The sequence below is a fragment of the Vipera berus genome (assembly GCF_964194415.1).
Source record: "Vipera berus genome assembly, chromosome: 3".
NCBI classification, from domain to species: domain Eukaryota; kingdom Metazoa; phylum Chordata; class Lepidosauria; order Squamata; family Viperidae; genus Vipera; species Vipera berus.
Window position 1 is genome coordinate 25,194,110 of NC_138204.1, and position 50,766 is coordinate 25,244,875.

Sequence of the window (50,766 nt, forward strand, 5' to 3'; positions counted from 1 at the left end):
CTCACAGACCTTAGAAAACTGACATAGAAAATCAATGACCTCAAAAGAGTATTCAGGGTTGTCCATGAACTGCAAGTAGGTTTAAACCAGAACGGTGGTACCTAGTATCAATGAGAATATAAAACTATCCTTGAAAGAAAAGAATAAGAGGAAAACAAAGTGCAATGTATAAATAACCTTGGGCTGGCTCAGTTCCTGGGGCTCTCTGTAGTTGCTTGGCATCTGTACTGAGTCAACACATCAGCTAGCCTTTTGTGGCCCTGGTTGCAGCTTTTAGCACTAAAACTTCCGTCCAGGTGCAAATGACTCATAGACTCTCTCCCCTCCACTTCCGCTTGAAAGTGCAGCTCTAGTCATTGTTTTTGAGAGAAAGGTTAAATAGAGAGGGAGAGACTGGAAGGAGGAAGACTTTGGGAGGAACAGGTGCGTGGGGAGAAAGTCCAGAAAAAGAGTTCTGGCAGCCACAAACCTGCCCCCTTGCCAGTAAGGAAAAAGCCAGTGAAATAATGCAAGTGTTTTGAAAGGTCAACAGCTGAACTGCACTCAGAAAATAATTCTTAATAGCTTTGCAGAAGAAAATGTCCTTAACATTAATCATATCTGATCACCTAGACTAAAGCTTTTCACAGAAAAGTAATGAAAATTGTGTGAGAGGGGAATTTAAACAAGTAAAATCCATTAAAGTACACAAGATACAATTTGTGACAATTCCATTAAGTAACTGGCCAGTTTGGTTAAAGGTCAGCTAAGGCTTAACATTCAGTTAGGAGCCGGATGCATAGAGAAGGAAGCTAGACTTTTTCCACTTCCCTGTGTACAATAGTTAATAGATTAAAATGCCTATCTTCTTTTGCAGCTAGCCGTTCTATAGGGAAGATGGGAGGTCTAGAAACAGGAAATATAAATAAATAAATCATATAGCTGAGTTCATACACTAAGCTAAGGCATAGCTTGCTTATCCATGCTATACTATATAAGGTTTAGTTGACACAAGGTGTTTACACCAGATGCTAAGCCATAAATCATGGTTTTCAAACTACACTGCATGGGCTCACACAGCACACAAGGCCACAATCAAACAATCACATTACACTAAACTGTCCTTATGCACATTTAATAGAAACAAAATTCAGAAGAGGCCCACCAAGAGGCTCACTGCAGCAGAGTGAAGCAGTTATTTTATCTGCTATGGTCATGAGGGGAAAAAAAGCCTACTGTACTTCTGCCAGCAACTGTTTGCATAAAATGTACCACAAGTTGCCAATGACAACATATGTCTTGCTTTCTGAAGACAGTGACAGAAAAGAATCTGGTGGATTCCTTATTATGTGCCATGTAAATATTAAAACATTTTAAATATTCTCAGATAATTACTCAGACGTAAGTACACAATTTAAAGGGTTGACCTGATTCTTCCTTTCTCTCTGCAATAAATCACATTTAATCAACTTTGCTTTCTAAAAGTCCCATGTACAGTTCAAATGAAGTTGAGAAAATTGGCCAGTCCTTTATGTGGGTGACTGACAACATCTTTGTATTATCACTCTTTCTTGTTTTAATTACTGTATTATCACATCTAACAAGATGCAGTTCAGTGGTAAGCAAAGTAAGGCCCTGCACTTAGGCAGGAAAAACCAACACATGGGTATAGAATAGGAGGTACAGGCTCAACAGTAGTAACTGTGAGAAGGATCTAGGTGTCCTACTGGATCACCACTTAAGTATGATCAAGCAGTGTGCTGCAGCTGCCAAAAATACCAGTTCTAGGCTACATCAACAGAGGGATAGCCTCAAGATCATGGGAAGTGATAGTACTATACTGCTTTATACTGCACTAGTGAGACCACACTTGGAATACTGCATCCATTTCTGATCTCCGGGACCCAAAAAAGATGCTGAGGCCCTGGAAAGAGTGCAGAGAAGAGCAACAAAGGTGATAAGCTAAAGATGGTAACTAAATGATATAATGCATGGCTAAGGGAACTAGGTATGTTTAGCCTAATGAAAAGAAGTCTTTCAATACCTGAAGGGCTGTCACAGGGAAGAGGATGCTGATTTATTCTCCATAGCACCTGAGGCCAGGGCAAGAAGCAATGGGGGTAAGCTTATCAGAGGGAGATTCAACCTGGAAATAAGGAGGAATTTCCTGACATTAAGAACGATTAATCAATGGAACTGCTTGCCTCCCTACGTTGTGGATGCTCCTTCACCAGAGGGCTTTCAAGAAAAGATTGGACAACCGTTTCTCTAGGATGGAACAAGAATTCTTGCCCTGAGCAGGGTGTTGGACTAGAAGACCTCCAAGGTCCCTTTCAGTCCTATAATTCTATGATTTTTATCACTATATTATTTTATACTGTATATTTTTATTTGGTTAACATTCAAAGTCTTTGGGGATCAGGAGGTGTATCAATCATTTCCTATCTGAAACTCTTGTAATCAATGTACATCAATATTTAACATCAAATGCTTTCTCCCTAAACCTCAAAATGCTATTCTGAATAGGGATGAAAGAGAAACTTCAATAACATAACAAGCTCAATAATCATTCCTCCTGAAACCCTTGTAAGCCAAAATCACTATTATAAGAAATGTGGCTCTGAAGCACAAAACATGTCATCCTCCCACCATAACCCAATGTTGGCAAACTGCAATGTTCACATGACTAGCTAAACCAGAGGTCCCCAATCTTTTGGGCACCAGGGACCAGTTCCCTGGAGAGAGGTTTTTCTGTGGACCAGAGGGTGCATGGTTTTGTGTGCTGCCTGCATCCCACAGATGGGCCTTTGCTTGTTTGTGTGGACTGGTTGCTGGCATGCCGTGGCCCGGTACTAGTCCACGGACCGGGGGTTGGGGACCCCTGAGCTAAACCACAATTTGCCATCCCGTGATTCAAGCAAAGTCTATGAAGATCCAAGTGACCACTAGATGGCAACAGATGTGGAAGCGCTACTGTATTCAAGCCTAAAAAGATTAAAAAGAGTACAACTACTTTGCCAGAGGGACCTCTGCAAAAAATGGGCTGCAGTCTAAAAAGATCGTGATTGCCCTCTGCTGGAAAAATTTTCTCTCTTAAAATCTGAAATACTTGCAGGGAGGCTGTCTTTAACATGACTTTAACTTCTGCAAACAATACAGCTGTAGTTTAATGTCCATGAAATCCTTAGTAGAACTAGAAAGAAAAATGGGGAAAAGGAAGATTTACAAATAACTTTATAGATTTAATTTTATGACCTTGTTAACCATAAGCTTAAATATATTCTTTTCAGATTTTACTGCAATATTTCATTAATATACAAATAACAATTTGTTTAAGGGACGCGGTGGCTCAGTGGGTTAGGACGCTGAGCTTGTCGATCAGAAGGTCGGCAGTTTGGCGGGTCGAATCCCGAGTGCCGCGTAACAGAGTGAGCACCTGTTACTCGTCCCAGCTTCTGCCAACCTAGCAGTTCGAAAGCACATAAAAATGCAAGTAGAAAAATAGGGACCACTACGGTGGGAAGGTAACAGCGTTCCGTGTGCCTTTGGTGTCTAGTCATGCCGGCCACATGACCACAGAGACATCCTCGGACAAGCGCTGGCTCTTCGGCTTTGAAACGGAGATGAGCACCAGCCCCTAGAGTTGGAAACGACTAGCACGCATGTGCGGGGGAACCTTTACCTTTTTTACCTAACAATTTGTTTGAGATTCATTGTCCTTTTCTGCCAGCAACTACCAATTACCATATTTTTTTTGAAGAAATATTACTTCAAATAGCACAGATTTGAATAATGTAACCGTTCCCATTCCATGACATTCATTAATTTCATTAATCTAGCCTCACTGTATGGGTTCAATATGATTGTTGTCTGGTGTTAATCCCTGCTTAACTGAGTGTTGATTGCTGGATAGAATGTGTTCTGACCTTTTGGTTTCCTTCCTAGGCTACATAAATTCTTCAGCCTGAGAAATTGTTCTGTTTTATTGGTACATTTTCAAGTTCTTTTGCAATAATCAACTGGTCCTAATGCACTTCAATCAACTTAGCATCTTTTGGGATCTTCTGAGTTCATTTCTTCTGTTTTTGTCCAGCAGATAACATTCTATGTTATCTTCAACTTCCTGAGTTGCAGACTGACCTTCTTGGATATAGCCCACCTCGCCTCCACCCATTTTCACAATTCTGCGTGCTTACACTTGAACTGCTTGGTAAGTCAAGTCAAGTGTTACCTTTCCAGCCTCCTCTGAAAGCAGTTTTGTCAAGCCCAACTTCTTACCTATTAATTCTTGTTAGCGTTGAAATGCATGAATAAGGAAGTGCTTTCAGTATGCTCCCTCCATCCCCAAACAATAATTGTGCAATACAAAGGGGAGCCATAAAAGCTCTTTGTAGCCATATTTCTTCAACAGAGCCAGTGTGAAATAGCTGCATGGATATTGTTTTCCTGATCCTATTCTCTCAAGCTGCAATGTTTAGAGAGCTATGTTTTCATATGCCCATCCTACACAAGAGTTTGTGGTTATAAATTGCTATATTCACCTGTGCTTAGTAGAATTTTAACCACATGTCAGGTCCCACTTTAAACCCACATCTTAAGAAAGCAGAACTCTTGGAAACAATTTCTTCCAAACAGGAACTTTTATTAAGAGTAGGTGATAGCAGGCATAATAGACAGGATCTGAGATTTTCCATGCAGTGCAGTAGATTATAGTATCCCAAAGCAAGACCCCACCCCATAGATCACCCGCCTGATGAGGGATGGCCAATCCCTAAGTGTTAAGTCTGTTGTGGGAACCGGGGAGATAATATCAGCCTGTCTCCAGCTCACACAGCGAGGTCGGTGGCTTCTTCACACCTTCCTCTGAGAGCATAGATATAAACCAGGCACTGAGGTTACATTCCTTATTCCCTCCTTTGTTCTTAACTAACAGTTTAAAAGAGAGAGTTCAGAGAGAGAGAGATAACACAGAAAACAAGTTGTTGAGGATACAGACCCAATAAACAAAGGATTACATTGTAGCGAATAGAGGAAGTGAAAGTAATAGTCCTGCAGGCACATCCCCGCTCCCCCTTGGGGGTATGCCAGAACCCAGGGAAAGGTGGAATTCATTTTTAGATCAGAGAGGATAGATAGAATTGAAATAAAATAGGAATGGGTTCTGACACCACAGAAATGTTTAAAATCTATTATTGTATTTAAAAAGTTGAGATATAACGTGTTTTTTTGCTATTGTGTTTTATATCTTTGTGTACACACTCATGCTTTTGCTTGTACAGAATGTCATCACAATATGCAAACTCTCGCTGGATTTCATCTTAACTCGTGGTGGCTGTGGGATTCAGAAACCAGTCATCGAAGGGTGTCCAAAATGTCTGTTTGCCTACGCAGAGTTTATTACTTTTATACAGTTTTAACAAGCAGCAAAGAGCACACAGCAACAACATTGTTATTGGTGTATTCCCTTGTCCATCTTTAAGAACATCCCAGCCAGGGTAGAGTCTCACATATCTTGATGGTTCCTGGCAGTCCTTGGTGGTGCTAATTGGAGTGAGCTCATAGACATGAGGTAAACAAGATACTGAGGCATGGCAGTTTTCTGTACATGGTCTCTTCATAACCTTGACCTCCATCTCTACATCTCACTCTTTTCTTTTTTGTAAGACAAGTTTTTGTAAAAAGGGTTAGTGAAAGGGTCATAATCAGGAGAGGAACATCCTTGCAATTGCTTATACAGGGCATATACCTGACCCTGAGGCAGTGTGGGAGGGGGTTTAGGGCGAAAAGCTGTGATACATATGTTGCAAAAGGAAGGAAGAGACTGAACAAAACAGCACTCACCAATCAAAATAGCACAAATAATGACTAAATAACGTAGGACATTTCCCAATAAACCTGTGGGTAGCCAAGACCAAAGGCTTTCCCACCAAGATCCTAAAGTATCAATTTTCAAATCAGAGGCCAAATTGTGTAAAATATTGAGCTGGTACTGAATGGTTCGTGATTCATCTGAAAGGTTGAAACAACACATTCCTTCAAAATTTTCACAACCCAAATGCTGGCGCAGAAGCAAATAATCAATAGCAGTGCGATTTTGTAAAATAGCTTTTCGCAAAGCTTGCAGCTCGTGGTTGATTGCTGAAATAGCTATAGAAGTAGCATTGTTTTTGCCAAATTACACACAACAGCGTTAATGTTAAGATAAGCGCAAGCAGCAAGCGCTGGCACACTCACTATAGATATAGCCAATGCTACGTATTCTGCTTTATTAAGTAAAGCTGTTTCAGAGTCACAAGTGCTATCTAGTGTGAGACCACGTCGAGAACGGTTTAAGTGAATTTGCTGTTTGGAAAGCAAAACAGGAACCAACCGGCTGAGACAACACTGTGCTTCACTAATATTAGCAGGAATGTAATTAAAAGTTTCTTGACCACATGTAAAAAACCATCCTTGCGGGAGCCAAACATGAGCAAAATTAAAGGAAGTCTCCTCAAAAGCTGTACAGTTTAAAACAGGTGAACTAATACAAAAACAGTGAGGTTTTTTACTTGAAGATGTACAATTAACTATTTTTGCACATGTTATATTCTCAGGGACTGCTACTATCAGGGTGTGCAAAGCAATTGCATCAGGGGGTGGATCAGAGGCAGTCAACCCCCAACTAGATATAGTCCCATAGTTAAAGTTTTTATTTAATAGAAATCTGCTCACGTCAGTGAAGTTTTCTGGAACCGGATTCAGGGACTAGTGCCACAACATCCTTAGCTGGGCAGACGCAATGCGCTGGAATCCACAAGGGTCCTGTAGGAGCAAGCACAGCAGCATATCCTCCTCCCCAATTAATCAGAGGGACCGGCCCTAGCCATGTTTTTTCTGGTAATGCTCAATAATATACTAGAGGGGGAGGCAAGCTTGTTTTCTGTTGAAAGTGTCTCTGATAATCGGTCAAATTTTGAATGGAGAAATTCAATTGATTTAAGGTAAATAATACTTTTTTAACCTGTTGTGTTGCCCATGACAAATTGGGTACCCGAGATCTCTCCTTTTTTATTTGTTTGTGAAGACAGTCCTTAATTAGTGCGTTCCACGATGGCTTCACCTGTGGAATTGTAGGGTAACCCATGAGTAAGAACAATATTCCAGGTTGTACAAAATTGCAAAAAGGCCAATGAAGAATTGGCTGGGCTGTTATCAGTTTTTAAAGAGGAGGGTTTGCCCAAGGCAGTAATGGCTGAAAAAAGATGAGAAATAACATGATTAGCTGTTTCCCCTCATTGAGGTGTGGCCCAAAGTGCTCCTGAATAGGTATCAATAGATAAATGAATATACTTCCAGAGAGCCAAAGAGGGAACATGGGTGACATCCATTTGCCATAGTTGATTAGAGGCAAAACCACGGGGATTAACTCCCATGTCCCCTGAGGGGGATGCCCCAGAACATTGGGGACAGGATGAAACAATTTGCTTGGCTTGGTCAAGTGGAATATGGCAAGCTTGTGCCAGCCCCCTGGCATTTTGATGGAAAAAAGAGTGACTAAAGAAAGGATCTGAAAACAAAGTGAGTAAAACATGAACAGCAGCATCAGCATGACTGTTGCCTTCAGTAAGAGGTCCAGGAAGAGACGAGTGACTGCATATGTGAGAAACAAAGTATAAATGCTTTCGGTCTTGTAGTAGTTGCTGCAAAGTTAAAAACAGAGCCATGAGATTGGGGTCAATCCTGGGTGTGATGTAAGCACCTGGAAGATTAAAAATAAGTTGACACACATAATGAGAGTCATAAATTAAATTAAAAGGCTGTTGAGAAAAGGTATGAAAAGCTAAAATAGCAGCAGACAATTCTGAGAGTTGTGGGGATGACTGTATTGCAGTGTAGGACACCTTCCAAGTATCATCATCCATCAATGTGTCCTGCACAGACACAAAAACTTAAAAAAAAGAAAAAAAGAAAACAAAAAAACAACTCCACAAAAAATAAACAAACTGAATGAGATATTCTGAGTTACTGAAACAGTTTTATATTAAACTTTAGTATTGCTTTCAATATAGTTAGTGAAATTCCAATTTAATCAGATTCCAATCAGATGGAAACAAACTTCTGTCAAGTAGGTTAAAACTTACAAATCTAAACGAAACAACGCAGAGTAATTTCTTTTAAAACTCAAAGATTTCAAAAAGAATTGTCCAACAAGTACTGTCTCCTCTTTCCAGAAAAAAAACCCTGCAAGCTGAAACTGCAAGAGTGGGTATTAAATTTCACATCCACCCACCCTTCCTCAGACCAGAATTCTAAGCAGAGAAAGAAAAAAAAACAGTTAAAATGACCAACCCCCCCTTCTTCTGTCTCTCTCTCTTAAAGTAACACAGCGGGGAGGGGGGGAGAAAGAGACTGGAGGGGAAAAGAAAAGGTAAAACGAATTGTACAAAAATCTCACTACTAAAAAAATAGCTTGCTCTCCTTCACATGCATTTTCCATAAATTCACTCACAGATCCCCCATAAAACTCTTCTCATGCAAACTCTTACAACAATAAAATCAGCAATTTACTGTTCCTTTCACAGCCTGGGACGGAGGTGGGGGTGGTAGGTGGGTTTGAGGGCTAACACACACACATTTACACATCAGCAAATTAACTCATTCACGTCCATTCCAACTGCCAGCATAAACAATTTCACATACAAAAATTTCATTTCATACTTTCTCCAGGCAAACCAATCACTATTATTATAATTTCAGGGAGCTGTTCACAAGCCAATGAGCTCCTTGTTCCAAATCTCTTTTTGTTTGTTTGTTTGTTTTTAAATAAGGCCTTTTTGTTTATTGTTATTAGAGGGGATTTTAACCCTCTTCCAAGTCTTGGAATAACACAGAACAACATAGACAGACTTATATACACAAATATTAGTAAACCAACATTCATTTAGATACATGGCTTGTCCTGGAAGAAGTGAGAAAAATCAGGAGGTGATTCCAACCAAACATGGTTTTATAGGGCACTTTAACCATCTCCCATTTTTCTCACCATTCCAAGTCCAAGCTTAATGTTCCAAATGTCCAAATATATATATAACAAAACAAAACACACATCAATTTGGAGTTTGAGGCCAAAACAGACCTCTCCTTTTAATTAAAAGGAGGGGAACATTTATGGTTACTTACAATTTATCCACCAACTTCAAAAGACACTGGGGAAAGACTAAAAGGAATATTGAACCTGGGGTCTTTTGCAGTTGTGAAGTGGGAGGTGTCCTCACCTCCAACAAAAGGAATCAAATAGTCCAAAGAGCCAGATTTAAAAAAAAGACAGGAAAAAACCTTGCTTTTGGTTTCAACCTCTGATAGAAAGGGCTACGGGATGCTACAGACATACCCCCCCCTGGATTTCGACATTCCCTTTTATAATGACTGGGTTTACCACAGTTATAACACTTTCCTTGAGGCTTGCTGCCTTGCAATAAAGCAGCTGCCAATAAATTGGTTTGATAAGAGGCTGTTCCTATATGCTGTAATCTGTTAACAAAATCAGGATACAGCTCAGTAGCCTTCTGCCTGATGTTACAGAAGGCTTGATGAGGCTTGCCAGGAACAGGCACTTTTCCAAATGCTCGGTAAGCGCATTCAGAAGAAACCTGTAAAGTGGCAGCTGGTAAAACAATCTGAGCATCAACTGGAGCAAAGGGACCAGACCCGTCAGCAATTTCTTCTACATTCCCCCCCTTTTGCTAATTGTTCCTCTAAAATTTGCCTCATGGGGGTATACAATGGCCGTGAAGAAGCAGAAGAATTAACCTCTTCATGAGGAGCTGAAGGTTCAATTGAAGATGATTTCGGGGGAAAAAATTATTTTATTGTGATCAGGTGGAGGTTTTGTGGTCAATTGTTGTCCTGCCAAAGCATCAGAGCCAAATTTTTCCACTGCTTGACGGCATTGAAACCATAGATGTAATATCTGAACTGTAGCCTGGGGTTCAAGATGTAAAGTATGCCCTATCTTTACCAAGTCCTGTAAACGGAGCGTCCCGTGCTCCAGATACCAGGGACAATGTTTCCCTATCTCTCCAACCAGCTTCCTTATTTCTGCCTCAGGCGCTGTAAGCCCTGACTTTTGTAGCAGGAATCGAAGTTCCTGTACATGCTGTTGCTGTTGGTGAGATAGATTGCCACCCATACTTACCTTTGAGGGGTCCCGTAGGACAAAGGTGCACCTTGGGGTCTATTCCAGACAAAGGCAAGTATGTAGGAGGTTGCTACCCCGGAGGGATGTCCCTGTTCGGGCGCCAGCTGTGGGATTCAGAAACCAGTCATCAAAGGGTGTCCAAAATGTCTGTCTGCCTACGTAGAGTTTATTACTTTTATACAGTTTTAACAAGCAGCAAAGAGCACACAGCAACAGCATTGTTATTGGTGTATTCCCTTGTCCATCTTTAAGAACATCCCAGCCAGGGTAGAGTCTCACATATCTTGATGGTTCCTGGCAGTCCTTGGTGGTGCTAATTGGAGTGAGCTCATAGACATGAGGTAAACAAGATACTGAGGCATGGCAGTTTGCTGCACACAGTCCCTTCATAACCTTGACCTCCATCTCTACAGGTGGCTTTACCAACAAGCCCATGTAGTTTGCTCAGCAACAAGATGGAAGTGGTTTAACTACTTAGTCCAGCACAAAAGCCTAGCATTTCCTCGAGATCTCCCATCCCAAATATTAACCAGGCTCCTTCCTGCTTAGATGCTTCATGGTAAACATGAAGATGACTTATATGACGCTTGTACAATAAGCAAGACTGGCTAGGTACTTCTACCTGCTATGACTAAAATTTGGAGCAGCAGTTCTCCAACATTCTCAGGACCCTTTTGCATTCTTAAAAATGTTTGAGGACAAGACAGGGGTTTACCCTAATTGGGACCTAATCCATCCCTCAGCAAAGTCATCATAAAGCAAAACATCATGTGACTGCCACACTTAGTGACAGCAGCTCTGCCAATTCCATTGATGTCATTAAGCAACTCATCTGCAAACTTTAAAAGACAAATAATGCGACCATGATGTATGATTTCTTGCCAGCTTCCCCATTAACCTTGCTTGCTGAAAGCTGCTGGGACAGTTGCAAATGGCAATCACGTTACTGTAGGATGCAGCAATGATAGCAAAACAAGGGACAGTTGCCAAGTGCCTGAAATGTGATCACTTGATTGTCGGGATACTGCAATGGTTGTAAGGGCAAGGGTTGGTCATATGTTGCTGTTTTTCAGTACCACCATTAGTTCAAACAATCATTAAATGAACGGTCATTGAGTGAGAACTACTTGTATGTGGGTTATAGCTGTCGATATTTACTGTATCAGAAATTAAAACAAAAACATTTTAAAATATTTTTTTATTTCACTTCTCAGACCCCCTGAAAGGATCTTGAAAACCTCCAGGACACACTTGAGAAATGATGATTTACAGCAAAGTTTCCCCTAAGGCCTTTGCGGTGGTTCACAAAATCAAAATTCTTTACCATATATTGAAGATATTTGCAAAAATTTAAAAGAATGTCACTCTCGTTATTTTTGTTAAAAACACATGGTTCTGTGAAAAATATTTTGTTTATGTTAATATCCAATGGATTTAATACTATTATTTTTAAATAATTCGATAAATAAATATTCTATGAGTGCAATCGTTTTATTTTATAATATGGTAAATATTGATAAATGTAACCCACACAAACAAAAGCTCTTTTGCTGGGAAAGATTGAGGGCAATAGAAGAAGGGGACGACAGAGAATGAGGTGGCTGGATGGAGTCACTGAAGCAGTAGGCGTGAGCTTAAATGTACTCCAGAAGATGGTAGAGGACAGGAAGGCCTGGAGGAACATTGTCCATAGGGTCGCGATGGGTCGGACACGACTTCGCAACTAACAACAACAAATAAGTTTTAAAAAGTGGGAAGTTAAGAAACACGGATTTAGAGCACTTTAGAATTGTCTTCTCCTTTGTGGACTCGGAATATTCCTACGTAAGAAAACAGGAGACATATCGTTCTATTTTCTTGTCTCTACGTTATCGCAAGAAGAGTTCTTATTGGCTTCATGGAGAAGGAGGGCGGGGTTGCCGAGGCTCGCCGGCCTGCCGGCGACCAACTAGAGCAGAGGTAGGCAACCGTGGCTCTTTTATGACTCATGGACTTCAACTCCCAGAATTCCTGAGCCAGCATAGCTGGCTCAGGAATTCTGGGAGTTGAAGTCCATGATTCATAAAAGAGCCACGGTTGCCTACCCCTGAACTAGAGCCTGGGAGAGGCGGGGCTTCGTCTTCCTGGCCCGGCGAGAATGGAGGTGGCCGTCTCGCTGCTGGGCCTCTTGCTTTGGGCCTCGGGGTCGGCGGAGAGCGCCGCCGACCCTCCCCGGGACTCCTTGCGAGAAGAGTTGGTGCTCAGTCCGCTGCCTTCCGGCGATGTGGCCGCCACGTTCCAATTCCGCACCCGCTGGGACTCGGACCTGCAGCGTGGCGGCGGCGGTAAGAGCAGAGCTGGCGCGGGGACCCGGGGTGGCTCAGCCGTCGGGTCTTGGCAGGGACTGGGCTGGGCACGCCCGTATTAATGTGTTTTGTGTGCCTTCTGGGCACCCGATCTGTGGATTCCCTGCACTTAGGAGTCATTATGTGTAGGAAAAGGGAGCAGCTGGCCTGTCGGTTTCCAAAAGGAGCTTGAGAAAAGCACCGATTCTCTACCCTCCAAATCCTCTCCGAAATATCGGGAGAGGCTTTCTACAGCCTGCCTCAACTCTCCCCCGATTTGCCGCTTGGGACTATGGTTTTTTATTGATCCCAGTAATTATTGTAACATTTGAAATAGCGGAGAGCTTCCTGTTTCCCCCGCAGCGGGCTGACTTCCTGTTGTAAGTGATCGCTTCTACCTAAAAATGCCGCCTTCTCCAGCTGAGCTGAGCACCTTTCCACCCTTTAGGTTTGGGATAGGATTTCTGGAGTGTGTGGTTGCATTTGGAGGATGTCAGATCACAGGATGCCAGATCTGGAGGATGCCAGATCACAGGAGGCTTGGGGTAAATCAATTTAATAGTCTGAATAATAGCAGCTGTTACTTAGTTTAACTGGAGCATAAGTTGCAGAAGGATACCCCGAAGGTGCTTTTTCAAAAGCCAGCTGGACTTCCTTTGTTTTACCTGGAAGACGTTTTGCAGTTGTTGGATGAAAAGTGAAACTTTTTCAAGGTAAAACAAAGTCCAGTTGCCTTTTGAAAAAGTACCTGTGGGACAAGCATGACCTGGGTGACTGAGAATCTCCACAGATATTTGCAGAGGGATAGGTAAAAGGTGGGGCAGACAGGAGGTGGGGAGAGAAGGGATGCTCTTCTCACTTTGCTTTCCCGTTCCATCTCCATTTTCTCCCAGTCTCCCATTACCGGTTGTTCCCTAAGGCTCTGGGCCAGCTTATTTCCAAGTATTCAGTGCGCGAGTTACACCTCTCCCTCACTCAGGGATTCTGGCGAACGCGGAGCTGGGGACAGCCCTACTTGCAAGCTCCTGCAGGTGCAGAACTTTGGGTCTGGTTCCAGGACACTGTCTCAGAGTAAGTAGGTTCATAGTCTCTGTTAATGTATTTATTTGATTTACGTCTCCAACTGATTTTTTTCCCCTCAATACAAAGCATGTGAAGTAGGCTGGGCTGAAAGAAAGCTTCAGTAAATCTAGTGAGTTACTGAACTTGGGTTTCATGGATCCTGATCTAAAGCCTTAGCCACTTAACCTGCATGGGCTGCGACAATTAAGAACAAATATGTAAAAGTGATATCAGCCTTCCTTTTTCGCTTGGTTTCTTGCATTTGGTCACTTATGTATGCCATATATAGAGAGGATGGTGGGAAATATAATGCAATACATTCCAGAAAGCTGGGAAAGGCTTGATCTGATCATCCATTATTCATGCCCATCATACGTGGGCATAAATTGCACATATTTTAAACCATAATCTGAGTTTGGGGTTCTTTTGGTTTATAGTGTTGTATGAATCCATCATGGGATTCAGGTTTATAAATGATGGTTGATAGTTTAGCAGTGGTATCACATGCTGATATCTTTTCTATTTTTTTCACTAATGCTGTCTCCAATCTACTTGGGTGAGAATATGGGTGAGAAAAACTAATCAGTTATTGTAGTTGGCTGCTGAGGGCGTGACAACCCGTAGAAGGCCTCAGGTGACTGCAGTCCCAGGAACAGCTCTCTTCTGCAGATGCAGTGAGGGAGGAAGAAAAAAGAAACTCATTCACCACCCCAAAAATAAGGCAAACAATACAATATGTTCTAAGCCAGACATGTCAAACTAGCGACATCACGTGACATCACGCAACGTACCAGAGCTTTTTCCCCATTGCCGGCAATGGGGTGGGCACGGTTTCCCAATGACGCAGCCGGCCCGTGGGGTGGCAGTTTGACACCCCTGTTCTAAGCTGAAATCTAGTCATACTTGCTTTTGGATTTCCACTACTTATACTCCAGGCATTTCTCTGCCTCCTTCATTGCTTTCATCTCCTCAATAGACCAAGCAGACCTATAAGTTTGATAAATAAGTCTAGGTCACACAGGATTGAAACGGCCTATGAGTTGAGATGGTTTGACATTGCAGTCCACCATCAAAGCCTCAATCAAGTTTTGATGCCACAGTAAGATGACCTGTAAGCAAATTCTTTGGGATCCAGAAGCTGCCATGGGTGGGTTTCATAATCAGCCCTGTACCCCTCAGTGAATAAATTTTAACCAAATAGTGATTATCCCTAAAAAAGAAGTCATCTATGACTCTTCCATCCACAGACTATTCCCCTCAGAACAAAAATCAAATCTAGGGTAAAACTTGGTGTTTGGAGAAAGATATCATTTGTAACAACCCATGGAAGTCAGTGTGGCTATATACTTAGGAGCTGATCTTGAATGACTAGCCTTAGCATGTATACTGCTAAGCTTGTAAGCCGCCCTGAGTCTTCAGAGAAGGGCGGGATATAAATGGAATTAAAATAAAAAAAATAAATAATAAAAAATTTTGACATATCTATGCACCAACAGATTGAGTACTTGCAATACATTCTGAAAGTTTCAGGTATGCTCACTAGCCAAAACATTTTTAAAAAACCTTTGCCCTCTGGCTTAGGGTGAATCCAGTCAGAGATTATGAACATGGCTTGTTTTCAATAGTATATTACTATTGTGACTGTTAATGTTTGCTTTGTTTCTAGGTAACAACATCCAAGGTTCTGATGTATATTTTTCAAATTTTAGATACTGAGATTCTCTGCCACCAAAATAGCATTAAAATGATGTGTAAATTTACAAACATAGCTTAAAATTTAAAGATGAAATTACTTTAAATGTTTTAGCAAATACATATTTTAAATTTCAGATAACTCCTTCATAAACATATTACAGTGCTTACTATATGTTTTCCTTTTATAGTGTTGACAAAGCTTGGAATGATCTTAGTAACATCCTCTCAGGAATATTCTGTGCCTCTTTGAACTTCATTGATTCCACCAACACAATCATCCCAACTGCATCCTTCAAACCGCTGGGGCTGGTGAATGGTGAGTTTATATTTATTTATTCATCATATTTATTACTTATAAATGTAAAGAGTCTTATAAAATGAATTCTATAAGTGTTCACTAAAGTCAAAATTTATGAATAACAAAAATAGCTTAATGAAAAGTGCTATTTAAAAAATCTGGATACTTGGATAATTGGAAAAAATCATTAAAGGTACTGTGATTGTGGCAATTTACAATATAGACATTCTTTAATTTAAAATGGCCTGCAGCAAAAAAATGGAGGTAATAATTGTTAGAAAACCACAAGGAACAAAAAGGGTTTTAACGGCTTTTACAGACCTCAGTGAAAGTACTACTCATCCTCCCTAGGAAAGAGTTCTCAGCTGAGTTACCGTAGTTGAGGCATTTCCATTTTTCTTCAAACATTTTATAAACAATATTGCTTGTTCAACGGTAGTTTCTCTTTGTCTCTCTCTGCATCTCAATCCCCCAGGACTGTTCTGAGGCATACAAGAAGTACCAGTAATTCAGTAGCAACATCATAACATCATATACCACTACATGTAGGATAATGTTATTTACAGAAATAATAAAAAAGGAAGAGGCTATGTTGACTAGGTTTCAGTAATGATCAAGGCCCAGATTTCTTCAGTATACCCTTGGAATCATGTACATTTACAGGGGATATGCATATGTCTGTAAACCTTCTCACCCAGGCGTTCCCTGCTTGGGGCTTCTGAATGTGCTGGACTTTTTAATTCCCATAATCCCTAGCAAAATCCAGGTTGGGGAAGGTTCTAATCTTTGGCTCCCTCATTCAGTAACAGATCATCGTTTCCTACGATATGCTGTCTTGCCCCGTGAAGTTGTATGCACTGAAAATCTCACACCCTGGAAGAAGCTGTTGCCTTGCAGCTCAAAGGTGAGACGTGTGATAGCTGCAGTAGTTGAGCCTTGAAGCAGCAGCATGTCCTTTGACCCCTGGAATTCTTTCACTCTTGTAAATATTAGTTGGATATCTGCAAGATTGCTTTAGGGGTTTCGCCTCTTCTTTGGTGGGTATGTGTAACTTGGAATTAAATTGGACTGTCATATGTACATACAGTAGTTGCATAGTTCCTAAGCTGCTTTTGGATTCTGCGGAAAAAGGCTTCTTTTTATTTTCCAGGCTGGCCTGGCTGTTCTGCTGAAGGCTGAGCGACTGTTCCACAGCAGTTACCACTCCCAGGCTGTGCACATCCGTCCCATTTGCAGGGTGGGTTTTTGGATGTTTGGTTTGTCTTATCAGCTGGAAGAATTGAGGACAGAATGCCCAAGACTGATAATGCTGTATCTATAATTTTGGTTCCTTAATTAAGTGGAAGATGCTCCTCTTAAAAATTAAATGTAAAGAAAAAATGGGAAAATCAGTCCAAATATTTAATTAGTTCAGCATTCTGTTACCACCATGATCAACCTAATATCTTTGAAAATCAGAATAACAACACTTAGCCTATGATCCACAGCAATTGGTATATAGTGGCAGTTGCCTCTAACACCAGAGGTAAAATATAACCTTCATAAATAGAAATGACTGATAACCCTAACATCCACAAAATTATATGGCAATTCCCTTCAAAATTTCCAAGTTGATGGTCATTGTTATATTTGCATTCTCCAGTTATATTATGGGATTTACTATGAACTAGATTCAGAAGTATTTGCTTTTATCTGACCTGAATCTTCCATCATCAACTTCATTGACTGAGGAGTCCTTGGAGTTCTCCGAGCTTTGTTGTTTGCTTGCAAACATTTCATTACCTGTCTGGGTAACATTATCAGTGCCATTCATTGACTGACTCAGTGATCAAAAGCTTTGTCTTAGCTATTAAGTTGGGTTTTCTGATTTTTCTATTTGTTTTGGTGGTATGTTTATAAGAATTTTATTAGATGTTGGAGCGCATAGATATCAGGAATAAACCTTTGGCTGCCACGATGGTGACTGTTTACTAACAAGCAAAAATATCACCAAATGATATGTGCCCACATTTAAATGCAGGTTGAATAAAAGACTGGTTCTGAACAATTAAAGCTGACAATGAGCAAGTTTAACAAAAATTTCAAAGCAGTTATATAGGGGCTCTTAAGAACCAAAAGAAGGAAGTTCTCTGTATATCTATTTATGTTGGGAAGAAGATCTTATTTATACGTCTTGGGATTTCCCATGTGTAAAATTTGTTTTGCTGGCGTATTTATAATTCTCAGGGCAGATTACTAAATTTGGGGGAGAATGTTGAAATTACTATAGTTTTTAACATGTTAACTTTTTAAAATGTGGATCTTTTTTCTTCCTTTGCCTTTTTCTTTCAGGACAAATCTTGTCTAAGCTTATCTTGGGAACTCAGGCAGATCCTCACTGTTGTCTTTGATAGTTTTGCCAGTGCCCAGGGAAAGAAAGGTAACAGGCTATTACACTCTCTGTATTGTTACTGCTGGTCCGGATTCATCTCTTAGCTGATCTTGTGTCGTTCTCTCTTCAGATTGGTCGCTCTTAAAAATGTTTTCTCGTACCCTCACTGAAGGCTGTCCTCTGGCATCTCAAAGCAAGGTTTATGTTGATATTTCCAGCAAAACCCAGGTAGTTTTTTTTTCCAACCATGTTTGAATATAGATGCAATGTTAATAAACCAGGCACTATTTTTTTAAAAAAATCTGAATGAGGCTAAACAAAAAAACAGGAATTGGGAGACATCAGGATGATGCCACTGGAGGGAACAAGACTTTTTGTTAAGGCTTTGTAGATTTTTAAGTGGTTCTTTTAGGTAAACTAAGTGTTTTAAGCCAGGGTGGAGGGGAAGGAGTGCTCAGTGTAATTCTAAATACACCCAACCAAATTCAGTAATGTGATCTGCAGTATGTGCAACAAAATAATAACAGCTGGGGAGGGGACACAAAAAGTTGCCCTCTCCAGCACAAGATTTATCTATATTTCCATAGTGTAACCGTCTCCTGAAATGGGCTTTAGACTAAGCTCTAGTTGGGTGAAAAAAATCCTGATGGAAGTGTAAATGGACCGACTGGTTATCAGGTGTGCTTCAGGAATTTAGCTTTTTGCAATTGAAATGCTTTATATCTTCAATAATAAAAGCTGATTGTTAGTGAAGGCATACTTTTTTTAATAGTAATGCCATTTTTAGTTTTTGTAGATTTCTTTTTGTAGTGTTGGTACTGTGTAGGAGGTATCCTTGGTGTAGGTATCTCACTTGGTTTTGCTGCTTTAGTGGATCTAAATTGGTAGTTTTTGTTTTTAATTAGTTGATCATGCTTCTGTATTTTTATATGTAAAGATTTATAATTACAGGTTCCATTACATATTCAGTCATTTTAATTGACTTTTGAAATGGTTATTACATGCTCTGTTGAAGAATTATTATTCTCATGGATATTTGAGGATGGAGAAATGTTCAAGTGATTGCCTACACGTGCACACATTCAGCACATAGAAAGAGTACCTGTGACTTGCTGTGTATGCTTTTTCAGCTGTCATATTTCCATGTGCTGCTTAAAAGAGTGTTTCATTGTAAAATTTCCAATGAATTGGGGAACTTGGGCAGTTGTGATTCTGAATACAGAGACTGCCTCAACAGATTGTGTCTAGTTACCTTTATAAACATAAGTTGCTCCGGAACACATACAAGGAAGGAGGTATTGAACGTGTTTTAGCTAGCAGTAGTATAATGAGGATGTGATATGTTGGCACAAGGTAAATGAGTTTGCTTCTATTCACAGGATCAAGAGTTCCTGGATGTTTCCCCAGCTCCTTTATCTGTCTATGAAGCATCAGTCCAGGGAGACAGAAGAACGTATGCAGTTTATGACCTTCTGAATCTAACACTCTTCAACACATCTCGCAACCTCAATGTGCTATTGAAATGGAAACGGCCTCAGGATAATTGTGAGTGATCAGTGATTTCCTGGCTTCCCCATGCTATTTAGTGGTAATAAAGGATGCCATTGCACTATGCCAGTTGAATCTATTAACTAGGACTAATACTTAATTACTCCTCACACACTTCCATGGCCTAATACTTTAGAGCTGAATGTTATCCATGGATATTTCAAAATATTGTTTACTTTGAAGTGGGACACCAGTACAAGATCCAGTGGTATTCCCAACCATCCAGGTAGTGTTTTTTTTTAAAGAGACAGTATGAAAACTCTAGAAATTCAGAGAAGTGTTTATTATCCTCTCATACAAAAGTGTCCAAATCATCGAGCAGTGATTTGGTCACATATTATAAAAAGTAGGAAACAATAGTCCTTGCTTCCAATAGGCAAACAATGGGGAAATCCTTTGTAAGTAAGGAAATGGGAGATTTTCTTTTGAGGTTTAGCTTTAGATGTATTTCATTTGATAAGGGATGCTAAAGCTGACTTTCTAACTTGTCTAATTTGTTTTCTTCAGTGGGCCTGACAGTACCGGTGCTCCATGCTCAGCGCTATGTGAGTGGTTATGGTCTCCAAACAGGAGAAATCAGCACTCTTGTGTATAACACACATCCGTATCGAGCTTTCCCTGTGCTTCTGCTAGAGACTGTGCCCTGGTACCTACGGCTCTACATTCATACCTTGACCATTATTACTAAAGGAAAGGAAAATAAACCAAGTAAGACAAAAATTCTCCCTAATACATGCTTCTTCTAATCCTTTTCTTTTTAGAAAAAGAAATCCTTTGGAGCAGAACAGTGGAAATGCAGAATTGTTGCTCAGTTTTTCCTTTGCTCCACAACCAATTTGTACCCATTGATGCTTAGATCTAGAGGATTGTCCAAGATTACCATCCACCTTTAGGGCTGATTGTTATAATTTTCAGAATGTTGGAAATCTTATGCAGCTGATCTTGAGTTCTGGACTTGTTTAAATCACAGTTCTATATTGTTTCGAAGAGAATCTCTGGCACAATTATTCTGATCCACATAAACAAAAGCTGTCAATTGAGCAATCTGTGTGTGTAACTATTCCATAACATTTATTTGCATTTAGCCATAAGTTTCTGATTTATAAGCCCAGAACAAAGAAGTAGGATGTGTATAATTATTTATTCCAATTGTATCCAAACAGCTGAACAGGATGCCTCATAGCAAGATTAGAGGCAAAATTATTTACAATATTTATAGCCTACCTCAGTCAAGAGATGGGATGATGTACAACAAAGTTACATATAGAAAAAGGAAAAAAATACAATGTACAATTTTAAAAACCTCAATATATACCTAAACCATATAAATGTTCAATCATTTAACTGCCCTTATACTCAAATATTGTTGTTCTGACAGGATTATCTTATTAAGAGTCTGGCCAGCACATTTTGTTCCAGATATAACTTGTACTAGATAAAGGTAACTGTCCTGGTAAGGTTGAAAGTGATGCATAAGCTGAAGGGCTTCTGTGATTGCAACTTTCACTGTTTAAACAAGAAGTCCCCAACTCATAAGCCACCTCTTCCACTCATCCTTATTCACAGGATCAACGTTCCTAGATTGCATTGATGACTTTTGATGACAAGGAAATCCATCTTACTAGATTTAATCCAAGCTACTTTCATTTGATCCAGATCACAGCTTTCAGGCATTGATTCAGAATTTTTTATAGCATCTGCAATGCAGCATAAAGTGGCAATATGTAACAGTGTCATTAACATTTTGGTGAAGCCTCGCTCCAAATTGCTGAATGACCTCCCCCAAGCAGTTTGATGTAGATATTAAACAATGTAGGGGAGAGCAGCAAGTTTTGAGGCAGCCCACATTGGCATTAATAAGAGCTTGAGAGCTGCCACCCATGACTACTGACTGGATTGAGCTGGGCTTGGAAATTGTTGTAATGCTGTGCCCACAACTCCGATCATTCCCGATGACCCAGAAGGATACTATACCATGGATAATGGAATTTTTAAAAATCTAAAAATAATACATGGATGAAATAATTCATGGCTAGTAGCACAGTAGAGGATATCCATTTTGGCAAGTAAAGCAATTTGCTACATAACATGTTTGCTTTGGGTTTGACCTGTATTGATTTCATTAGTATCTTTATACATTTTCTTAGGACAATTAGCACATCATTTTTTAAAGAATTAAAAATAAAAATAAATTGCCTGTTGCTTTGGAAATAGGTCCCACTCTATTCTGTTTGGCTTTTTAGCCAGCCAGTATAGTCCTATACTGGATTTGTTTTTTCACAGATGAATTTAAGATGTTAAATCAGAATCCCGAAGATTCTGATAGCATTCCAAAGGGTTAAAGTGGAGCAGTGTGATCTGCTCTGCAGGGGTGCTCTGCAGATCATCAATATATGAATCTCAAGGAAGGATTTTGTTTATTTCTCTGAAATGCTGATTGTATTTCTTTGGTATTAGGTTATATCCATTATCAGCCAGCACAGGACCGAAAGCGTCCCCATCTCCTGGAAATGTTGATTCAGTTGCCAGCAAACTCAGTCACAAAGATCAACATCCAGTTTGAGAGAGCCTTGCTCAAGTGGACTGAATACACACCTGACCCCAACCATGGCTTTTATGTGAGGTAAGCAGGGACAGTCCTCAGCCAAAGAGTTGTCTGTGCTCCATCCCTTTGAATCCTTGATTGCTTGTCTTCTTTCCTTTCTCTGGTTTTTAGCCCATCTGTCTTAAGTGCCCTAGTGCCAAGCACCATTGCCATAAAAGAGGAAGATGAAGATATAAAACCACTTTTTGCTTCACTGTAAGTCTCTAAACCTTGGCAAATGAAGGAGGGTGGAAAGTGGGCAATCTGTACAGTTGACATTGCTACTTTATGTACTGCTATTGAACATTGGAAGCTGCTTATATCAGCTTGCATTGTTCAGCCATTTAGTCATTATCTGTTCCCTTCTCCCCAAGATGTTTCTTGCGTATTCTTGTGTATTCCCATCAACTCCATTAGGTAGACCAGACCAGTTAGTCAGCTCCCCAGGAAGGCTATTTTTATTGAGATTGGCTAAAATAACAAAACCTTGACAGTCTGGTTGTGCTATTACCTCCACTCTTATGCTCTGTTGAATGAGAGATGCATCTGCCTTGAGCTGTGCCCAAATGCTACCTTATTGCTCTGAACTTAAAAATATTTCAGCCCGTTTTGCTTAAATTCCTGCATATTTCTGTCAAGGTCACCTTTCTTTCTTATTCTCTACAATCCACCTTGCCACAACTAGTAATCAAGTCTCTTGATTATGATCTGGGTACTTGGCAACAGGTTTGTACTTAAAACCCGTTGCCAAGCATGCCACAATGATTTGATTGCCATTTGCAACCTTCCCTGATGTCTTCCTCAGAAAGGCAGTGGGGGAAGCTGGCAGAGAAGGTCACAGGTTGCAGGGATAGGTCACACCCATCCACACATCCATCCAACTCCTCTGTGTTCACACTACAATGGCATTCACGCACCTTACACACCATCCAACCCACACCATATCCTGTATACCCTTCAGCTGTGCAGGACCCCTGTGTACCGTCCCCAACCCCTGCAGCACCTCTCCTGCACCTTCCCCAACTTACTCAGCATCCTTCCTGACCCACATTGCCCTCTCCAGACCTTTCTGAGCTTGCACCACACCATCATAGCTTTTTGACTGACATGGCACCTCTCATGTACCCCTGCACACTCTTCCCAACCCACAGGGTGCATCTCTTCCCCCACACTGCAGCAGTCACTTACCTGCCTGCTGACCTAAGATATCACCAGAAGGATAGCATCAAGATCAAGAGAATTGAATAGTACCACTCTATGCTGCAGTAGTAAGGCCACACTTGGAATATTACACCCAGTTTTGGTCATCACTACACACAAAAAATGCTGAGGCCCTGGAAAGAGTGCAGAGAAGAGCAATAAAGATGATAAGAGAACACCAACAAAGATCACCAGGAATGGCTGAGAGAACTAGGTATGTCTAACCCAGGGGTCTTCAAACTTGGCCCTTTTATGACTTGTGGACTTCAGCTCCCAGAATTCTTCAGCCAGGCATGCTGGCTGAGGAATTCTGGGAGTTGAAGTCCACAAGTCATAAAAGGGCCAAGTTTGAAGACCCCTGGTCTAACTTAAGAAACAGAAGGCTTACAGTTAAAGGCTTAGAACCGTTTCCCAATATTTGAAGAGCGTCATAGAGAAAAGGCAGTCCATTTGTTCTCCATAGCACCTGAAGGCAGGACAGGAAGAAATGGATGGAACCTCATCAGGGGAACGTCCAACCTGGAACTAAGGAGAAATTTCCTGACAGTGGGAGCAATTAATCAGTGGAACAGCCTGCCTCCTGAGGTTGTGGGTAATCTATTGCTGAAGATTTTCAAGAAAAGATTGAACAACCATCTATTCAGGATGGAATAAGGATTCCTGTGCTGGGCAGAGGGTTGGGTTAGAAGACTTCCAAGGCCCCTTTCAGCCTTATGATTCTATGACTTACAGTGATGGCAACTAGAACAAGAAGATTGCCATTGCTAAGCAGTGTGATGCTTTACGATTGCATGGCTTAGCAGTGCAAATTCCAGTTCCACTTGTCATTGAAAGTCGAGGAGTATCTTTATGGAGGATTTCAGATTGGGTAAGGCTGACGGTAAGTTTGCAGTTTCTTAAACACAGATTTTTTTCTTCTCTTAATTGCTTAGTATTCTAACTAGGAACACCAACACTTGAACTTGGAAGGCTTCTGCATGCAACAGTGCATGTGCTCTGTCACTAGAGTATTTCTTTGCTGATGAAGCAAGACCATAATTGCAGGAGTCATTGTCTTGATATAAATGGGAATGTTGTGCCCAAAATATGTTGTATTCTTATGTGTAATCCCATTTGAATGCTAATATCATATGAAGTAAATGTCCAATTTGTTAACGAAGCCTCATCCTAAATGAAGCTTATGGTAGTTTTTCAAGCTAAAGCACTAGACACAGCTAAAAACACCCAAGGTCTTTTGCCAGAAAAAAAGTTATACATCTTTAATCTTCCTCAGCCAGTGGCACTATCTACCTCACTATAGCAGGTCTCAGAAACTATGGGATCATACCTGTTTAGGACCTGGTTGGAGGATCACCTATGAATTCCAGGACTACTGGATTCCAGGATAGCAAAGTTGAAATTCATCTTGGAGGAAGGCAGTGGTTTATCAGTTCTATAATTTGCCAAGAAAATTGCATTGGTCACCAGAAGTTGGGCTTGACTCAAAGATACCTTTATCTTCACCTCTGATTTTAAGCTTCTGCTGATTTTTATTTCTCAGATTTCCTTCCTTTGATGGCTCCAGCTACTTTGTACGTCTCTACACTGAACCCCTCCTAGTGAATCTACCAACACCAGATTTTAGCATGCCATATAATGTGATCTGCCTGACTTGCACTGTGGTAGCTGTGTGTTATGGCTCCTTTTACAATCTTCTGACCAGAACATTCCATGTAGAAGAACCTAAGAAGGGAGGCCTAGCCAAGCGACTGGCAAACATAATTCGTAAAATAAGAGGTGTACCACCTCTCTGAGGACAGTTGGTGCATGTACTTCTGAAAGCTTTAGGAACTCTCCAGCCAAGAATTGAAGGGCCAACTTGTGAGAAGGTAAATGGTTGAAGCAGGGTACCTTTTGCAAGATTTAATTTATTTTCTTGTTATGAATTGTTTTTCATGGTTGTTGGATAGCTTCCTTCATTGCTGATCTCAGGACTGTAAATAAAAATGCCCAGGGGATAAGCTTACTCTTTTGAAGATGTTTACATTATCTGAAAAGACAACTTCAAATAAGCCAGAATTGCTCTTGAATTTTTATCTCCTTGGTTTTGGTAAAATAGAACCACTCTTATCTCATTAGCTAACTTACTTCAATTGCCCTGTACACGTACTGAGCTTGCACCTTTTAATTGCCACGTGCAACTTAAGGCAGAATTTTTTTTGAGAACAATGCATCAACAGTGTGTTGGTGGATGTAAGAGAGAAGAAACACATAAAATATTAAATAATAAAGATTTGTGCTTGAGGGTATTTTGCACACCTATTTAATTTTGGCAAATTGCTATTTTAGAGGAAAAAACAATTTGAACTACACTGATGCAGTTGTCACTGGAGAATGCAGCTTCTAGAAATCTCCGTAACTATTTGTGACTTAAGAGCATGAGCAACCTGAACAAAAAAATTACTCTAAAACAGAAAAACCATGGTGCTGGACTAGTGATACCCATAGGATTTAGATTAAGATGATAATCTAAATTGGGGAATGAATGCTGTTTGTATGCAAACAAAAATTGTTTTAAAAGATTTCAATATATAGTTGACAAGTGGTATTAAGGTCTTCATAAAGATCATTATTTTAATCAGTCTTCCATGTACCATACTGCCTGATAGCAAAGCAAAAATTTCACCTGAGTGAACCTATAGAAATCCATGCAAGGTATGGAAATTGGTCAAGGGATAGATTAGAAACTTACCAGTTTTTATCCCATGTCCACCAATCCAGTCTGAAAGATATTGTTATTTTGGTTGATGGTGAAAAGCTAAGGAGAATCAGACTTGGATAGTATTTGGATGAGAGACTGCCAGGGAAAACCTAGTCTGTAAATTAGACTGAGAAGTTGAAAAGGCATTCTGGAAAAAGGCAGTGGAAAGCACTTTTGCAGTGTTGTCAAGAAAGTTACAAGTATGTACAGTGGTGATAAAGTTTGTGAATAGCTAAAAAGATTCTGATTAAAGATGCAACACCCAAAACAGTACACTGTCTCATCTTTATTGAACTCTGAGTTAAATATTGCTCATTGTTGATGTCCAGAAGCTGAGGGGGTCTATAGAGAGGAAGAAGCTCACACTAAATCTGAGTGTTATGGATTTTAAAGCCTCCCAGATCTGGGAGACTTCCTCACATGATCCAACAGAGTTTTATGTTAAGCACCATCATTTGATGGGACCAAGAGACACATCTCTGTCGTGGTGCCTTCCCTCTGGAACAGCATACACCTGTGATCCAGATGGCCCAAGCCTTGCCAGCATTTTGTGAAGCACAAGACCTGTTTCCACTTGAGTGTTAGACAAGGATATTAAGTCTTTAAAGGATGATTAAGCAGATAGATGAGTAGCCTCAGAGGCAATGTGCTTTTAGGTTACTTTGTTTGATACTGTTTGGGGTTTTATCAGATATTAGAGCCGCAATTCTGGTTGGATTGAATCTACAAATAAATATTGCAAAGTCCAACTGTGATCTTTGGTCCAGAAAAAAAACTGTTCAAAACCACATTTGGATTTGCATTCAGGTTTTTTTTTAATTCTTTCCAAAATAACTTGCTAGACCTGAAAGGTATGTAAAGTGGAGAGAGTTGCTATTACCTTGTTACAAAGGTAATTTACCAGAACATTCATTTATTCTGTTTGCTGATCCTATTACTACATTTGGGGCTGCAGGTTATTGAATTCATGACCTCAGATGGCTCTCTAGCAAAGGAGTCAAAAACATCTGAAAACTATTAAGATAACTATGTATGAACAGGACTCAGTCTTCCATCAATCTGAAGTCGGTAAAATGAGGACCCAGATTATTGGGGGCAATATGCTTACTCTGTAAACCATTTAGGGCTGTAAAGCCCTACGAAGCAGTGTATAAGGCTGTTATTGCTATTATCTAAATAATGAGCAAGCTATACAATTTGCAAATCACAATCCTGAGTCTCACAACTGGTTTGCAAATCATACAAGAGCTTCCTTTTAGAGCTACATAAATCTGCTGAGTTTCAATATGCCACAATGAATCACAGATTTTCTTATTGGCAGTTCCCATCTTCCACAAATGCTTTCACCAGATTCTCAAGCTTAAATAAAACACTAGGCACTCTCCCATTTCGGTTGGTGGTGAGAGGGAGGAAGTATGAAAATTTTTGTTAATACAAATTGGGGTCTGGTTTGCCTCTGTCATGAACTCTAAACAACCTTTTTCCTTACAATTTATGCCCCTTTTGGTGTCAGACCTTATTTTAATGAGCATCTGATATTATGGGATACAACTAGATAACACGTTTGACTACATGTAACTTGATTTCATATGCAAAGGGGAGGTTACTTTTATCCTGCCCAATCAACTTTCCTCTTGCATTTTCTTTGTGTTAATTATAAAAAGGAATATAAAATAGGTCTTAGGGTTCTCCCTTTTCATAGGGAGATCCCGCTGTATCAGGGTACCCTAATAAACTGCTTTTAAATGATCTTCTGACTCGGTTGCTTATTGGGAAGGTAAACCAAGGCAGAACGTAGAGCTAGATTTGGCTATCAGTACCGGTATAAAGGCAAGCTAAAACTTATATCCGCACATAACACATTTATTTGATAAGTAAATACAAAAACAAGCTACCTCTGCCTAGCATTCTCATTAAAAGCCATTCCATGTACAAAACATTAAAAGGGGTTCAAAACTCCATTCCGATAAAAAATAATTTACCAAAAAACAAAAACAAAAAAACCCAACAACAAACCCAAAGAAAGGTAACCCAACAGCGCCATTACCAAGCAAATGTCCGTTTTTTAAACAAAGCGATTCTTAAATTGCTTTCTCTACTACAAGCAAGGGGACAAAGTTCATAGATTCCCGTAGCAATTTCAGATACCTAGTTAAATGTGGCAAAGATGTTTTCCGGTATCTCTGGAAAAAGTCAAAAGCTTCTGCAAGTAAAAATATTTTTGCGAAGACCATATATAAGAGCAGAGCCTTTTCTCCTGATCTGCTATCTTTCCGCCTGCAAGCAATTAATACGGAGTGAAGTATTCCAAAGCGGTCTCCTCTCCATTCAGATTCCGGTTTGCTCCGTTTCCACCTTATGTGGCCGCAGCCCCAGACAGCATGGAGCCTCTCACCTTTCCAGGGAAATGACCCCCGTTACCGCATGGCGGACGAGAGCATTTCCGCCGCCGCTCCTGAGTGAGGCAGGAGGAAGAGTGGGGAACCGGCTTCACTTTCGTCATCACAGTAGCGCAGCCCTTCGCCTTCAAAGTCCGCGTCTGTCGCACTCTAGTACGTACCTTCCATCCAGCTCACTCCGTTCCCTGCCTACTGCACGGGATTTATAATGCATCTTCTGATTCCAGCCTAACGCAAGGACCTTCCGCCTCGTCAAGAGCGGGGCGGTGGGGCTGTCTACAGCAATGCCTGTTCAGAACGACACTTGATTCTCGGGAACAGCTCGGCGATTTCTGCAGCAGAAAGAGCCAAAACGGAAGAAAAGGCTCTCGCGAAAAGCCAAAGGCTATCCAGACTTTCAGGAGAAGTCGAATTGCGAGCGCTGTAAAAAAACAAAACAAAAAGGCGCTGGGGTGGACGATCCAAGCGAGACAGTTGAAGGTCCTCCGTGAAGCAAGAGACCTGCGAACGAATTAGCGTGGCGAGGAGCGACGGGGCGCTATGGCGTGGAGGGCAGGTAACACAGCTGCCGGCGGCGGTGGTGGTGTGAGGGGCGGCGGCGGCGGTTGGGAGCTGCCGAAGATGTGGAGGCAACTCTCGCCGGGAAGGCATGAGCCCGGCGGGTTCGCTTCTGTCCCTCGACGGCAACCCCGAAAGCATATGTCGTAGCCCTGGGTGCGGGGAAGGGTGTGTCGTTGATTCATGAGCAGGGCTTTGGCGGCGTAGAGAGCGGCGGCGGGAGGGGGGTAAGAGTGGGCGCCTCCATTTGGGCAGGTTTTGTATTTCGTCTGGGCTGAGCGGATCTTTCCCGGATTGCGGTGTCCGTGGCGGCTGATCGGCTGGACCGACCGAACGATCGCTTCTCCTACCCCCCCCACCCCCCCACCCGATCCGTCCCCAGGGCAGGACTCGAGAGGATCAACCTGGGAAGTTCGATTCTGCAAACATAAAAACGGATCGGCAGGAACCACCACCACCACCCACCCACATGGCCGGATCCCGCAATTTTGCTGATGGAAATTCCCTGCAATAATAAGAGAGTGGCTTGCTTTGGGGTTCAACCCTAGTCCTAAAGCAGCTCAGGCAGAGGAGGGGGGGAAAAATAGGGTAGCCAGGAGTTATAAAGTTATTATTGCGCAGTGTCGGATCTTTCGAGAGACGTCTGACACAACTAGTTTAGCTGGTTGCTCCAAGGCAGGGGTAGGCAACCTCGGCTCTTTTATGACTCATGGACTTCAACTCCCAGAATTCCTGAGCCAGCTTGGCTGGCTCAGGAATTCTGGGAGTTGAAGTCCATGAGTCATAAAAGAGCCGAGGTTGCCTACCCCTGCTCCAAGGGGATAGAAACGTTTGTGGGAAATGGATCCTGTATGGCTGTTACACAAGTGGCAGCGCGGTAGACCCAGGCTTTGGCAAGAGCAGTTTGGTAGGGGCGTCGCTACTTGTGAGCTCCGTAGAGGCGTCTGAAAGGCTGCTGTTGATTCCGAATGATGAGTTAAAGGGGTCATACCTCAACCTGTTATACTTATTAAATATTAACTTTTGTATCATTGTATTTTATTGTTGTTAGCCGCCCTGAGTCCTTCAGGAGATAGGGTGGCATATAAGTCCCAAAAATAAATAAATAATTATCTATCTATCTATCTATCTATCTATCTATCTATCTATCTATCTATCTATCTATCTATCTATCTATCTATCTATCTTACAGAGGTCATCATTATAACTCTGTAAATTATCACTGTTCATGGGAGGCCTTTTCTTATCCGCTCTCAGTCTTTTCCATTATACCTAAGGTGCTTTGGGCATGAAGGACAAACAATACGATGATAGTAAATTTGTTTGTACAAGTGGCAGACTAGTAAAATCTGTCATGTTTTTTGTAAAATGGGAGTTTCTAACAAGGTATTTCGGCATAGGGATTCAGTAATTAGTTTTAATAGTTTAATAAGAGATCCACTAGTACACCGACATGTTCACACAGATTAGAATATACATGGACACTAGGGAACTGAATAAACATTACTGTGCAAGTCTATATTCTCTGTTACAACATAGCACTGAAGAGCTTGAACAGAGGAATTTTTTTCCTTGCTGGAAAACTATGGAAATACTACAGCTACTACAGCTTTTGATAGAAAGCATAATGTATATTTTAGATAACTTTAGTTCCTTGTGTGTGGAAACAATGTTTTAGAAAAGAGGCAAATTATTCCTGCTGATATATTTATGATTATTCTTTCTGTTTCCATATCTGAAGTATCTCCTTTAATTTTTGAAACCAGTTGATGGAGTAGGTAGACAACCATATTGAAGTGCAAGTAAGAAATGCATTTGTAAATCAGATTTGTGTCCATTATATTATTGAGAGAAATGGTATGAGGCTACCAAGATAGTTTGATTCCATAATTGTTGGGATTGTGCACTAAAAATTGTAGTCCAGATGCAAATAGGCAAATCAGAGATGGTAACGATCTTAATGATATTTTGTTATAATGAAAGGCCTTCTCCTGCTTTTATGTGAATTTTACTATTTACCTTTTTGAATTTAAGAGGAGGTTTTCTGTTCTACACTGACAGTTCCAGGGAATTTTGATAATTTACTGTTTCAACCCTGTATATTTTTTCTTCCAGCTGTTTTTCAATTGCCTGATTAACTGTTTCGTACAAAGAATATTTACATGAATGTACTTCTTTAAACATTACTCCACATTTGACAGTAATAATTTTTATCTCCTGGTACCATTTTGGCTCCAATATACATGAATATCTTGATTTTTTTAAAAAAAAACTTTCTAATTTTTTGATGGAGAACCAGTTTGATGCAGTGGTTAAGGCATTACCTAGAATCTGTAGGGATTAATCCAGATAGAACTGATTTGAAGGTACCCCCCCCCCAAAAAAAATTGTTAGTTATATAGAAGTAATTCTTAGAGGTGAATATACTTCACTTGCATTGCTTTTGTGACCTGAATAGTTTGCAGTGTATTGTTTCTGGTACACAGATAAATTTCAACCAGTTGCTAAGGCTCTTGACAAGAAACTGTTTTTTTTTCTTAAGGGAAGAAAGTCTATCTAGCTACACTGAACACCAAAGTTACAAAAAAGGGAAAAGATTTCTCTCAATGAAATTGCATGCACTAGGGTAAGAGATTTATTTTCATTCGTTCTCAGCAAAAATAAAATACTGCTGCATTATTTGATTTTCATTAGCTCCTGTAAAAATGGGGAAATATTTTACTGATATATGGTGGAATAAAAAGGTACTGAAGCCTGTCTCAAGATGAAAATTCTGATTCATAGTATTTCTCCATTTATCTGAAGATTTGTTTTTATTGAAGAATAACTAGTCTCTTTGCCAAAAAGGGAGAAATGCCTTTTCTTTTTATACGTTTCACAGTCGGAAGATCTAAAATGAATCAAGTATTTTATTTAGGTTTTGTTGTTGTTGTTTCTCTATATTCTGTTATCTCTCATACAATGGAAGTCTATAGTTTCTACTCATGTGGCCTGCATTTCTGAAAATTCAGATAACTGAACAAGATTCTTCTGGTTTTACCTTTTTCAGATCTTCTTGATAGCTCATGTTTTTTTGGTAGATTTTGTTTGGGGGCTGCTGCCCTGGGATTTCCTACCAAGACTGTGGGAGAATATTGAATAAAAGCTTTACATGGTTTCTTGTCCCCAGATATTTAGAACAAATAAATGTAAAATGTAGGCCTCTTGATCAGTGTTCATCAAAACTTTGTAGGATGTGGCAAGTATAAAGGAGAACTAGTCGTGGTCTGTTTCATGCCACTCCCAGATGATCTCATGATGTTGGCATGTAAATGTTTCCAAGTGGCAACGAAATAGGAATTACGTTTGTAATGGATGATATATGCTAAAGAATGTGGAGGGGAAAGTGAATAGGCATGAACTGTAAAGTTACTGTTTTCATATTTCTTGTATTTTGTAGTTAATGTAATTTTGATAACTTGAATGCTCCTATTAAATTCTTTCCTGCTGACTTCAATGCAAGATGTAATATCAGATGATCAGTAATATATGTCTAATTAATGACAACACTTAGTGAATCTTGAGTGATCTCAAAAATCTAAACAGAGTAGTACTTGGTAGGAAATCCTAGGGCAGTGTCCCCCAATCTTTTGGGCACCAGTGACTGGTTCCAAGGAGAGAGGTTTTTCCGCAGGCCAGAAGGGGCATGGTTTCGCATGCTGCCTGCATCCCAAAGATGGGGCTTCACTTGTTCACACAGCCCGGTTTCTGGCATGCCACGTCCACAGACTGGGGATTGGTGACCCCTGTCCTGGGCTATACTGAGATTTGAAAAAACTTCTCAGAAGACAGTGACAAAGTACTACCATGTTGTTAGCAAGAAATTTTCATGGACATGTACACAAAACCACTAGGAGTTGAACTGGATGAATCACTTGGTGATCAACATGCAACTTTTATTCAACATACGTTTTTTTGTATAAAAACCAGAAATACTCAGTGTTTTGATGATTCTACATAAAATAGTGAAAAATTGAATTGTGTCAAATCCAAGCTGCTTCTCACTTTAAGAAAGTTTATAAATGAATAGTAGGCTTCTAGTTCCCATGAACATCTATTTCCACCTCTCGGATGCTGGATTCTAACATCAGTAAGGACACATTTAGATGTCTGATTCTTATATAATGATAGATCATTATGTTTGTTTTGTTTAACACGTGATCTAACTTACTGTGCCTTGCTAAATTAGTTGTGAAAAAACCCTCACAGTACAACTCTGTTTTGTTATGAAAATGTCTTTCCAACAGCTGCAGTAATGAGCAAAGCCGTTCATATTGTAGCTGGATTCATGTATCATATTCTAAACTTCACTATAGAGCAAACAACCAACTCATTACCACTTGGCTCCTACATCATGCTTAATGATAATATGAATAAACCATAATTTGATAATTTGATACTAATAAACAATGACTTATAAACCATGATGGTTAGATTTATATAACAGTTTTAATCAAGCTTACCTCAACAGAACCCAGCATGTGTGTTCACAGTTTTAATGGATTCACACAACATTATACCAGGATTTTAAATTTCAGGTTTTTGAAGCAACTATAGCATCCTATAAAATGCTAAGCCTCAGTGTGTGCTTTATTTGTTTTGTTAGATCTATGTCTTGCCTTTCCTGTAAGAGTTCATAGCATTTCCTCTCCCAAATTCCCCAACAGCAACAATCCTCTGGGTAGGTTGAGTTGCGGCAATCTTGTACATAAAGTTGTACATAATAGAAAAATGACAGTGATGCTGCAAATGTATGCTCATTCTATCTACTGTCTTGGAGAAGAAATAGCTAAAATTTTATGTTGCAAGAAATAGTGACTAGGGATTTGGAATAAAATAACATTTAAAGGGATGGGAAGTTCTGGATTTCTGCTGGATTGTATTAGTAAGCAATGCAAATGTAAAAAAATAAAAATAAATTATAATTGTGTTGCTGACCTGTCCTTTTTTCCTCCCTTTTCTGTCAAGATTTACTTGCACATTATTCTCAAGTTTTATGAAGCCTGATTACCTGGTTGGCGAAGAGCTGAATGTGCAGAGGAGAAATTTCATACTGCGACTCGGATTGCTGCCATCGCTGTGACATCCTGATCACCAGGCATCATGTACTGTCTCCAGTGGTTACTGCCGGTCCTCCTCATTCCCAAGCCCCTCAACCCAGCCTTGTGGTTCAGTCACTCAATGTTCATGGGCTTCTACCTTCTGAGTTTTTTGTTGGAGCGGAAACCTTGCACAATCTGTGCCTTGGTCTTCTTGGCTGCTCTGTTTCTCATCTGCTACAGCTGCTGGGGGAATTGCTTCTTATACCACTGCTCTGGTTCCCAACTGCCGGACTCTGCTCATGATCCCAACATAGTTGGCACCTAAAATCTTCTACTTGGTTGCACTTTTTTTTTCCTTTTAAAAGGACGGTTTCATGGGAAGGAGGAAATGTAAGGCATGCGATTGGGGTACATGTTTTGGTTAAAATGTTTCGTTCATGATTATCTGCACTTCCACAATCTTCCTGTACAATTTGACAAAAGTTGTTATTAGTAATAGCTGGCGATGCTGTCTGTTCGAAGGTTTGAAGCAGAGCTGCTAATGGGTGCCATCCCTTCCTTCGGTATTATTGTTTGAGTTGGGCTCTCCCATTTCCAATTTGGTGATGAAGAGACCTGTTGAGTGTTGCTGATATCAAATCAAAAGGTAGCCATCCATCTTTTAGAACATGAGTGTCTGATCTTGTTGAAACAGTTGGAAAGCTGTTTCTCCACCTTGAGTTCAGTAGAAAGTTAGTGCTTCTCACGGTGTTCATATGAAGGGGAACTATCAAGTGCTTACTAAGCCTGACAGCAAAAATCCTAGCTCAAAAATCCCAGAATCATCACGATGCCATTTTGTAATGCAGAGATGCCGAAGCTTGTCTCTCTCCCATCCTTGCCAAACATCTACTTTTTATAGAAGACCCTGAATTGGAAAGAAAGCATGCACTGCTGTAAAGCTTGGGGAATCTTTTTTTATTGTGTTGCTTTTGATTTTAAGCTGCCAGTGTTTCTAGCTTGAAAAAGCACTCGGGAGTGCGGGATGGATCAGTGTACCATGTCTGGTTTCTCCATACCGAGGTGGGGCTGTCAGTGGAGTAATGTGCTGCTTTTTTCTTTTAGGCCAAAAGTATTACATTATCACAAGCAAATGAGCCTGTGTTCACATATATAGGTGGAAGAATGCGACATCTATTTAGACTACATATCTTCATAGGATTCTGTGAAGCCATTTTTCTAGTGGTACCTGGCTCATGGTTTTATTCTACTCCTTTTCTCCACCAAGACTTATTTTCTTCTTTAGGAGCTAATTGCTTGAGTGAAATATAAGGTAGCCCTGAGGAGAAGGCAAACAGATACTTTTTCTGTTACTTTCCAAAGTTATTTTACCGTTTGGCTCCACACCATCTTCCTTGGAGTATTGCTGAAAAGGCATTTTTGTCTCTCAAAGGACATGGAACTGAGAATCCAGTCATGAAACCTCAGTAGTTTTTTTTTAATTATTTTTGTTGGTTTGTTCATTGCACAGCTGTTCAAAAGGTTTAATAAAGCTTTATAAACTTTGGTCTGTGGACTAGTGCCATTTATGATGCAGTTACCTTTTTAACTGGACTAAGACCTTTGCTTTCGCGACAGTTTATCTTTTTCACAGCTCCCTAAAGCCATTTTTATTCTCAAAGTGATTTGGTTGCAACCCAAACAGGTTTTCATGTGCCAATCTAGGTCCTGACCTGCTGACCAATTTCACAAAATGTTCCAGTGACTACGTATCTTGATATGGAAAACAGTAGGGCTTCCTGGGCGATAACATAAACTATTTTTTTTTCTTAATTGGCTTTCTTAATCTTTTAACAGTACAGGTAGTCCTCAAGAGCACAATTGGGACTGGAACATCCTTTGCTATTAAGTGAGCTAGATCTGATTTTACAACTTTTTTGGCAGGGTTGTTAAGCAAATCACAGTCATTAAGTGAATTTGGCATCCTCCCCCCATTGATTTTGCTTGTCAGAAGTTGGCTGAATAGGTTGCAAAATGGCGATTAAGTGACTCCAGGCCATTGCAACCATTATAAATACATGCTGGTTGCCAAATGTCCAATTTGGCTAAAACTGGGCAGACGATTTTGGTGACGTCTAGACTGTATTAATCTTCCTTGTTTTTTGTAAGGTTAAGAACCATGTCAGACTTGCCCCAATCCGATCCCTTAGGAAAGAAAAGACTTCGACTCCATTGGGTTAAAGCAAAGGATTCTTTTACTAAGAGTGGTGGTTACAGTAAAGTCAAGCCAGCTCTGAAATTACCACACTCACTGGAAACAAAATTAAGGTGTAGGACAGCTCCCAGCCCATCCCTACCACCCCCCCCCCACCAGCCCATTTCCAGCCAACTGGAGCTTGCCAAGATCTTTTGAGAACTCTTGAGATGTTGGTGAGGTAATCCGCATATTTCTCAAGGTGCCTGGCTGTGGGATGATGGTACAATGAGGATTCGGCTGCTCTAGTCCTTCTTGTCATTTCCCCCCTCCCGAATTCCTATCACATAGACACAAAGCTATATTGCCCTTTCATCCTTCCTTCTTTTTATGGCAGGATGCCTGTGAGGCCCCCAAGCCAAGCCAGGCGGATCAGTAATAGCTTCAGGATAGATTTTCTACATGTTTTTTCCCTGATTATTTATTGATGGGAAATAAAGTGATCAAATTTTCCCCTGACAATTTTTCCCCCAATATGCTACTTAAGCAGTTTCTTTCTCTGCCCTGGGACATTCATAAACAAAGCTATAAAACCTTTACTGTAGCTTGTTATCACTTTTGCAGCTTTAATTTGCCTGATATCAGATGTGAAATTCTCTGGAGATTGGAATATTGAGGGAACTGACATGTTAATCAAGAAAGTAAAGAGGTGGAGAACAGCAAGCGTAGTAGATTATAAAACACAGGTTAAAGTTATAAAAAAAATTGGGTAATTATGTAGCATTTCTGAGATTTTGCAACATGTATCCTTGCCATATATTTTATTTCTTTTTAAGGTTGTATTATCATTTGGTCTAAATTTTGTTTCACACTTTAGAAAAAAATAGTTGCATGTGTGCTAGTAGCAGAAAACCCTTCAACAATAATTACAGGGAAGGTTTCTATTGCTGTTGATTGAACTCTGTTCCTAGTCAATAGTAAAAGATACATTTAAAGATAGAGGCAGTCCTATTTATAAATATTTTTAGTTAGGTTTGGGTATACATCTGATCACCTCAGCTGTATATCCTGCAATTTGTTGAGACACAATATTTCCTCCTCCAGTTTTTCCCACAATTACCCTACTTGGTAGGTTGGGCAGAAAGAGTGACTGGTTCAAAGTCAAAGGATGAGGGTGACATGAATCTGGATCTCTATAGTAGCAGTCCAACGACTTAAATTTCTCACTAGTGTTGGCGAATCTATAAGACAGGGGTGTCAAACTCAATTTCATTGAGGGCCGCATCAGCATTGTGGTTGCCCTCAGGGGGCCGGGTGGGTATGGCCAGGGTGGGCGTGGCCTACTGGGTGGGCATGGCTAGAGTGCGTATGGCCTACTGGGTGGGCATGGCCAGCTCTACATCGTTCACATCAAGGGTGCCTATGGAGGCCTGGGCAGGAGTGGGACAGATCTGAGGGTCTCTGGCAGAAGGAGGGTCTCTGGGCCAGGGCCAAGGCAGTGGGGGCCGTTCCCTCACTTTTTCCAGGATGGCTTCGCGGGCCACATGAAACCACTTCGCAGGCCGGATCCGGCCCCCGGGCCTTGTGTTTGACATGTCTGCTATAAGACGTGTATCAAAGGTGACATGCCACTATGTTTTGCGTGACACATCAGCTTTCACCAACACCCACAATTCTTAAAAACACACCCTGTTCTCATGCAATTTGTGGAGGTTACACAAGAATGGGTTGTGCTGTCATGCAGCCTCCAGAGCCCTTTGGAAGTCGCACACAAACATGACCCTCGGGCCTCTGCAAATCAAGAATGGGGCACTGCAGAAGAGCACCAAAGTGTCTTCAAGAACAAAGGTCTCATGAAACTTCAAGCAGCCTCAGATAATAGGTCACAGGAGCCTGTCAACAGAAAGAGAACACTGCCTGAAGGTAAGTGGCATGCTGCAGTTCCTGTGGAGTGCTGGACTGCAGGGAAATTGCATCTGGGGAAACAGCTTAAGGCGGTCTTTCGTCTACACCAATGTTCCTCAACCTGAGGAACCTGAATGGACTTCAACTCCCAGAATTTCGCAGCCAGCCAAACATCTTAAAGTTGGCAAGGTTGAGAAACACTACCAGTTTTCCAGAAGAGATTTTAAGTTTCTCTGTTGGGTGAATTATTTTGTTTTCTGCAGAATGCCACACATAGTTACAGCCCCAAATACAAACTGAATGCTCGGAATTAATACTTTTAATTTTTTTAAAAAAATAGAAGAATAGCATAAAGAGAAAAGTAGATATATAATGTAAATGATTTTAACTTGCTTTATTTCATAAGGCATGTGTGAAGAGAGCAAGTAGATATAAAACATAAAGAGCTCAGATTATGTAAATGAAGAATGGCAAGAGGGATAGACAATGGAACTGGTGATCAGCCAAGTTTCAGCAGACAAAAATAATTACTGGAGAAATGCTGGTTCACAAACTGGAAAAATTGAACTATAGTCTCTCCCTTGCTGAAAATTCTTAACAGCTTGGTGCTGATGTGTGAGCTTAAATTCATCAGTAGACTTCAGGTAATGAAGGTAGGTTATGTAAACTTATACCTATCCCAAATATACTGCAGAGGTATGTGGCCCACAGACCAAGTTCACACAAATCTATCCTTTGGTATCATTAACACTATGCATAGCTCCTCTTAAGTGAAAGTTTATTTATATCACCTTATCAGTATATTATGAGCTTTGATAGACCTGTTTGTTTGTTTTTTTTGTAAATTCTGCAGATAGGACGAGAGTTTTTGTTTCAGCTCATGTAATTTTTTTTAAACAAGTTTTATTGGTTTTTCAGTTAAAATCTACATATTTAGAAAGCATCATGATGACTAGGTAATTAGAGATTCAGTAACAGAGTTTTCAGTACATAATTCAGGTTACATTATAAAAACATCCTTCTCAATTTCCCATAACATTGCATACAACCAGTTTTAAACTAATAAATTTCTAGAAATAGCATGGTCAGTTGAAAAATTTGTCAATTCAATTTCATTGAAATATATCTATGTCCTGTTATTAAAGTTTACCTAATTTTAATTTTAATTATATTATTCAAATTTAGCCTTTAACATCCCAAATAATATTCACAACCCAAATTTCCCTTATTTCATTACAGCAAAAACAATAGCATCTAACATGTACACAGTGGCTGAGTAGCTATGTTCTACCTAATATCTCATATAATTTTTCAAACATCTGCCAGGAGAAATTGACTAGCACCTACCTACCTTTAGATAATATAATTGAATAAATAATAAATAATAATAATAATTTTGAAAAACTGAGTAGGATTGGATCTGGTTAGTGCTACGATGGGAGACAATCTGTATACCATAGAGCTATAAGTGGAAAAGCCTCCTGCAATGGCAAATTATATCTGTATTTATTTATTTATTTATTTATTTATTTATTTATTTGATTTGATTTGATTTGATTTGATTTGATTTGATTTGTATACCGCCCTTCTCCCTAAGGACTCAGGGCAGTGAACAGTGACATAAATGTCAAAATGCACAAATACAGAAAATTGAGAATAAATTAAGCCCTACTGCCCAAATGTAGAAGATAAGTTAAAACCACAATTAAAATTAAACCCGTCAGACCAGACCGGATTGCTTAAATAGATATGTTTTTAGATCGCGTCGGAAGGAGCGAAGGTCGGGAGCCATCCGTAGCTCAACCGGTAAATGGTTCCATAGGTCAGGCGCGCCCACAGAGAACGCTCTCCCCCTGGGAGCCACCAAGTGGCATTCTCCGAACGGTGGCACCCTTAGGAGGCCCTCTCTGTGGGAGCGTACCGGGCGGAGGGAAGTTGATGCCGGCAGCAAGTGATTCCCAAGGTACTCCGGACCCATGCCATGTAGGGCTTTGAAAACCATTACAAGCACCTTGAATCTCACCCGGAGGATAACTGGGAGCCAATGCAGCTCACGGAGTAGAGGTGTAACATGGGAGTATCGGGAGGCTCCCAATACAACTCTCGCAGCTGCATTCTGTACCAGTTGGAGCCTCCGAGTGGTCCTCAAGGGCAGCCCCATGTATAGAGCATTGCAGTAATCTAAACGAGAGGTCACGAGTGCATGAGTGACTGTACGCAGGGCATCCCGGTCCAGATAGGGCCGTAATTGGCGCACCAGGCGAACCTGGGCAAAGGCTTCCCTAGTCACAGCTATTATGTGGTCTTCCAAAGAAAGCTGTGAGTCTAGGAGGACTCCCAAATTACAGGCCCTATCTACGGGGGGTAATAACTTACCCCCTATAGAAAGAGATGGGATGTTCTGAATATGCCGAGATGCCGGTACGTAAAGCCACTCAGTCTTGTCAGGGTTGAGTTGAAGCCTGTTCTTCCCCATCCAGACCCGAACTGCTTCCAGCAACGGGACATCACATCAAGGGCATCACTGAGGTGGTTTGGGGTCGAAATAAAAAGCTGGGTATCATCAGCGTATTGATGATACCCAACTCCAAAACCACGAATGATCTCACCCAGCGGTTTCATGTAGATGTTGAACAGGAGAGGCGAGAGGACCGACCCCTGAGGAACTCCACAAGTTAGAGGTCTCGAGCTCGACCTTTGCCCCCCTGTCAATACCGACTGCGAATGTCCCATGAGATAGGAGGAGAACCACTGAAGAACCGTGCCTCCCACTCCCAATACTCTGAGACGCTGCAGCAAGATACCATGGTCGATGGTATCGAAAGCCGCTGAGAGATCTAGTAGGACTAGGACAGAGGAACAACCTCTGTCCCGAGCTCTCCAGAGATCATTTACCAGAGCGACCAATGCCGTCTCCATGCTGTGTCCGGGCCTGAAACCCAATTGGTACGCGTCCAGATAGTCAGTTTCTTCCAGAACCGAAGGGAGCTGATGCGCCACCACACTCTCAACAACCTTGGCAAGAAAGCGAAGGTTGGAGACAGGACGAAAGTTGTTTAATATAGCTGGGTCCAAGGTAGGTTTCTTAAGGAGGGGTCTCACCACCGCTTCTTTCAATGCGGAGGGGAAACAACCTTCACTTAAGGAGGCAGATATCACCGCCTGGAGCCAGCTTTGTGTTTCCTCTCGAGCCGAGTAAACCAGCCAAGAAGGGCACGGGTCTAATAAACAAGTGGTGGAGCTCAGCTTCCTCATAATTCTGTCCAATTCTTTTGGGGTCACAGGGTCGAACTCCTCCCAGATAACATCGACAAGACCACCCATGTCCTGATCGTCAGACTCTGCCCAGTTGGAGTCTAAACCGGTCCGAATCCGAGTGATTTTGTCCAACAGATGTTGGCAAAACTCTTCGGCACGATCCTGTAAGGGATTCTCCCTCACCTCTTGATTAAGGAGGGAGCGAGTTACCCTAAACAGGGCGGCCGGGCGGTTATCTGCGGACGCAATGAGTGTAGCAAAGTAGTTAGACCTCGCTATCCTCATTGCTGCGAGATAAGATCTAGTAAAGGATCTTAATCGTGATCGGTCGTATTCAGATCGGGTGGATCTCCAACAGCTCTCTAGGCCCCGTCTCCGCCGTTTCATCTCCCGGAGCTCCACAGAAAACCATGGAGCGAACTGGGATCTGAATCGGGTCAGGGGCCGTAAGGGAACAACTCGGTTAAGTGCATCCGTGGCAGCCTTTTCCCAGGCTTCAACTAAGGCATCAACCGAGCTGTGAGCAAAAGAGGCAGGTGGAGACCCCAGTGCTTCCTGGAACTTCTTAGGGTCCATTAAGCGCCTGGGACGGAACAATCTTGATGGTTCAACAACTCCACAACGGGGGGGGGTGGCATAGTAGAAGACCAGCCTCAGGAGATGATGATCGGTCCATGACAGGGGTATAATAATTGAAGAACCCCCACCAAGATCATCTAACCACCGTCTAGAAAGAAAAACCAAATCAAGTGTGTGGCCCCTCACATGAGTCGGGCCCTGAATTACTTGTATCAGGTCCATGGCCGTCATGGAGGCCATGAACTCTCGGGCTAACTCAGATGATCCTTAGAAAATTACATCCATGTTTTCATGAATATTTTTAGGATCAAAGTGTTCTTTCCCACAAGTTTCACTTTCTTGGGAAAAAGAATCTTAATGAGCTATATTCAGTGTTTCACTAAATAAGTAATAAAATACTCGTTACTATGAACTGATTTTAGCATCCAGGCAATGGGAGCTCTGGGGATTTTTTATGGTTTAATTTGAGATTTAAAAGCCATGTAAAGAGATTACACCCATGATTTGGAAGTGCCATAATGGGTTTTGTTTTTTAAAAATATCTTGCAGAATATTGAAAAAATTATTTCTTGTTCATTATGTTAGAAAGTGAATTACTAGGCAACAGATTTAGGACAATGCTTTTCATAATTATTAATCAATGTATTGCACATTAAGTGCTTGTGGTTAATGCTGGTAGCTTAGAACAGTGGTTCTCAACCTGTGGTCTGAGTAGGGGGGGGCTGTAATGTCATCACAGGGGGTCTGCAAAGACTTGAAGAAATGTTATGATTTAAATCTTGAGTTAAGTCTGTCTGTGACCACGAAAGGTATTTAAAGGGGGTCTGTGGTGAAGAAAAAGTTGAAAACCACTGGCTTAGATGACAAAGGCACTGATAAGCCAGAGCTAATTTTCAGGTTTGGGAGCCAGTATTTCACTGAAGACCAGTTCTGAGGATAAGCAGGGAGTTGATCCACTCTTAGCCAGGTGCTGTTTGACACCAGAGTAGGTGGATCCTTGGTTGCATCCAGCAGAATGGCTCTTAGTTTTTTATGTGACCTGCAGTACATATTAAAAAAAAATTTCTTACAAAATGCCCTTACTTGGATAACAGCTCGTCTGGAATAGCAAATCAGATTTGTTTGTTTGTTTTAAATCCTTTATATAGCAGCCCATTTTATATCAAGCTTTGGATGGCTCCCAGTCAAGAATTTAAAAAAATATCAGTAATAAAAACATAAAAACCATATTAAAACTAGAGGCATTCCTCACTTAATGACTGGTTGCTTAAAGGCTGTTCAAAGTTACAACAAATCCCCCCAAAGTACTTATGACCCAATTCCTGAGCCCCAAAGGCCAAACACACATGTCACATGATTGCATTTTGGGCACTTGGCAACCAGTTCATCTTTATGGCCAGTTGCAGCATTCTGTGGTCATGTGACCACAATTTATGATATTTTTGCTGGTTTCTGACCCTTTGTCTGGTATCTGGCAAAAGAAATTCTCGTAGGAATACATGGATTTGCTTAATGACCTTGGTGTTCACTTACCCTCATCATTCACTTAACAACCAATGCAAAAATCTCAGCAGCATTGGGTTGGGTCAAGTGGATGCCTTGACTTATGGCCATTGAAATTCCAGATTTCATTATGGTCAAGTCACAGACTACCTGTATGAAAGTATAAACATTAAAAGCAAAAACCTGACACCAAATTAATGATGCTATTTCCTCAGATGTCTTTAGATGTTTCCATTTAATGCTGCTGTTTCCCCAGAGGTAGCAAGCCTCAAGGCAGAAGGTCTTTTATCCTATCCAGACTGACACTTTATTTTTTGCAAGAAAATGCAATAGTTCTTGGCAGAAGTTTCCCAGTTCAGCAGTGACATTGGTGAGATAATATGTATTTTGGCTCTGTCATTGGAGGATTCTCTAAAGTAGAGTGATGTGCAACCAGGACCGCAAAAAAATAAAGACATAACATTTTATGAGATCAAAACCTGAGCATGGGTGTGGCAAATTGTACTTGTCCAGCTATTTGATGCTCTTATAGTTTTTCCTTCAATCAGCTATTCAATTGCAGAGTAAATAGTCAATATAGCCCAGAGATGGGAAGCTTGTGAATCTTTAGATGTTGTTGAATGATAGAGCCTAGCAATACAATGACATGCTGCTTGAGACTGCTGGGATGTATACTATAATTCAGCAATCTCTGGAGATCCACATGTTCCCCTCATTTAGTAGAATAAACTATAGACATTTTGTAGAATTTAAGAATCTGAGAAATAAATGCTTTGGACACCTTTAGATGTACGTATGTATGGATTTCATGCAACTCTTTGTGATATGGAAGATTACATCTGAATTGTAAAGAGTTTAAAAAGTAATTTGTAAGATAGTGTCAGTTGGTAGAGGGGCAAAAAATATATATAGTCATTTTTAAAATTTGGAATATAGAGCTCTCCATTGTGGTTCTGCAAATATCTGCATACAAATGAGTTCTGGATCAGTTTTTAAAAAGAATCATGTAGTTGGTCATGAGGAAAACATGCTAAGCTGGAGTGTTAGCCTCAATGGACAAATTGTCTCACCTGGTTTAAGATGGGAACATGAGAGGTTGTTAATTGTTGATTGGTTCTTTTCCATTATAAGGGGCAACACTTTGCAGCTGCAGCTGTAGAATTAGAATATCAGGGAGATATGATTTATGTTGCTTTGAAACTTTAAGGAAGCTATACAAGATTTCCTGATGATGGCAGAATATACCTTCTGTCACATTTGAGGAATTCTCTTTCTCTGGAGAGCTCAAAGCATCCTCATAAGGATTCCAGGATCTCTTTGCAGACCCGTAGTGCAGGCTCTCAGCCATAGAGCTGTCTCAGGGACTTTTAGCCATCCTTTACTCCAGTCTGATACATACGTGCACATGAAGATACTGCCACCTTTGTCTATGGAGATTTTTTTTTCTTAATATTCCATAGGGATGTTTATGTAAAGTCAAGTTCTGAGAGCTATAATTGTTCTCACTTGCCTTGCTTTTCTATGCAAGAAAATATAATGCACATGCTTAAAGTTCAAAGGAAATTGCACTGTTGGCCTTTGCACTCAGAATAATTCAACTGATTAACTTTGAGTATGATGTTTCTTGCTTGACTTAAGCATTTCATTAATTGGCTTGATGGCTTTAAGTGTCATGTCTTATTGCCTCATTAATCCAACAGCAGCCCTGATTAGTAGGTTGACTGTGATGAAAAAGATTCCAAGTGAAGGGCTCGCTCTTCCAAGTGTGTGTGTGTGTGTGTGTGTGTGTGTGTGTAAATGCACATGCTAGGTAAGAGGGGAGATAAATTCAAATGGCTTTTCATTCCCAGACTATAAATGGCTCAGTAAGTACAGCCTGAGTGACATACCAGTTTGAAAAAAAGGTTGGGTCATTTGATTTGAAGCTACCACTCAAAGACATGTCTACCTGTATTGATAAAACTGCAGTAATCTTCTGTTAAAGAGATAACATTATTTAAAATTCAGAGCCTCTCAGAGTTCCATGTCTTCAGGTTCATTGAGATGATAACACAGCCTGACAGTTTTGTGTAAGGGCAGATTATTAGAAGCCTGAGGAATGCAAGTGGCCCCTGAAAGCTTTGAATGTAGGCAGAGGGATTTCCAGGTTTTGTCATCAAATTGTATTTTTAATGTGTTTTTTTGTGTCTTGGTTTCAACCATCTCTTTTTACAGTGTGACCTGGTGTGCTCCTCAAAGACTGTGGCTCTGAGCAGGACCTTTGTATTTCTGCTCTAGAGGATGGCTTGCACAAGTATTTTATTCTTTGATTCAGAAATACCATTAAAATGTAGGGACTCTTGGATGATGGCAGAAGCTGCATTCATCTTTTGATTCTTTTGCCCTGTTAGAAGAGTAAGATCAGGAGAATGTAGGAAATCTTTTGCCTCCCAACTCAGAGCCCAACCCAACTGTTTCCCATCTGGGTGATGAATGATCCCTTTTCAGAAAAGCAAGGGGGTTCAAAATCGGGAATGTGCATATCAAGCCACAAAATCTCTGAAGAGAATAATTTCTTGAATAACTGGTTTATTAGTGGCTTGCTCTAATTCTCTCTAATCTTCTTGTTGCTGATCCATCTGGGTTGTACAGCTCACTTCCAGGTACTTAATCATGTTCTTGGGCTCCATTTTTCATCAAAATGGCTCCTTCTTGCATGACTGCAGTTGATTTATGCAATAGATTAGATTGTTAATCCTTATTAAAGGTCAAACCATTTTTGGAGAGGGGGGGAAACCATTCTTAAAATTATAATTATATATTTTAGGTAAAGAGACTCGGCAGAAATACCTCTTATTATCTTTGGTATAATAAGATTAATAAAAGAGATGAAACACCTTAAAAGATGAAGGACCTGCTAAAAAAACAGCTTGTGGGCAGAGAGAAAGAGAATTGCATATCCCTTCCTATCCCTGGATCCTGTTGCCCTGGAAACAGCATCTCCCACCAGCTGTTTTTTTGTCAATGCTCCACCTCCCTCTAGGTCCACACAGCCATCATTCAATAAATTGGCAAGGATGGGGGAGGAGAATGCAAAATCTACTCTCATATTCATAGCACAGTGTATACTCTGGCTTTGGAGCCCTATCCTTGGGGGTTTGAAGGCATAAAAACAGCCAGATGCAGCATTCCACAACAATTCAAAAGGAAAATAACAGTGTTACGTTAAGAGGAAACTGACCAAACCAAAGGGAACATTTTGTAGATGGCTTTAATGGACTGTTTTCACAATGCGGGTACAATTAGTTCTCCCTGATAAAAGGATATTCTTCTGTTTTAAGCCATGATGCTTTGACATCATTCTTTTTCTCTCATTCTTACATATATTTTCCTATTATCATGCAACAAAAACTGCCAGAGTCAGAGCTTATTCTTCCTCTCTGGTAGAAGCAGGTTGATTCAAGAATAATCCCGGCCCTGTTGGTCAGCCTGGCAGTTGTTTTCCTGGCTCTAATTGGGAATCAGGCCCATCCATCAATATGTGGGAAGTCAGCTCCCCAGAGAAGGAAATATTAAAGGCAGGGAAATACATTTCCTAAAAAGAAGTTAAAAAGGCAGAAAAGCATGCCCAGTTTTTCTTAATAGCCCCAAGTCTCCCTCCCCCAAGCAGAAACCAACTCTATAGAAATACAGATGTAAACCATTCAGGAAGGTTGAAGCTAAGAAGACTTCAGACATCTAAAATCTACATACCCCGGCCCCAGGGAGGTGGGCTGAGACAGACAACCAGCAAGAATCCTAGAGGGGCACACCTAGGCTCAGGACAGAATAGGTGACAAAGGAAATACAAAGCTTGAAACAGGAACTCACTACCCACATGTGGTCACTCTCTTCTCTCGCTCTTTTCTGTTGGATCCATCTGCAATAAACTACAACCTTCTTCCCAAAGCAGTTGCCATGTTTATTCCCCACTTGGAGGAACCATGACGAAGACTTTTCTTCTAGCAAATATGTGCTATTTCTTGCCACTGAGCTGGATAATTTTGCCTCCTGGGTGGGAGTGAGAGGTTCCTCTTTCCAAATCTCAGTGTTTCAGTGGCTCAAATTTTGCTTCTTACTAAGTAATGGTGGGAAGAGGACCAGAAACTGCCAAGGTCCTTTGTTAGGTGGCTGTATTTTGGAACATATTACAATCTCTCTCCGACCAGTTAATTTTTTCCCCCCAGCACCAATGGCAAATACTAGCTGGCTTTCAAATGTATTCCCCCTTCTTTTCCAAAACTGGTTTTGGTGCCATTCACATATTCAGAAAGTCTCACCTGATCTAGTACTGAAGTGGCACAGCCACCTTTCGTAATGAAGCCATTATCAAGAAAGGTTAGCCAAAGATTTTACACAACAGACTGCATACATTCTGCTAGGGCAGCAGAATTTCTAGTGATCCAAGATATTAGGACTTTGGAACATTCCTCAGCAAGGAGACACATCTTTTCAAAGAAGATGGTCAAGATCTATTCTTTCCTGATCCTAGTATTAATACTGTTTTGTAAAACCCTAGTAAGACCACACCTGGAATACTGCATCCAATTTTGGTCACCATACTACAAAAAAGAAGTTGAGACCTTGGAAAAAGTTCAGAGAAGAGCAACTAAAATGATCAAGGGTCTGGAGACTGAAACATATTCTCCAAGGCACCAGTCAAGAAACAATGGTTGGAAACTGATCAAAGAGAGAAACAACCTGGAATTAAGGAGAAACTTCCTGACAATGAGGACAATTAACCAGTGGAACAGCTTCCTTCAGAAATCGTGGGCACTCCATCACTGGAGATTTTTAAGAAAAGACTAGACAGTCACTTGTCTGAGATGGTATAGGTTCTCCTGCTTGAGCAGGGGGCCTGGACTAGAAGACCTCCAAGGTCCCTTCCAGATTCTATTCTATTCTATTCTATTCTATTCTATTCTATTCTATTCTATTCTATTCTATTCTATTCTATTCTATTCTATTCTATTCTATTCTATTCTATTCTATTCTATTCTATTCTATTCTATTCTATTCTATGATGTAATAGCTAATCCTAGGTGGTTAGAAAAGGCCCTCTTTTTAATAAAAAAGAAACAGTTATGTTAAATATTGTGCCTGACTTTCTTCCCAAGATCATGCCTTTTCAGATTTCAAGAAAAGTATGCTTAGCAGAAATCCTCTTTACTTGTTCCCAAGTAGAAAAGACTATACCAGTGATGAAGGCATCACTTCATGGGTTACAGACTCACCCAGAAACTGAAAAAGAATGAGAAAAATATTCTTTCATTTGGTAAGTGGTTTTATAGTACAAAGTTTTAAACATGTAAAAAATGAGTCTTTTTCTAGCCTGACATCAGAGAAGCGGAAAAGCCAAATAGGCTGACATAAGGTAAGCACTGAATAGAGATGGATTGGCTGAACACTTTTCAAAAATGAGAGCTTGTACAGAAGGGTACGTATGAAGAATGAGAAAAATGTTATGATTCCTTTGCACCGTATGTGTAGCTTAATTACGCTCCGTGTCTGTGTGCACATAAATAGAAGATTAGTCAGTATCCAAGCTATTAAATAAATGGATAAAATTGATTTGAAAACATGAACTGGATTCTATCTATCCGGGTTATCTGAGGGAACACCTGCTGCCGGCATCAAGCTCCCTTCGTCCCGTGCGCTCCCACAGGGAGGGCCTTCTCAGGATACCGCCAGTTAAGGAATGCCGGTGGGTTATTCCTAGGGGAAGAGCGTTCTCTGTGGGCGCGCCTGCCCTCTGGAATGATTTACCCATGGAACTTAGGACCGCCCCCGATCTGCGTTCATTTTGCCGGGACCTGAACACCTGGTTTTTCGATCTATCAGGCCTGGACTGAAGGGGTTTTAGCTTTCTAAATATTGTTTTAATTGGGCTTAATTAATTTAATGTATTTTAATTCTATATTATTTTTATATTGTATTTTATGCTGCCCTGTAAACCGCCCTGAGTCCTTCGGGAATAGGGCGGTATAGAAATTTAATTAAATAAATAAATAAATTTCTGGGAACACTGAATTAAAGAAAAATATTCTGAATGATGGGATCTTTCTAAGAATAAGATATACAGTTAAACAGTACTTGTACAAAAGTAAATTATACATAGTATTACTTGTGCACAAGTCATCCCACATATCTCATTATCAATCGTTCTAAAATAGCTGCCCCTAATACAATACTGTAGATAGCTGGGATTCCAGGGCCAATTGCCTTGCTGGCAGATTTCCAGAATTAATCATTGTAATACCTCTGGTAATGCTTCACTGGGCTAAACTGCAATAAACATGCAACATGTACAACTCAGTGGAGGAAGCTTGTATGGATTATCCAGAGCTCAAAACTGGGAGGATAAGAAATTGAAGCAGGCAAATTGTCATTTTCAGAATTCAGACTAGCTCTCATCCACATGCAGTAGAATAGGACGCACTAATCTAGACAACAGTCTACACTGAATTTCAGTTTCTCAGTTTAAGAATGCATTTAGAAAAGGCTTTAACAGTATATTTGTCCCTTTTTATTCAAGTTATACTATTCTCTTCAGCACATTTAAGGTTAGGATTCCAAAACAGAAAGATTCTTGTATTTGGTGACTTAAATGACCTCTTCCAATTCCATGACACCATCATTTTTGCAATATTCATTGTTTATTTTCACAACAGAAGTGGCACTCACTGATTTGTCATCTCATTCTAAGGCAGGAGTGTACAACTTTCTTAAATCAGATGCTGCATTAAAAAAAAAGCTATTGAAGATCTCAGGTGATGGTACCTGAATGTGTGGTATCAATTTAACTATATTGGCGAGGTTTGGGGTGCAATGTCTTCAAACTCAACAAAGCTTAAGGCACCCAGTTTTGTCCTTAACCCATCCCCACCCTCATTTTACCAAAAATGTTTAGTCTTGCTTGCTTTGGAAATCTTCTAAGGCCTGTGGAAGGGATAGGGACAAAGCATATGCAGCCCGCTGCTATTTTGTTTAACCATTATACAATATTTCCTAAACCTTGCATTGGTTGGGTTCCCGCATGAAACTAAGTCATAAACCATGGTTTCTAAATGACAGAGATTAGGCTCAAACTATATTAAGCCACAATCATGAGGAGCCCTACTGGTTAGAATGCAGAATTGCAGTTCGATCCTCACCGGCTCAATGTTGACTCAGCCTCCCATCCTTCCGAGGTCAGTAAAATGAGGAGCCAGATTGTTGGGGGAAATATGCTGACTCTGTAAACCCCTTAGAGAGGGCTGTAAAGCACTATGAAGCAGTATATAAATCTAAGTGCTACTGCTATCATGCTACATA

General features: G+C 40.6%; 2 protein-coding genes across 4 annotated transcripts; both read left to right on the top strand.

Moving 5' to 3' along the window:
- Window positions 1–12,279: 12,279 nt before the first annotated feature.
- On the top strand, window positions 12,280–28,533 carry PIGT (phosphatidylinositol glycan anchor biosynthesis class T). 2 transcript variants are annotated; one of them, XM_081324490.1, is made up of 13 exons: window positions 12,288–12,480; window positions 12,929–13,025; window positions 13,374–13,551; window positions 15,426–15,553; window positions 16,339–16,439; window positions 16,686–16,772; window positions 17,867–17,954; window positions 18,037–18,134; window positions 19,286–19,451; window positions 19,962–20,162; window positions 21,912–22,077; window positions 22,171–22,254; window positions 24,779–28,533. In XM_081324490.1, exons 1-13 carry the CDS (start codon window positions 12,418–12,420, stop codon window positions 25,029–25,031), a joined length of 1,710 nt encoding a protein of 569 aa, XP_081180616.1. In that variant the 5' UTR covers window positions 12,288–12,417; the 3' UTR covers window positions 25,032–28,533. The 2 variants fall into 2 exon arrangements, with proteins under 2 accessions (XP_081180615.1, XP_081180616.1); XM_081324489.1 differs by lacking the exon at window positions 12,929–13,025 and having other exon boundaries at window positions 12,280–12,480.
- A 318-nt stretch (window positions 28,534–28,851) lies between these two features.
- Window positions 28,852–35,562, top strand: BLCAP (BLCAP apoptosis inducing factor). Of its 2 annotated transcripts, XM_081322221.1 has the most exons (3): window positions 28,861–28,933; window positions 31,478–31,561; window positions 33,943–35,562. In XM_081322221.1, the coding sequence occupies exon 3, from the start codon at window positions 34,078–34,080 to the stop codon at window positions 34,339–34,341; it is 264 nt and encodes an 87-aa protein (XP_081178347.1). In that variant the 5' UTR covers window positions 28,861–28,933; window positions 31,478–31,561; window positions 33,943–34,077; the 3' UTR covers window positions 34,342–35,562. The 2 variants fall into 2 exon arrangements, with proteins under 2 accessions (XP_081178348.1, XP_081178347.1); XM_081322222.1 differs by lacking the exon at window positions 31,478–31,561 and having other exon boundaries at window positions 28,852–28,933.
- The last annotated feature ends 15,204 nt before the right edge of the window (window positions 35,563–50,766 follow it).

Excerpts from the sequence above, each read along its gene's own strand:
- BLCAP (XM_081322222.1), top strand. The coding sequence starts at position 34,078 with ATGTACTGTCTCCAGTGGTTACTGCCGGTCCTCCTCATTCCCAAGCCC.
- PIGT (XM_081324489.1), top strand. The coding sequence starts at position 12,294 with ATGGAGGTGGCCGTCTCGCTGCTGGGCCTCTTGCTTTGGGCCTCGGGG. Across the intron at positions 16,773-17,866 it reads ACATCCGTCCCATTTGCAGG|GACAAATCTTGTCTAAGCTT; the intron begins GTGGGTTTTTGG and ends TTTTTCTTTCAG. Across the intron at positions 19,452-19,961 it reads GAAACGGCCTCAGGATAATT|TGGGCCTGACAGTACCGGTG; the intron begins GTGAGTGATCAG and ends TGTTTTCTTCAG.